Consider the following 72089-nt stretch of genomic DNA (forward strand, 5'->3'; position numbering starts at 1 on the left):
AATCAGCGCGATAAGCTTTAACCGTTCTACGATCGTCGAAGGTCTCCTTCGATCGTCATAGGTCACCTTTCGATCGTCGAAGGTCTCCTTCGATCGTCGAAGAACCTAAAAATATCTGGATTTTGAGTCGAAGATTTTCGATTGGTCGAATTTCTGGACTAGTCGAAGCCTAACAGATTTTATCTGAAATTTGTAACAAACTCACGACTGATCGAGGAATTTCTTAGACTGGTCGAAGCAACTCTAGGACTAGTCGAAGAAGGCCTGGGGCTAGTCAAAGAACAGACCAAACTTATGTAAAATAAACATTTGATTTATGTATCCAAAATGACCTACTTCTAAGGTCAACCTAAGGTCAGTCAAACCTCAACCATGAAGTAAGGACATTGAAACATTAGGAACTAGTGACCTTGAAGTATGAGCCTTGAAGTCTTGATGTAGTTGAAATCTTGATGTAGCTCAATCTTGAAAGTGTCTTGAGTTCTTTACAAACTGCCTTGTACTCTTCTTGAAGTCTTGCAGCTTGAGTCTTGTCTTGTGAGCAGTTCTTGCATTCAAGATTGATCCTTGTACTTGTGAGCTGTGCTTGTTGTGAGCTTAGCTTGTTTATGAATGTTGATCCTTGAGAGAGCTTCACTTATGCAAGTTATATATAACAGTGATTTTGGCACCACAAATTTGACAACAGACAGGGATATAAACTATAGCACTTACAAAACCCTAGGAAATTATCTAAATAAATGAGCCACTTAGCTCTGATACCAATTGAAAGAGGTGACCTTACCATCCTAAAGGGAGGGAGGGTAAATAGGACTATGTCAAATAAAAATTAAAATATTGAAAAAATAAATAAATCGGAACTTAATCAAAGATTTCAATTGAAATAGTATTGAGAAATTGATTCAAACCGTGTTTATAGGACAACGTTACACCAAAGACCAAGGTTTGAGACAGGACAACCTTACATAAACTAGTAAGGATTAAGATCACAAACTAAAACAACAGAATAAAAAAAAATGCAGCTATCTATTACAAGCATTCACCACATGTACATAAAGATTTACAAACATTCACCACATGTACATCTCAAAATTCATTCACCACATAAACACCAAGAATTATAGTGGTTCGGTGTGTACACTAACTGTTCTCAAACAGCCACACCTACTCTACTCCCAATAATCACAACCCACGTGATATTGGTGTTCACTAAGAAACAAGGTTTTCTTAGGTTCACCTTAAAACCTATACAGATATGATTTTAGGGGGGCTATCACAATCAAAACCCCACACACAGATTTTCTGGCTGATCTCAGTGAAAACCAATATAGAGATTTTTCTGGCTAATCTCAAATAAAAATAAAAACAGAAATTATATACTTATTTTCTTCAGAAGATGTTGAATGATGTAGCCCGTAAAACCGCTTCAGTTGATGACGAATGTTCAATGTTCAATGTTCAATAACCAATAATGAAGGGTTCTAGGTTCTAAATAGATTTTAAATTAATTCAAACCTAGGCTATTTGAATTTCTAAGATCTCAAAAGGAAGAATAAAAACTCCCTTTAAAACATATTATTCATAAAAAGTGATTTAGAAATTGCAAAACAAAAAGTTATTAAAAAGAATTTAAAATACTATTCTATGGCTTGAAGAAGATAGGGGCTTTTCTCTCTCAAAGTGAAGGCTTTTGGTGGCTTGAATGATGTAATTCGGAGTGAAAAAAGACCTATATTTATAAGCTAAAAAGTTGTTGCTTCGACTGGTCTAAGGTCTCCTTCGACTGGTCTAAGAAACAACCAACTTTTAAAATTCAAGCGGGTTCGGATTAGAACCGTCCTTCAACTGGTCAAGTGGCCTGTTCGACTGGTTGAGAATGCCCAAAATACATTACTAGACTTCGAGTTGAGCCACTTTCGACTGGTTGAGGGTGTACCTTCGACTGGTTGAGCCCTTTTCTAGATTAGTCGAGAAACTGACAAATTTTATCCGATTTTCAGGTGAAAGCTTAGACTGGTCAAAGTTTTTCATAGACTGGTCGAACCAAAGCCTAGAGTAGTCGAAATAAGGTTTAGACTAGTCGAACTTAAGCTTAATTAAAGTATAGAAACCCAATTATGTTTGGTATTCGAAAGAACCTAAGTCTAAGGTCTTTCTAGAGTCAAATATACCTGAAAACATTGAACATTGAAATGTATACCTTGTAGCTTGTACTTATATCTTCAGTTGCGTTCATTCGATCTTCTACTTAAAGTAATCTTGTAAATGTAGCTTGATCTTGAACTAGAAGAGAAGTAGAGCTTGAGTACATTGGACTTTAAAGAACCATCTTCATGTTCTGAACTTGCACTTTCCAACTTCATGTCTTGAACTTTGAAGGTGAACTTTCTATCTTCATAACTTGAACTTGAAGGTGAACTTTTCATCTTCATGTCTTGAACATAAGTTGTTTTGTCCATCAAAATTTGACAACTAAATGTGCTTTATACATCACAACAATTACAATGTTCATTTAACATTGTTTCCTGTAATGTGGTCCACTTGAGATTGGGATATACCTCATTTTTTTATATCATACCATAAAATTATCTAGAAAAATAGATGGACAGCATGGATGAAACACGTACATCGTGGTGGGGTGCACTGAGCACCGACCACTAGCCATTGGCTGGTAGCAGGGGAGTAGCCAATCCATTTCCCACAATCCGTGTCAATCTCACTCCCTTACTTTGTTCATGTGTTGTATGAGCCTCACTCATAGTCCTTGTAAATACATGGGATTTTAACTGTACTAGTATCGTTGTATGGTCAAATTCTCGAAAGAGAATCGACCTTCCAAATATTCCGAAGGTAACCATCTGATAAGCTTCCGAAAGTTTTTTGGACCAATTTTCCCTTACACTCAAAAATAGGTAATGATGACGAAGAGGGGACGGCGGTTGAAAGCCTTGTGTTCGATGGTATTCTCCTAGTTGTGAGCCCATTGTGATGTAAGTTTTCAATCTACACAGTCCATCAGTTGTGTGAGTTTATCATAATTTATATCCTAAAATCTAAAGAATACTTACCGATGAAATGGACCACACCATAATAAATAGTATGGGTTACCCGCAACCGTTGAAAACTACCAAGTGGGCCATACACCTTACTGATAAGTATGATATTTATGCCATCTCTTTGTAGATGTATATGTGATATAATGAATAGGTTAGATGACATATAAATATTACTGTGGGCCCCACAAAATTGACTTTGTACCGTTATGGTTAATCGCATGTAGGTACAGTAAAAAAAAGGCGGAGTGAGAAGCCAGAGATATTCATGATTCCTGATGCCCAAATTCAAGGGTCAATCCTATCATTTTAATCACAGGGCCCATCAAAATATAGATCTAATCCATTAATAATATTTAAGGCTTATGATTTCTTTAAAAATATGTAATCTTCATACCGCATCGAGCTATCTGTGGCCCATGGTGAGGAAAAAGGACCAATGGTTTACTCATAAAATACCTACTGTCTGGTTGTGTTGTGGGCCATCAGATTCGAAGATTTTGATCATTCTCCAAATATTTTCCCTCTTTCATATTATGAAGAGAATGGACGAATCAAATTTGATCAAAATCCCAAAATGGGACCTAGATACGTTGCACAAAAATATGTACATAAGGTCGAAACAACTGCAGGGCCCCCTACTGATACCCAGACCCTACCACTACCTCTTGAAGCTTCTTCTTTGGGACCCTCCACCGCCTGTTACTGTTATTATCTCCATCTTCATCCTTCGAGTTCCAACATCTTCTAGCTTCCGTGGAAATGGTAAATAAAGGTATGTGGACAAGATCTCATAGTTGGGACGGTTGAAGTTGACAACTTTGACCCTCAATGTATGCCAACCTCGAGCCTCAGTGGATGCCAAAATTGAAAAGGGTCGAGGCTGCCATACAAGATGGAATCGTGGTTTTCATGCATAATGGGTCATGGTTGACAGAAGATTGAGAAGGGTGGAGGTTGTCATCCACAATGAGTCGTGGCTGTGACGCGAAATGAAAACGGTCGTGGTTGACAGAAACTTGAAAAGGGTCACGGTTGACATGCACAATAGGTCGTGGTTATTATGAACAATGGGTTGTGGTAGATAAAGATGTGAAAATGGTCATGGTTGTAATGCACAATGGGTTGTGGTTGTCATGCACAATGGATCGTTGTTGACAACCTTGACCCTCGGTATATGACAACCTTGACCCTCGCTATATGCCAACCTCGACCCTCAACCCTCAGGGTATGCCAATCTTGACCAAATTATATTGACAACCTCGACCCAATCTGCATGCCATTGTACATAATGGGTCGTGGTTGTCAAGGGTCATTGTTGACATGCACAATAGGTCATGGTTAGTATGAAGAATGGGTCATTGTGGTCGGATACGTTAAAAGGGTCGTGGTTGACAACCTCGACCCAATGTGCATAACAACCTCATTCAACCCTCAGTTTGTAACAACCTTGACCCTCAATGTATGCCAACCTCGACCTAATGTGCATGCCATTGTACATAATGGGTCGTGGTTGACATGTATAATGGGTCGTGGATAGTATAAACAATGGGTCGTGTTTGACAGATATGTGAAAAGGGTCGTAGTTGTCTTACACAATGGGTCGTGATTGTCATGCACAATGGGTCATGGTTGACATCCTTGACCCAAGGTGAATGAAAACCACAACCCATTGTGGATGACAACCTCGACCCTTATCAATCTTCTGTCAACCCATTGTGCATAACAACCATGACCCATTGTGCATGACAATTTCAACCCTTTTAAAGTCTCTGTCAACCACGACTCATTGTTCATAATAATCATGATCCTTAGAGAATGATAACCACGACTATCAAGTCCCAAACTCGAAAACCCGTCTCACAGAATTTTCGATTGCCGAATCCAGTGCCACAACCTCCGTAATACCCCATTCTCGGCTTCCAGTGCCCATACACCAGATTCCGATCCTGGAATCCTATAAAAAGGATTTTTTAGTGTGATTTTTTTACAGAAGCATAACCACAAGTGTACCCAAATCAAAAAGGCAACATCATCATCACATATCCACTAATATGAACATTTGATTACAGTGCTAAAAATAAAAATACACGAATAACAAAATCTCCACGAGCTCGACGTACGCTCCTGCCTCATTGCTGCTGCAACCTAACATTACCTACATGCAACGGTCGTGCATAAGCTTACAAAGAAGCTTAGAGGGTAGTGTACATGTGTGCGCAAAGCATGTGCCAAGCATATAATATCAACATAAGCAAAATATTAGCAAGTCTATAAGTCATACAATATCAGAGTATGTAATGCAAATCGGCTATGCAATGCGGAGTCATAGTGAGACAAATATCAGATGCTGAGGATGTAATGCAATATGCAATTCCTGACGAGCCACAAATATCATCAACCTCATTTAAGCCATATAAATGTAGAAACATAGTAAATCAAATGTCATATGCCGCGGATATAATGCAATATGTAGATCCTGGCGAGTCCATAATACCATCAACCTTATTCAAGCTATACAATACAGAAGCATAGTAAACCAAATGTTATGTGATGAGGATGCGATGCAATATGCGGTGTGAAAGAAATGCCCAAGATGGAGGGTGAAGTTGGGATGATAGCACGTGGTATCGCAAGCTGTGGGGTTCATCACAAGGAACTTCTATCCAAACTAGTCCTATACCTAAATTTAGATAAGTGGACTCAATGTGGTAAACTCCTGATCTCAGGTTGGTCGCGCGCCCTGACCGAAATTCTAGCCATTACTTAGGTACACATAATGAATTAATTAGGCACCACCAGCCCGAGTGAATAATAAATGAATGAATCAATCAATCAAATACTGAGTATGCAACTCCTGCCCAGTAAGTCCACATATCAGTACCCTACAACTTTGGGATCATTACCGGGGTCTAGTACACTTTATGTCAGCTTGCCACCCCATCAAGCACACAACTAAGTAAGTAGAAGAGACCTCACTATCCGCCTGCCAATATTGGCCCAGCTTGTCGATAGCGGACCCATTCCTCAAGCTAGGTCAGACTTAACTTAGTTATTACCTACTCCTTCGGGCAGGTAAGGCCACACCCCCTTCCAACCGACCATAACACAGTAGGAAGCGCGACCTCCTTGTATTTGGTACTCGGCGCTTGTGCGTTCACTCGGTATAGACGTTGGAGCGTCCCTAGTACCAAGGGGTTTAGGGACTTTCACCTACGGACATATTAGATGCCCATATGTTAGAACCAAACATTTCTGGTGTCCTAACTGGCCATCCACGATATACCTGTGGAAGTCATGGCCCTGATGTCACTAGGGCGTACAGTGATCATGCCACACAAATGCGACATGCATGAGTCATACTATCTAATCATGCATCAAACTTGCGCGTACCACATGCTCATGTGGGGCCACTCCGTTTCACGAGTCCCATAATAAACCAGCCCAATGGCACATGCTATGATCAGTCACTCCTCATAACAAGTATACATATGATGTGTATGGGCATGTATCATGATGTAATGAAGTACATAGGCATGATTATCTGATAAGGTAGACAACAATAATCCACAATCGACCTTCACCGACATGTCACATACCAAGAGCATAAACTAAATAACATGTTCCTTCTACAACTATAGGAGTCCATGTGGCATGTCCCGCGTTATACTAACATTAGCCTTCCAAGGTACTGATATATCATATATCCCAAGATGGGATCCACTAGAAGGACGGTGGATTTTGCCCATTCATTGAGATAGGCTCTATATAGTGGATATACCAAACCAGATACCACATAATCTTCCATCTACGGCAAGGGGTGATGATGTATTCATCCTACAAACAATGGATGGCTTAGATGACATACTAACGTCAAGGATGGGCCTCACACTCATACCAGGGGTAACAGGATAGTATGGATGATACATACTTGATATCGAAGTCCTAGGAGTAGAACACATCTCACGAGGCGAGTCAAGCGGGTATACAAGATGATGAATCTACGTACAACAAGTGGGTTTCCTCACCCTCTTTATCATGTAATAACTAGTGCTTCCCTATGGGGGCCCAATATGAATATAAGGTGGGCTTTGGTGGGATCCATACATCTAGGACTATATATCTTTCCAAATGATCAGGGTAGCCCGTTCAATGTCTAAGCGGGCCTCGGGTTTGGTCTCTAAACTTGGGCAAACACATGTACTTAGGTGGGCCACATTTCCAATGGGAGGGCCAGTATGAATGTAAGATGGGCTCCAAGGTCTGGGTAGTCCTACAGGGTGAGGTAAAAAGCAATAACATCAATGGGGGCCCAACTATTTGGGTTAGCCCACTAAGGAAGGATTGGAAATTACTATCATCGATGGGGGCCCAATGATTTAGGATAAGCCCAATAAGGAAGGACGGGTATCGCTAGCACCAATGGGGGCCCAATGATTTGAGTAGCCCACTAAGGCTAAATAGGTAACACTATGGGGGGCCAATAGATGAGAATGAGCATGACAAAGGGCTCTAGGGAGGCTTACAATGTGAACAATACTGTGGACATTTAACCATCATTCCTCCCAAGGCATGGCCCATTTAGAACCTATCCTATCATGGGGGCCATGGTCTTTATACTAAGTAGGAAAATGGATGAATATCATAAACATATCACATACATCATGGTGGAATCACACATCATAATTGGGCCACATCACATAGGCCTGATATGCACCACACTGGGTCATACATCACATTAGGCCTCACTCAAGGGCCTCATATACATCACATTGGGCCTCATCACCTGGGCCTCATATACATCACTTTGGGCCTTATCACATGGGCCTCACATACATCATATTAGGCTTGATATAAGGGCCTCATATACATCACCATGGGCCTTATCACATGGGCCTCATATACATCAAGTGGGCCGCATCACATGGGTCTCATATACATCAAGTGGACCACATCACGTGGGCCTCATATATATCAAGTGGGCCTCATACAAAACAGGTGGGCCCTGCACAACTAGCAGGTGGGCCATGTGTACAAAGCAAGTGGGCCAACTAGGCCACTGCCCCTGATGGGCTGGATGGCGTGGATGAAAACATGTGTCCGGTGGGTCCCACCGTCCACGTGGCTGGATGGTGCGGATATACAGTACATACATCATGGCAGGCCACACCATCCCTCGCTTGGATGGTGTGGCTAAAACACATACATCAGGGGTCCCACGTGTGGGGCGTCATGAATGAAACACGTACATCATATGTGGGCCCCATTCATCAGGGCAGGCCCCCACCGTCCACGTACTGGACGATGTGGATTAAAATACATAGGACACGGTGGATCCTATCGTCCAAATGGACATGAGAATAAAACACACATATATCTTGGTGGTCCCCACACGTCCATCTTCTGGACAGTGTGGAAATACAAGATATACATCATTGTAGGACCCTCATCCAGCCAATGGATGGTGCAGATGTAACACATCCATCAAGGCATGCCCCATGCATCCAGCTACTGGACGGTGTGAGGTAAACAGATACATCAGGGCAGGACCCATGATCTAGACAGTCTGGATGACCCACCATCCAAAAATGCTGGACGGTGGGGATAAAGCAGATACATCAAGGTGGGTCCACACATGTGGCCCACCAGGCTTTGAATAAAGCTGATATTTATGTTTCTCTTCATCTAGGTTAGCTGGATGTCCCCAGACGAATGGCCTAGATGAACTCGGGTGGGCCTGCTGGACATCCTGGCCCTGTTGGGCTGGGCAGACAGTGTGGATGCATATACACGCATGATGGGGTCCACGTGGGTGGGCCACCCCATCTTGAAATCAAGCCGATATTGGTGTTTTCCCCTTCAAATAGGCCATCCAAAATGGACAGCAAGTAGGCCCCAGTTGGACGGCGAGGATAAAATACTAGCATTATGGTGGGCCGCAAACAGGGGATAGAGAGAGAGATGTGTGTGTGATGGAGGGTTCCGCCACTATGGGCCTTCCTAGGATTACAAAACATACATCAAATGAGTCCCGATACATGTGGGCCCACTAATAAAAAAATATCAATGGTGGAGATCCCTTTTCCACTAAAAATGCAAGGTCTAGATGACCTTCTCATAATGGGAAAACAAACACCATAATGAGGTCCATAGAGAATGGCTCCATCATGGGATGAACATATGAATCACGGTGGGCCATCAGCCAATCCTAGGGTCCAAAGTAGGATCCATACCATTAATCGGTAAGCCCCACTTGGCCCATCATTAAAATTACAATCTAATCCTACAAAATACCCACCGATTCCACTTCTTCTAGCTCCTTGGAATGCTAAGCTCCTTGGCTTCAACTTAGATGAAGGATGATGAAGATTGAAGGGCTAGGATGAGAGGTTAGGGGGTAGGAAGGTTGATCTTAGGTTCTTTCCCTTTTCTCTCCTTAGTCTTTCTCTCTTGGTTGCTAGGAAAAATGATAGGGAATAGAATGAGATGGAGTGAAGGATGAGAGATGTAAGGAGAGAGGGATGGGTATATAAGAAGAATGACACAAGAGGTATGGGTTGTGTTGACTTTTGGGTGAAGAGGGATGAGCTAGGTATGGGTTGTGATGGGATGTGTACTTGATTGATTGATGTGATGGATGGTAGAAATTCTCTTGGGATTCGTAATGCACGACATTTTTCTTGAAATAAACAAGGGCCCACAACTCCTGGCTTGAGTACACATCGATGTGCAATTCATGGCATTGGAACCGCGGTGACGGCGTAGTTGTTAGGGTACAAGTTCTGAATCGAGTCGACTCGGATCTACAGGATGCGACTTAGGGTCACGCGTAAATGTTGTCTACAGGTGCGGGTTGTCAAAATTCGATGGGGAAGATCGCGAGAGTCTAAGGAATGGTACGGTCTAGGATACAGGCCTTACAATAACCCATTTCAACTCTCTGTCAACCACTACCTATTGTGCATAATAACTACGACCCATTTCAACTTTCTGTCAACCACGACCCATTGTACATAATAACTACGACCTTTAATGGATGTTAATCAATACCCCTTACTTTCCCATTGTCAACCCCTTCCATATTGCTTGACAATCTTGTACTCTTATTGAATAATAATCTTGACCCTTATTGGAATGCAAGTCATAACCAACCTAGAAGGACCACCTACCTAGAGTACGAGAAGGTTGCAGTCTCTCCCAAGTGTTCTGTCAAGTTCTTAAAGGATTACCTACTTGAAGATCTTGACAACAATCCGACTAAAAAAGATTTGTTTAAGAACAATTGCTTTAGATATCTACTTGACTTTCCGGTGGCTGGTGGATGGCACAAGCTCACATCATGCATTGCCTAATGTAAAGGCATATTGGTGACCTGACCTTCAACGTTCAGGGTACCATTCTAAAATTTACTGAGCTTGACTTGGCCTTAATTATGCGTCTTATGATTGGACCTATTAGGAAAAATGAGGATGGAGAGGATAAAACCACAAACCAAAAGAAAGTAAAAGGAATCAGGGAGAGATACTTGAAACAAGGTGGTATGACGAAGGATCATTTGAAAGAAGCTTACCTATTGCTCACCCAAAAAACACAACATTTGGATGCGGTGAAGCTAGTACTATTAATTTGTGTGGAGAATTTGATAGTTGGATCTCCACAAAAGGATGTTTTGTGTAGATAAGTATATTGACATGGTCAATAACTTAGATTATTTCAATAGGTGCCCTTGGGGCAGTGTTGGGTATGAATATTTAAGGGAGGGGGTTAATACTGCAATTGGCGGTGTTCGTGAGAATGGTGAGTACCCCCATTCATACAACATCTGTGGATGCACATATGCCCTACAGGTAAGTTATTGTTGTCCCTGGTCAGAAATTATGATTTAGTTATTGTTTCCTTACATATTAAATATTCAATATATATCCTAACCGATGTTTAATGCATGACTAGACTTTAAACAAATCTGGTGATAAGAGGTGGGCTGCAAGAAGACTCCCCGTAAAGATTCCTAGAATACTCAATTGGGATCCTTACAGAGTAGGCCGGTATCCTTCCATCTCAGTCATCTTCAAGACCGTTCCTGTAGGAGTGATTCAATTTCTATTGTCTTCTTATCATGCATTATCTTTATAAATGATAAATCACTATTTCTCCTATAGGTGTTGCTTGATCTAGAGCTTAAACCAACGGTCGAAGAAGAAGAAACCGAGGTTGTTAAAATTGTACAAGATGATACTTACAAAAAGGACAAGGCTCTACGGGAGTAAGCCATAATGGAGGAGATGGGTGGAGGAGATTATCAAAAGGCATGTTGTTAGAAAGAAGATGGAGAGAAGAGAAGTCAGACTAGAAGTGAAAAATGAACTGAATGTGTTTGAGAAGAAGAAGTTGAAGAGGAAGGTAATGGAGCAGGAGATGGAGGGGAAGAATAAGAGGAAGAAGTTGAGGAAGTAGGAAGGAACGGGTGTGAGTGAGCTAAAATTGAAGTTGAATTTGATGCCTCAATTGAGACACTTACCCAAAAGGTTTTCAAACAAAATAGTAAATCAAGATTCGCCCTAAAAAATTTCGATCACAGAATTGAGTTCCTTGGCAAAGAAGTGGAACAAACGAGAGAAGATATGAAATATATCAATGTATTGGAAGAGGAAATAAATATACTCAAGGTGGAGAATGCTGCTATAAGTTCGAAGGTGAAGGTATTGAGAGAGTAGCTTAATGCAAATAAGGTAGGTGAAAATGCATTTGGTTTGATCTTTAATAAGATGTTTGATCTTTTAAGGAATGGACTATGAATTACATATGCAATATATGATTTTAATATAGGTCCCCACCACTTCAACGCAATTGGAAGATGAAATGAAGCGACTGAAGGAGTGCTTCATTAAGTGCGGAGGTAAAGCTATTAAGGGAGAATTTTAATGCTAACGAGGTATTTGAAATTGCATTTGGTTTGATCTTTAATAAGACATTATAAATTACATATGTAATATATGATTTGTATACAAGTCCTTCTCACTTTGACACATTTGGAGGATGAAACGAGGCGTCTGAAGGAGGAGAATGCTTCAGTAAGTGTGCACATGAAGCTATTGACCGAAGAATTTAATACAAATAAGATATGTGAAATTGCATTTGGTTTAATCTTTAATAAAATATTATGAATAACATAACTAATATATAATTTTAATATAAGTCACCAGCACTTCTACGCATTTGGAGGATGAAATGAGGTGTCTAAAGGATGAAAATGCTTCATTAAGTGTGCACATAAAGCTATTGACCGAAGAATTTAACGCAAAAAGGTATGTGAAATTGTATTTGGTTAAATCTTTAATAAGACATTATGAATAACATAGTTAATATATGATTTTAATATAGATCATCAGCATTTTGATGCATTTTGAGGATCAAATGAGGCGTCTGAAGGAGAAGAATGCTTCATTAAGTGCATAGGAGAAGATATTGATGGAGGAATTTAAAACAAACAAGGTATGTAAAATTGTAGTTGTTTTGATCTTCAATATAAATTTAAAATTACATATAATATATGATTTTAATACAGACAGCCAACGTTCGACGCAATTGGATGAGGCTTTTGGTCAAACCTATCTAGAGGAAAAGGAAGGACACCCTACAGTGAAGGAAGATGTGATTGTTACACCGGTTGCGGATATCCAGAGGCCCCAACGCAATGCACCCGCATCGAAGTGAGTGTTCTCTCCTTATACAGCTCTACGTTCTTCTCGTAGACTTGATCATTATCAGGGTTTCATGGATCCACATAGAGTCCTCACCGATAAGGAAAGAAAGAGTTGAAACTTGTTAGGGAGACAAATGCCCTTCAATGGTTGAATGTCATTTACGAATTAAATTCTTGGGTCGACTCTAAAGTAAATTTCTATCCATTCTCTTTATTTATTTACGACTTAAATTCTTGTGTCGACTTTAACACATTTTCAACAATACGTAGGACGTGGATTTATACCTAGCCTACTTGTTTGAATGTCAGGTTAAATATAAAGAAGCCTATAATTAGGACTGCGTATTCATTCCAACATTTTTTACAGTAATGTGAATTTGCAAAGTATTGTCCTCTTTTATAGTCATTAGTTATTGATGTTTCTAACAATATCTATTTAATATTATAATAGCAAATGATGGAATTTCAACTTGAATTACTGCATAAATATAGAACTTGCAACCATAAGGATCGTCACATTATGACTGAAGGTTTCGATAAGCTAAAGGCATGGTGGAGATATGAAATGGTAAGCCCTTACTTGCACATGAGGACGATATACGTACCCGATCTAAGCACTCCAAAATTTTCTTTCTTCCTTTCGCTATTGTCGCATGTAGCCTTTTTGTTAATATTTAAATTTGACTAGAACTCTTTTTATCTTGAAAGATGTGGGGAGGATTAGAGGTATATGTAAACCATACGAGTTAATGATATAGATAGGATAAGAGATAAGATAGATTTAAAATAAATATAAAACAAAGATAAGATTTTAAAAAAATATATTATTATTATTATTAGAAATTTTCACGGCCCTTACATTCTACCCCCCTAAAAGAAAATTTTCGTCCTCGAAATTTACCTGAAACTACTGCTCAAAGAGATGAGGATATTTCTCGCGAATTTCTTTTTCCTGTTCCGAAGATGTTTCATCTACTTTATGATGACTCCATAAAACCTTGACTAAATGCACCGTCTTAGTGCGTAACATGTGCTCCTTACGATCCAGTATTCGAACTAGTTTCTCCACATAAGATGTATCTTCCTGTAAATCGAGATCTTGCCATTCAATCACATGAGAATCATCCCTCTTATACTTCCGTATCATCGATACATAGAAAACATTATGGACATTGGCCAACTGAGGAGGTAATGCAAGTCGATATGCCACTGCTCCAATCCGCTCTAATATTTCAAATGGTCCGATAAAATATGGTGCAAGTTTTCCCTTTGTACCAAAAACACGTGGTCTCCTACTGTGAACTCTAGATCTCGTCTTTGATTGTCGGCGTAGCTCTTTTGACGACTCTGGGCAGCTTGTAGTCGCTTTCGAATAATTTCAACTTTCTCAGCAGCTTCTTGAACAACATCTGGCCCAATTAAACATTTCTCACCTACCTCGGCCCAACAGTTAAGTGCTCGGCAAGGACGTTCATACAAGACTTCGTACGGAGCCATACCAATGCTTGCTTGGTAACTATTGTTGTAGGCGAATTCAACATAATGTATGTTGTCGTCCCAGCTCCCCTTGAAATCCAAAGTGCATGCACGTAACAGGTCTTCTAATATTTGATTGACACGTTCCGTTTACCCATTAGATTGTGGATGATATGTTGTGCTGTAATCCGTAGTCGTACCCATAGCTTCCTATAGACTTGTCCAGAATCACGAGGTAAAACGTGGGTCTCGATCCGATACAATAAAACTATGGACACCATGAAGTCTCACTATTTCTTTGATATATAGCTTGGCGAGTTCCTCCATTGAATAATTAATATGAATAGGAATAAAGTGCGCTGACTTGGTCAGTCGATCGACGATTACCTAAATTGAATCGTGCTTCTTTTGTGTCTTAGGAAGACCGACTATAAAGTTCATAGAAATACAATCCCACTTCCACTCTGGTACTTTTAGAGGCTGTAATAATCCTGATGGGTTCTGATGATCCGCCTTTACCTACTAACATACAAAACATCTCGACACATAATCAGCGATTTCTCTCTTCATATTCGGCCACCAAAATGATCGTTTCACACTATGATACATCTTTGTGCTTCCCGGATGAATTGTAAACTTAGTTCGATGTGCATCATTTATAATCTCGTCTTTTAGATCTGAAATATTAGGCACAGAGTCGACCTCGATACCGAATTCCTTTACTGTCCCCTATACTCCAATCTGAAGTCTTATCATTTTGATACTTGGCTATCATTTTTAAAAACCACTCATCATTCATTTGAGCTTTAATTATTCGCTCCATAAGAGTCCATTTTTCCATCATGTTACATTTGCAAATCTTCTTTTCTTAAAAATTCAATCGAATATCAAACTCTCTAATGAAATTCAACATTTTCCATTTGAGTACCATTAAGCTGGCTACACTCTTTTATTTATATTCTTTTCTACTCAAAGCGTCAGCAATCAAATTAGCCTTATCCGGATGATAGGACAACGAGAAATCATAATCCTTAATAAATTCCATCCATCTTCTCTGCCTCATGTTCAAGTCTTTCTGAGAGAATAGATACCTCAAACTCTTATGATCTATATAAAGCTCAAACTGTTCGCCATATAAGTAATGCCGCCAAATCTTCAACGCAAATACAATAGCACCCAACTCTAGGTCATGGGTTGGATAATTACGCTCATGGAGTTTAAGCTGCCTCGATGCATATGCAATCACCTTGCCCCCTTGCATTAATACACAACCTAGACCTGTAGTTGATGCATCGATGTAAACTTCAAATACCAACCCATCCTTCGGGAGGGTTAGAATGGGAGTTGAGGTTAAGAGTTGCTTTAGTTAAGCAAAAGCTTCTTCACACTTTTTAGTCCACTTGAAGGGCACTCTTTTTCGAGTTAAACTCGTTAGCGGTCCGACAATCTTCGAAAAATCCTTAATAAACCTTCTATAATATCCAGCGAGCCCAAGAAAGCTTCTAACTTCTGACACACTTGTGGGCTGTTCCCACTTCACCACAGCTTCGATCTTCATAGGGTCAATCGCAATACCTTTTCTGAAACAATATGCCCAAGAAATTTAACACTCTCCTTCCAGAACTCACATTTAGAAAACTTAGCATATAACTGGTTATCTTTTAGAGTCTGCAACGCCGTCCTTAAATGTAGCTCATGCTCTTCACTGGTCTTCAAGTAAATCAGAATGTCATCAATGAACATGATGATAAAGTTATCCAGATAAGCCTGAAACACTCTATTCATCAAGTCTATAAACACTGCAGGTGCATTGGTCAACTCGAACGACATGACCAAGAATTCATAATGACCATAACGCGTTCTAAAAGCAGTTTTACAGATATCCTCTTCTTTAACACGTAGTTGGTGGTAACCTGATCTCAAATCGATCTTAGAAAAATATCAAGCTCCTTTCAACTGATCAAATAAATCATCTATACGGGGTAATGGGTACTTATTTTTAATCGTCATCTGATTTAAGCGGTGATAATCAATACACAAACGTCGAGTGTCGTCCTTCTTATTTATGAAAAGTACTGGCGCACCCGAAGGAGAAGTACTCGGTCGAATAAATCCTCGGGACCTCAATTCTTCCAACTGCTCTTTCAGCTCCTTCAGTTCAATAGGCGCCATTCGATATGGAGACATAGATATTGGTGTCGATCCTGGTAAAAGATCGATACCAAAATCCACTTCTCGCCGAGGTGGTAGTCCTGGTATATCCTGAAAAACTTCAAGATATTCTTGCACGACCGGAATCAAATCCACTGTCGTTTCTTGTTTCTCACTACTAATCAACGTCATAACACGCTCGATCTTCTCATTCTTCTTCTTCCCTTGAATCATAAGTGGTTCTCTTCTTGGCGCTGCAAAGGTAACTGTCTTCGCATAACAATCCAACGTCGCATGATTTCGAGTAAGCCAATCCATTCCGAGAATAACATCGTATCCCGTCATACTCATTTCTATTAAATTAGCTAATATACGAATATCGCCTATCAAAAGGGGAATTGATTTACATATTTTGTCCAAAATAATTGACTTGTCGATGGGGGATTCTACCAAAATTTGCTTATCTAGGCTTTCTGACTTCAATCTTAACCGAAATACTAACGACGATGAAATAAAAGATAAAGTAGCCCTACAATCAAATAATACAAAAATCGGAATACCATGCGTTTCGATCATACCTTCCACAACGTTATTATTTTCTTTTAGATTCTCCTTAGATGAGATGGAATAAACTCGTGCCCGTGGTGGCTGTTGCCTGTTGGGATGATTCCCTTGGCCTTGAGGAATTGATGGAGATGGTCGACTTTGCTGATTCTGCTGTGGTCGAGGCGGTTGGGTATGTGATGCTTGCGATGTCTGACTTATTGGTTGAAATGATGCTGGAAGTTACAATCATGGTGGTATCTGTTGAAGACGCGTTATACCCATATCTCTCATCTTAGTTCTGCACACCTGAGCCATGTGACCATACTTACCACAGTACGTACAATTTTCTGGAAAATATCACTCTTGAGTTCTCGGTGTTGATGATTGAATTTCCATTCTGAGTTTCTTCTCTGGTTCACTTGAGTTTCAAATTTACCTCATTTTTTGGGTCACCCTTTAACATGAGTGGAAAAAATAGATAGATGGGATGGATTTCTCAAAAACATCATCATAAGCCCGTGACTATTTGAACAGTAAGCATTCAATGCTGACTATTTTATGCCATATGGCTACTTTAATTTTGGGTCTGCCTCTTTTATTGGCCCACCCCCTTAAAATGATCTGACGAAAATGTTGGACAGGATAAATTTCTCAAAAAATCACAGTGACCTGCATGATTTTTTCAATGGTCCTAAAATGAAGAGAGAGAGAGAGAGAGAGAGAGAGAGAGAGAGAGAGAGAGAGAGAGGGGAGAGTTTTAAGGGTGAGCATTCAATGCCCACCGTTTCCTGTCGTGTTGTCCGCTTGAGCTTTGATCTGTCTAGTTTTGGAAGCGCCCCCCTAAAATGAACATCCTAAAATGGTGGATGGGTTGGATTTCTCAAAGATATCATAGTAGACCCGAGTGTTTGAATGGTGAGCGTTGAATCAACACTATTTCCTAAAATAATCTAGCCAAGCTGATGGACATGGGGATACGATAGAAACATAGCAGTGATCCCACAATTGTTTTAGTGGTGGGTGTTTCATACCTGTTGTTTCGCCTGTAGCCCCACTAGATTTTTCGCTGTCGCATTCCTTGGGTAACACCTTAAAATGATCTACCAAAACTGGTGGACGGAGTCGATTTCTCATGAACGTCATGGTGGCCCCCCACAACTGTTTCACTGGTGAGCGTTCAATGCTCACTGTTCATGCCGGGTTGCCCATTAGATTTTTGGATCTAATTTATGTTTAGGCTCCTAGCATAAAAGTTTCTTGCAAGACAGATGTACTAAGACCTCCAAGTGGTGCCAAAGCCAGAAGAAATCTACGTTGCTGTGCGAGTACTCAGGTCACAGAGCTGATGACTGCCCGACGCTCAGCTAATTACCATCCAAGCATTTGGGATGGCAATTTCATCCAGTCGTTAACTAGTGATTATAAGGTGAATAAGATACTTTAGAATGTTTATTAACATTTGATTTCATACATCTTACAGAGTTCACGTGTCTTATATGCAGGGCAATACATGCTTGGAACGATTAGAGAAGCTAAAGGAAGACGTGAGGCATACTTTGCAAGAAGCGGTTGGGCTGTTGGATCAGCTTGAGCTGGTTGATTGTATCCAACGTCTTGGAGTGGGTTATCATTTTGATAAGGAAATCAAGAAAATTCTAAAAATGATTTCGACAGAGCCCAACAATGCGGGTTTGATTGAAGGGGATCTCTATGCTACAGCTTTATGCTTTAGGCTGCTTAGGCAACATGAATATGAAGTCCCACAAGGTATATGTGGTCTCGTGTGATTTAGTTGTGAAACCATTGTCTTGAATCTTAGTAAATCCATATCTATCATGATAATAATTTCTTTTTAATTTTCAGGTGTTTTTAATAGGTTCATGGATGATTCAAGTAGTTTCAAGGCAAGCCTTTGCGATGATGTGAAAGGCATGTTGAGCTTGTATGAAGCTTCGTACCTTGCTTTAGAAGGCGAAACCACCTTGGATGAGGCACAGGCTTTCACGTGTAGACATCTCAAGGGTCTCAAAGGGAATATAGACACAAACCTTAAAAGCCTAGTAGAGCATGCATTGGAGCTTCCCTTGCATTGGAGGATGCTAAGATTAGAGGCTAGGTGGTACATTGACACATATGAGAGAATGGAGGATATGAATCCTCTTTTGCTTGAACTGGCTAAGCTGGATTTCAACGTGATGCAAACTGTATACCATGGAGAACTCAGGAAAATGTCTAGGTAATGGCTGGCAATATTAATTCTCGTAAATTAATACTAGTTTGACCAAAATTCCTCAAACTGGCATTTATTTACGAGCGTATGTTGTACAAAAAGTATGTACCTATGTGAATACGTGATGGATCATAGACTGACATTCTTCTTCTATTAAATTTTAGGTGGTGGAAGGATCTAGGGCTGGGATTGAAGTTGGGTTTTGCTAGAGACCGTCTGATGGAGTGCTTTGTATGGTCTATTGGAGTGAAGTTTGAGCCTCAGTTTGAACAATGCAGGAAAGATCTTACAAAATTGGGTCAATTGATAACGACTATTGATGATGTTTATGACGTCTATGGTTCGTTGGAGGAACTGAAACTATTTACGAAGGCAGTTGACAGGTAGGTAAAACTAAGGGAGCTTTCTCTGTTTTTATGTAAACATGTGCAGATGAAATCTAACCAGGCTTCAAATGTTTATTGTTGTTTATGAGGTGGGACACTAATGCCATGGAAGGGCTACCAGAATACATGAAGATTTGCTTTTTAGCCCTCTACAACACTGTGAATGAAATTGCTTACGACACGCTGAAGGAACAAGGCTTGGATGTCATTCCATACTTACGAAAATCGGTATGGCAATTTTTTATATGGTTTTGTATAAATCACTAATATCTACTTGGGACTATAAATTTTCTAGTAATATAGAGAATTTTTGTTTAATGTAGTGGGCCGATTTATGTAAAGCATACTTGGTGGAAGCAAGATGGTACTATAGCGGATATACACCGACGCTTGATGAATATCTAAACAACGCATGGATTTCGATATCAGGGCCAGTCATACTAGTTCATGCTTATGTCTCTATGAAACAAATGATAACAAAGGAGGCATTGGACTGCGTAGGAAGCTATGAAAACATCATGCAATGGTCATCAATGATTTTTCGACTTAGTGATGATTTGGGAACGTCATCAGTATGGATGCTATACTTTCTCTAGAACTTTCTTTGCTTCTTTTTTTTTTTTTAATAAAAAAAATTTACCCCATAATTCATTGACTCTGCTAGAGTTATGCTTCTTGATCATTTGGTAATATAATGTTTGATAAGAGGAAATAGCATTGTTTGTGGGACAGAGCAACGTAGATGGGCGACCCACCTTTTGGCACACGAGTTTTTCATCTCGAAAACTTTGCAGAGTTCGTGGCTTAATGTCTGAGATGGTCCAAGCCATCTGATGAAAATGGTCAATAACAAAGAATCATTCACTTCCGTTAAGGGCATAGTATGACTGTTGCGATCATCCAATGGCAAATGTTTTTTTCGGGTTACTTGCATCCACCATGGCCCACCATATGAATGTCTCGGATCAACTAATATTGTTCCCTACACATTCCTCTACTTGAACATGCTCATGTCCTCTTCAGCCTTTCACGTCCTCACGGATATTTTTTCTTGATACAGGATGAGTTAGAGAGAGGAGATGTGCCAAAATCTATCCAGTGTTACATGCACAAAAATAGTGCTTCAGAGGTTGTTGCACGGGAACAGATAAGAGCTCGAATTAGTGACATATGGAAGAAGATGAACAAAGATGTTGCAATTTCTCCATTGCCTCAGCCATTCAAAGATGCTGCTGTAAATCTTGTACGGATGGCCCAATGTGTGTACCAATATGGGGATGGGTTTGGTGTTCCAGATCGTGAGAGCAAGGACCATATCCTGTCACTTGTGGTGGAACCTATTCCATTAATGGAGAGCTAATCCCTCTTAATTAATTCTTACTTGAGATTAGTTATTATGAGCGCATTTGTACACCACCCAATAAGTAACTTTTTACTTATATATGTGAAGTTTACAAGAAACTTTCTTAGTTTGGTAGCCACCGTTGTAAGAGTGACTTGATAGAAGTTGTTTGTTCCAATAAATTTTTATATTTTGCTTTTCAACCTAACTTTTCTACTTTATATATATATATATATATATATATATATATATATATATATATATATATATGTGTGTGTGTGTGTGTGTGTGTGTGTGTGTGTGTGGGGAAGGGTCTATTCCGTCGAGCTCTTGGGAACTTCCCATGAGGTCGAGCTATGTGGGCCCCACCATGATGCGTGTTGAACATCAACCCTATCAGTCAGATGCACCATTCCATGGTGGGCCTAGGGCTTAAAAACCAAGTCAATCCGTGACTTGTGTGGGCCACACCACATACAAAAGTTGAAAGGGGTTTCCCTCCATTAAAACATTCATAATCATTTGTTGGGCCCACCGAGATGTGGTTCACAAATCCAGCCCATCCATTATGTGTGTGCCACTTGGATGAGGGGTTAGACCAAGTTTCAGACGCATCCAAATTTCAGGTGGGCCCCACCAAGTGCCTTTATATGTTTTCGGCATGTCTTCACATGATTTTAGATGGTATGGCTTACCTGAGTTCCATATACGGCTGATTTTTGGGATATCCCACAACTTAAAGGGGACCCATCAAATGCACGGTGTTGATGTTCGACACGCATCATGGTGGGGCCCACACAGCTTGATCTCAGGGGAAGTTCCAATGAGCTCAACCGCATAGAACCTTTTCCATATATATATATATATATATATATATATATATATATATATATATATATATATATATATATATATATATAGAATGACTTTTTCTTTTTTCAATCTCTCATTATCATGTTCCGAACTTGGCGAATGGGCTCCATAAATTTCCGAACTCCAAATCCAGTTTCTAACAACGAAAGTTTCATTATTATTTTTTGTCTCATCTAAGATATTTTGTTTAAGATATTAGTCCACTCAAATGCCAACAACCCCAATAACCCACATATACTAACATCCAAGATACATCATTTGTCAAAAATATTCCAATCCAAAATTTTAAAAATAAACATGTAAAATAGAAAACAAAGCGAGCATTGGGCACTCCAAGTGGGTCTGGTAACACCTTCCTGAAAAAGGAAAGAAAGCATGGGTTGAGTTCAACACTCTTAGCGAGCATATCATATAGAGAATCATGAGTACAAACAAGCAAACAACTAAGCATATCATCATGGGTGAGCAATGTTACAGGAAATAGAAAGTAAATCCAACACATGGTGTGGTTGGGATGGTAGTCTGTGGTTTCACAGTTGTGGGGTCCAACACAAGAAACTTCTATCCAAGTAAGTCCATACCTGATTAGGATAGCAAGTCGCAACGTGGTGAATTCCTAATCTCAGGTTAGTCTCATACATAATCCAATTCTTAGCCATTGTGAATAAGTCCATGAGGTTTAGTAGAATTAACAGCAAAAAAAAATATTCAACCAACAGGACATGGACATAAATCATAATAAGTAGAATTGCTAAGCTTAAAAAGAAATTTCATTTGCATTTTTTATTTTTTTTTGAAATGAGAGCACACCTTTTTAAAATCAAACTACTTGCAAGCAAATGATAGAACTGGACGAGGAAATAATACAAAAAAAGGAAAGAAAAATCAAAGGCTTCCAATTAAAAAAATCAATCCTGCAAGTCATGCATACCTGGTGCATCGAGATTCGCATCGCACGCTTTCATGGACTAACCGTACTTAACCCCATCAACCTCCACTACTAAAAGGGTTCCATTGGAACCAACTCTCAGCATACATACATTAGCCCCAGTCAGCATACCTCTCCAAACATCTGGATAACTTTAGGAGAGGTAATGAAATCACCCCAGCCCCAAAACCATGAAACTAACAATGGAACGATGTGGATAAGAGAGACCAGCCCCAAAAACAGGAAACTAGCAATGTGATGATGTGGATTAGAGAGAACAGCCCCAAAAACATGGAACCAGCAATAGACGAGTTTTTCAACCCTATTTCAACAGCTCTCCTCATTTCTTTGAGATCCAAAGCTTAAGATTGCCTAAACTCTAACCAACATTTTGAGCAACTTTAGCATTTGATTAAGGGTAATTAGTGTAGTTGACCAGTTCATGGATGACTTGATTAATGATTAATGATCAGTTGATTACTAATATTAATCACAAATTTACGACAGACCAAATCCGTCATAAAACCAAATAAACGTCGGATTCCATCCGTCGCCTGGTCCGTTGCTGTTTACTGGGTCGTTCGTTCTTTCGACAAAATCCACCGTTTAATCTGCGACGGATAAGGTTCGTCGTATAGTAGCGGTGGATAAGATCCGTCACAAAATCCTTCGCAAAAATTCAAAATTTCTTTATTAAAAATATTAGCGACGGATAAGGTCCGTCGCTAAGAGTTCTCGATAATCAAATTCAGAAATAAGCGACAGATTTGATCCGTCGGTAAAATATCTGTGAACATTGCCAGATTTTATTTCATCTTGAATCTTAAACCGGATGGTCATTCAAAAAATAATTCACACGATTGTTTAATAAGAATCCTATTCAAAAAATTGCATTGGTGAATGGTACTGCAATTGGTATTGTAAGATAATTGATGGAGCTGAAGGATGACTCTCATACACAATAAATCTAGCATCATTATTTCTAGCCCACCTTCCTAGGAAATAAATTGCATAGGGAGAGAGGTGAGTGATAGCGTACACATCTCAATCACGGTCTCAAACGGTTGAGAAGATTCTTTTGAGAGAGAGTTATACTTTGTACTCAATGCCCTTGACCTACACAAACATAGATCTATGCCTAATTGAGAAGGTAATGTCATCAATTGGTTGTAAAAACAAATCAAATCGTGACAGAGTAAGGACATGCAAATATACAAAAATAAATAAATGTCTATATAACAGTCATGGACAAATTTCATCACTACCTGCACACGTATCACAGTTCAAAATGGGCTTCCAAAATATGCAGATTTCAGCATTATCTCACGCTTCAAGGGGGGGAAAGCTTAGAAATTTTCTGCATGCAAATCAGTAAAATAAAACACGAATAAAATTCAGAAAGCTTTGGGAACATAAAGGCATAGATCAAAATCAAGCATTGATTTTTATTTTTAATTCTTTTTTTTTATTGCAAATTGAAAAATCAAATGTAAAAAACTAAGGGCGGTATGCTATAATTACTGGAAGAAGTTTAGGGGGAGTAAATAAACATGCTTCAAGCACTTAGTGAAAGCTAAGGGTGGTATGCTAGGAGGCAGTCTGAAGCAAGATGCTGCCAGATGCTCCTAAAAAGTGGCATGACGACCATGAACACCACAACTGAAACAAGCCCCATGCATGACACCTCAACATTCTTTACCCTAAAATCAAAGCGTAAAATATCATTTACGGAATCTTCAAGGAGAAGGTTTTCAACACTAATTAAATGCAAAGGGAATTTAAATTGAGATGTTACCCAAGGGAAAGAACCATGGTGCAAAGATCAAACCTGCACTGCAAAACAATTGACAAAATGCAACTTAGAATGGATCTTTCAACTACAAACTTCAGAAGAAAAAGAGGAAATATAAAATAGAATATAAGGAAAAAAAGGTGCCACCTTTTATTTTTCTAAAGCAAAGAAGATATAAAACCTTCTAATAGAATCTGCAAGAACGTGGATGCACACCAAGTGGTAGTTCATATCCTCAGCTTTCCTGTAAACTACAAAAAAAGATGCAACCTTTAGCACAACATGCAAGTGATGAGAACAAGTAGCATTTATTGCTATTGCTATTGTCTCAAACAAATTCAGAATTCAATGATACAAGCAGAAAAAAAATTAGTTATGAAAGGGTGTTTCATGATGGTTCTCGTTTGCAATCTACAATGGAGAGTTGGGAAATATTTCAAGTAGATATAAATAATCCCTGCAAATATCTTCAACATGACAACTCCAATTTAAGAAGATCGAGCAACTTTATTTCTTTAGTAGCATACTGATGACTGTCAACAGAGAATTGGTTCAGGAAGCTTGTCACCATCCAGCATATGGGTGAATCTTGTCACCATCTGATCTGGTTGGGTAGTGATAAGATTCATTAAACCTAATACACAGGTTGGTAAATATTTTAATTAGGAAAATGATCCAGTTTGAAGCAGCCATTAGCTAGATGTTGAATCGTTTTTTCAACAGTGGAACATTTTACAAGGCAGACTTGAAAGTTGAAAACACAAGAGAACTAAACATTTCTAGTTCCACGATTACTCATTTCCAAATTGTCGCAACTTAATTACCACAATCAAAGCCAGTTGAACATCCAAACACGACCTAATCATGCATAGAAGCATATAGAAGTAACACATTTCCATAGAAACTAAGAACAGAAAGGGGGGTGTGGGTGTGGTTGATTGAATGACAGGCCCAACATGACAACTCCCTGGTCACACTGTGAACATACCATATGCCAAGAATCAGGGTATTACACTCATCAAATGAGTCCCACACATACATTCAATTTGAGACTTCTTTTCTAACCACCCATTTTTCTCATACAAGTTCGACATGCCGGATCAGTAGACCAACATTTAATTTTGAACCATGGCAAGTTAAAATACTATACCTGATAAATGGCCCACATCTCAAACATGTGTTGTCTGATCGTTGATCAAATGGTATTTTTCACACTCACATGAGGAGTGCCTCATTAAATCATAACCTTTTTAAAAAAGGGAGAGAGGAAAAACTTTAATATAGTAGCGGAGAATGATGGATGATAAACAGGCACTTAGAAAATTGGAAATTGCATACCGGGCATAAAATTATTGAAATTAAACTTCCCAAATTATGGGTCTTAATTTAGATGTTTTGTAAACCAAAAATTACAGACTTATGTGATTATCTTAGTATCAGATTGGTCGACATGTATCAGACAGTTAGAAATCAAAAAATAATTTAAAAAAAAAAAAAAAAATCCAATAATCCTATTTCAAGAAACATGTGTACAAATCAAAGGTCATGATTTCTCAACCAATCTGATTTTAGGACAATGACTTTGAGACAGTGGGTCACACAATTCAATCCGGTTTTAATTTGAGTTCATGTATATCTCATGTACATTGTCTGATGAAAGCCCATCCTTGCACCTGATTTCTCCATTAGAACTAGGTACATGGTCTACACATAAGACAAGTAACAAAAAAAAACTAATCATAATATTCTCACGAAGTGGGTAGCTTTCATAAATCAAGTATGAAATGGACCAAAATTTCCAAGGTGGTAGCTTTTAAAAAAAAAATAAAAATCTGCCAGTAGATTAAGCTGAACCCAATGATGATGATGATGATGATCTGTTTTAGATCCATCAGTGGATTAAACTAAACCTGGTGATGATGATGAAATGGAAAGCCAAAAGTTCCAATGAAGACTGTTGGCAAAACAGAAGTACCAATGAATGCAGGAAAAAAAAAAAAAAAGCACACGAGTTTTCTTGTGTGCAACTGTATTTCTCTTGGATATGCAACCCACCACATGAAACAGTAACTCTGCCCCAACTTATACAATACCCATTCCGGATACCAGCAACCTTTTGTTCCAACATACAATACCCATTCCTTCATCTACACATGAAAACAAAACATCAAGAAAATAGCATCTCACATGCATTCTACTAAGCAGACCACTCACAACAACTTAGTAAAAGCTGTGAACTACCTAGCATAAATTAACTCAAAAAATTTAGCCAAATTTATAGTTTTGCATCAACAAAAAATCCCTATGATGTCTAATAGCTTCAGTCAAGTTACAGGTCGTACTCCCTTCCTGTTGAAATGTCTTGAGATAATAATCTCGGAAACTACCTGCACATCAACTTTTAGATACGAGACCTTCATTGTGAAATTAAATAAACTTCTGAATGAGAGATTGGCATAGAGATGGTGAAAAACAAGTGGACATACTGTGTCCAATGTCAATACCATTATCAAATTGCATAAACCTTGTAACTCATAAGATTATCAAATGTTCTGATCAATCTGAACTGATCAATAGACTTGCCCAGTCTGTAGATGAACCAACAAGGAAAATATTACAGTTGTTTTTTTGAATACCTCATCTTGATTGAATCAGTCTTAACTTTTAAACACCACCAGCAAGTCCACTCGGTCGGTTATTGTAGCTAAGAAGAGAGAAACATAATAGCTATCACTTTAATGGCAGACCGAGCAATTGCCTGAACAACAGTTTCCTTACTGAGAAAATGCACAGCATCTTCCATCATCTGGCAATAAAATGTAAGTCTAATCCAGTTAAAACGAAATGAGGACAGTAACGTGCACTGGACAATCAGGATACAAGAAAATCAGAATAAGATAAGCAACAAAGCAAGAATTTATTGCTTCTTGCCAAATAAAATTGCTCAGGCACCAACCTTAAGTGTCAGGCACGGACGAGATACAACAAACCCAAAGGCCACAGCAAGAGTAATTGCTGATACAGCAGCACCAGCAAAAGGTGGATATATTTTCAAACTAGAGACAACACCCCATCCCTCAGTTGGCAAAGCAATGCCATATAGAACGAGGAACACAGCACTGTCAAAATGATGAATTTAGCAAGCATTAGAGGCATAAGCAACACAAACAATTTTCAACTTTATGTACTGGAACAGGACTGCAAATGATAAAATGAGATGCAGACAATTATTACATATTAAACCTGAAATTCCTCACAAGCAAGCATACACAATCACATGTAGAATGCCAATCTTGACATACCTAGATGCTATTCCCCAAGAATCAGGTTGGTCCACTCATCAGGTGGGCCACAATTTATGAAACAAATATATGGCTGAAAAAATTGGTTGAAGTGTCTTTACCCATCCAACTGCTTCTAAAATTATAGCCCACCTGCTGAATGGACCAGATTTACTTTCATGACATGGTCAAAACCACCTGATGAATAGCTTGGACATTGCACTTGGACGCTGCAATGGGACAACTGCTTTATGTATAGTGGTCAAAACTACCACTCCTAGCTCCAGATAAGCCAAACCTACATTGAGCATGCAGGTTGGGGAAGGGATTCTTCACTATGAAGAGATGTTCTGCATACAAGGTAAAGTTCAGGTTGGATTGGGTTAAGGATTTCCAACCCAACCTAGGTGAGGTTGAGGGTCGGCAACCCAACCCCAACCGAACACAACCCAGAGTTCAGGTTGGGCCAATCGGGTTCAAGTTGACCCAACTGAAGTTGTACACTTATGGTGCACACTTCATGGAACTGTATGAAAACACCCGTTGCACAAGCATTTCTCTATAACAATATGACAAAGAAAAACTAGCAGTTTAATGAAAGAAAACATCTCACCAAGCTGGAATTTGACTAGTTGGTATTTATTTCTCAAACTTTATCTTGGAAGCATAACAATGCAGCTGATATATGTGAAAGCAATGTTTGAGAATGAACTAGCTGGTAGAACAAAAACGCAGACTTGGTTTGAAGTTTGAACAAGCTCCAAGTTCCTATTCCAAACCCTTGATTATTCAAAATAGGCCCACTTGATGGACTTGGGCACTTTTCATATGATTGACAACTTACTCATCCATTCATCAGCCAAACCAAGCATGGAAAACGAATGACTATTCATGGAATCAAGTTTAGGCCCTTTCACACCCTTCACATTTCATGAAAGCCTAGAATTTCTCATTACCTAACATTGCATATTCCTCTGCTTGAAGCAAAAATTACTATTGTAATAGTGAGCTTTCAAGGGCACGATTAAGGTATGAAAAGCATTCCATATCGAACATGTGAACCTGCAAATAGGATATGTCAAACCAGAGGAACAAACCAACCCATGTAGAAAATGAAAGAGACCTAAAAGGAAAAGGCACCTCATCAATGAATAGGACTCCAGGGACAAGCTCCACTACCCCTCGTCAATATATCATCTGTTAACAGCTGTCAACCATGTGGTTGTTTTCAGCAAGGCTTACACACTTCACCATCCCACTACACATATATCTCCACCAGACTCAGTACTAATTGACTAAATAGGATGAACGAAATATCTAAGGCTGCATTTGAGTGCACCAAATATCATGAAATTCCATGCCTAATCAGTCTAAGTTGTTGCAGAATATCATGAAATTTCTTGATATTTTGTGCAACCAAATGCACCGTAAAATAATGAATTTACATTAAAGGCCATATTCCATTCAAAGAATGAGTAGCAAAACCTTGTTAATTTCTTGTCATAGCTTTTCGGTAATTTCAGTCTTCCTAGGTTTCATCATCTGGCCCATGAGCGATAATATATTTTGCCCTCCTTGTGCACGAGCATTTGCAGCATCCAAATCATGGACTATAATGTCCTAGAAAGGAAATGAAGAATAAACATTCAGAACCATCTCAAAAGAGGGGAAAACCAAAAAAAAGAAGGAAATTTTATTGTACTTCTACAAAAGAGAGAAATCAAGATATTGATCGCCTCATGGTCCTTTGAGCCCATTAAAAGACCCAGAAAAGAAAGATTGCCAGTCTATCATGAAAAGAATATTCTGCATTTGGGTTTTGCCAGCATGAATACAAAACTTGAGCCAAACAATGACTTCAGGTCTTTTGGTCCAATAGGAGAAAAATGTGAGGCCCACAAAACGTATGCTGACATAATGACCACAGGCCACCATTACATGCCATGTTTCAAAAACAGACTGCCTGTATGAAGAAAAGTGCCATGGGATAATATTTGGTTCAAACGGCCCATTCATTTCTAGTATCATTGAAATTGGACCATTGACTCCAACATCAATCCATTTTACACGACTTTTCTGACAAGAAATTGGACCATTGACTCCAGGAACTGTATCACCCAAAAATTAAATAATAATAATAATAAAGCTTCAAATGAAGCATGTAAAATTTAAGAGAGAGCCACAGCAGGTGAATTCCTTACCAATATGACGCCTTGTCTTCCTTGCAGGTTGATTGAAAAATTGGACAGCTACTCGTTGCTCTCTCTTATTCACTTGGTAATTCTACCAAAAGTACAGCTTTTCACTGGCTAGTAGTGGACCTGAAAAACTTCTTGGCATCCTTGAAAGAATGTCATGACTCATGAGAGTCCTTAAATTTACTGATTTGCACAGAAAAAAAATATGGAAAAAATGACTAACTGATTTGCAGGAAAAAAATTAACATAGCAAGATTTAGAAAATGGAATTGTGACTGCAGAAAAGCCAATTGGTGTTACAGTTGCATAACAAAAAAGGCCATGCGAAAGCAAAAAGTGGGTAAATTGGGAAAACATAAAAGATCAGGCACACAAAATAACGACTGTTTTTCATTGGAATAGTGTTACATTGGATCACATAATGCCACTAGATGAAGAAACAAAACATCCAATATATGCAATGGATGCAATTACATTACATGGAAGCAGTTATTGAGAAATCAATGGCCTAATTTTGGCTAACAACTATTGTTTATTCAATGTCCATCTTACATAACAAGATGTAAAGTGGCCATCACATTACATAACAGGTAATCTTTCTTTTGAGGGTTACTTTTTTTAATATCATATGATTATTTGGGTAAGCATGTGGCATTTCAAAAGGTGCTGGAAATCATGTAATGAACTAGGAATGATTCTATATTTTTTTTATGATAAGCATGGTGCAAATCTCTGAAAACTTGTTTCGCCCAAGTTTGAAAGTTGTGCTTTCTGCCCCTTGATGTCAGCAAGTCTTCAATGAAAGCTTTGACCATTGGACTGTTAATTTCTTGCAGCAGGCTTTCATGGAAGATTGGACCATTAGCCTATTAGTTTTTTTTTCCCCCAAAATCTACCCTTTAATTTGCGAAGGGTGACATCTTCTCAAATTGAGAGGACTTCTATAGTCGAAAGCAACCATAATTTTCCTGTCTCTGCTTTTTTGATGGGTTTTCACTCCTTGGTCAGTCACTAATCTTTGTTTGAATTTCTTTTTCTTTATTTATTTACATCATCATCCTAGCCTCATCCCACCATTTTGGGGTTGGTTGTATGATCATGCTTTGTCAATCATATACCAAACACAAATTCTCATGATTTCATAGCGAAAGTTTTATGTTTGTGGTCTACTTGTGTAATCGTGCTCCGGTCCATGGTGCAGGCAGAACGATGTGCTCCATGCCTCCTCACCTGTAGCAGGTCCTGAAGAGCCTTAGCCCCCTATAGTTTCTGGCCTGATTGTTTCTCCTCACTGGGGCAAGTGTTTTCAGCGTGATGGGAGAATAAAAGAGATGCATGTTTGTACTGTACAAGTACAGATAAACAGAACATGAAAACAAAACCATTAAAAAAAAGACCTACCAAACCATTAAGAAAAACAAACATAAAAATTACACACATTTGTTTCAGGAATTTCATCAAACATGTGACATGCTTATAGCTCAAATTCTATACAAGCATGCTTTGTGTAAGAAACAAGTGGCCTTTAAAATCCCAAATCCAGTGAAGTAAACAAAAAAATCCATTGGGAGATGGAAAAAAACCACCTGACCAGTCTCTTCGGTTCAGGCAGCTGCAGAGTTGGAATGTGAATAAGGTTTTAGAAGATTTAGAGAAATCAACTAAAATCTCTAGGGTTTTGGGAGATTTGGAGAAATCGACTGAAATTGCTAGCATTTTGGGAGATGCACAAGAGGATGAGGTGCAGAGAGAGAGAGAGAGAGAGAGAGAGAGAGTACCGATCGAGTGCAGCGGACATGAATGCTAGCCTTCAAATCCCTAAAATCCACAAATTGCTAAATCCCCAAATTGCTAAATCCCCAAATCCCTAAATCGGTATTGAGATTGAGAGAGATTGAGAGAGATTGAGAGAGACTCATGGTCGTGAATGCTAGCCTTCAATCGATTGGCAACACGGGGTAGGGTGGAGAGGGCGTGCGTGGGTAGGCCGTTCGGCAACGCTCGGTAGGGTGGAGAGGCCGTGCGTGGGTGGAGAGATCAAAGAGAGAGAGAGAGAGAGCGAGAGGTGGTAGAGGTGCGGAGAGAAAAACAGGGAATTAGGGCGTCTCTCTGGACGCCCTAGTACGGTACTAAGTACGTCACCCAAGTTCTGTGGGCCCCACTATGATGTATTTTTTATATCCACACCGTCCATCCACTTTGAGATATCATTTTAAGTCATGAGCCAAAGAATGGGGCAGATAAAAATCTGTAGTGGACCCCACCACAGAAAACAACGGGGAGAGTGATTCCCACCGTTGAAACTATCCTAAGGCCCATTGTGATGTTTATTTGAATTCCAACCCATTCAAAAGTTAAAAAATTACACATGAAATCAGGGAAAACACAAATAACAGCTTGATCTAAAACTTTTGTGGCCAATAGAAGTTTTTAATGGTGGGCGTCACTCCCCCCAACACCAGCCTGGTGGTTGGTGGTCGGTGCTCAGTGGGCCCCACCAGTATGTATGTATTTCATCCATTACATTCATCTATTTTATAAGATAATTTTAGGGATTTATTACGAAAATGAGAGGTATGTACATCTAAGGTGGACCACACCACATGAAAACAATAGTGATTGGATATCCATCATTAAAATCCTCCTAAGGCCCACTGTACTGTTTATTTGACATCCAATCTGTTTATTAGGTCATAGAGGCCTAGGTGAAGGGGAAAAACAAAAATCATCTCGATCCAAAACTTTTATGGCCCCCGAAATGTTTTTGATAGTTAATGCTCATTCAACACTGTTTCCTGTAATGTGGTCCATTTCAGATTGGAATATACCTCATTTTTGGTCTCATGTCGTAAGATGATCTTTAAAAATAGATGAACGGCATGGATTAAGAACATACATCATGGTGGGGCCCACAGAGCACCAACCACCAGCCATTCACTAGTGTAAAGGGAAGTAGCCAATCTATTCCCCTTATTTGTGGTGCGGTCCATTTAATCTTTGGATATGATTCATTTTTTGGATAATTCTCTAAAATGATCTCAAAAAATGGATGAATGGTGTGGGTTGATCCCAAATTTTCGGTAAATCCAAAACTCAAGTGGACCATGCCACACGAAACAATGTGGAATAATGATTTCCACTGTTGATACCTTCCTTGGCCCCAGTAATGTTTATTTGTCATCCAACCTATTCATAATATCAAAAAGATATGAATGAAGAGAAAACACAAACATTAGCTCGATCCTAAACTTCTATGGCCTCTAAGAATTTTTCAATGGTAGAGGTTCAATCACACTATTTCCTTGCGGTGTGGTCCACTTGAGCTTTAGATATGCTTCCTTTTTGTTCTTTAGACCCCAAATCATCTGTTAACATGGATGAACGGAGTGGATAAAATAAATAATTAATGGTAGACCGCACAGAGTTTACTCAGGGTAATTAGTAAATCACCTAAATGGAGTGGAGAGGGGTTTCCTTTCATAATCATATATTGGGCTTGCCTAAATGTGATTCACATATCCAACCCACTCATTATGTGTGTCCCACTTGGATGAAGGGTCAGACCAAGTTTCAACCGCATCCAAAACTCATGTGGGCCTCACCAAGTGCTTTTATAATTTTTAGGATGTCTTCACATGGTTTTAGATGTTATGGCCCACCTGAGTTTCATATACGGATCATTTCTGAGATATCTCGTAACCTAAAGGGGACACATCAAATGCACGGTGTTGATGTTTGACACACATCATGATAGGGCCCACAAAACTTACTAACATTAATTCTTAGGTTCTCACGAGGTTAATAAGTTGGGTCACAATTTTGACCAGAATATTTGGCTCATTTTATATGTTTGGTCCATTCACTCTATTTTACGGATCAATACCATCAATTTGACTATTTACTCGCCTCGATCATTTCTATTATAAAGTTTTTAACAATATATCATTTTTATTATAAAATATTTCAAAAAAAAATTAAAATACAATTTCTGAATTTTTATTTTCAAAATCTCAAAAAATTTCTCAAATTTTATTTTATTTTTTTCTCAAAAATTCCAAAATGCCGATTTTTTTTTCTTCAAAAGCATCATTTTGTTTTCAACTTTTCAATTTTTTATAAAAAAATGATATATATTTCAAAATCTCAATGTTTTTATAAATAACTTTTTGCTTTAATTTCAAATTTTTAACATTTTCAATTAATTTTTAAAATTACGAGTTTTTTCAACTTCTTTATATTTCGTTTCAAATTGTCTGTTTTTTGTTAAAGTATCGATTCTTTAATATTGTTTAATTTTAAAATTTTAAATTCTTACTAACTTCTCTATTTTTTTATTTTTTTTTAAAGCATTTTTTCCGAACATGTCAACTTTTATTTGAACTTCTCAATTTTATTTTACTTTTCAAAATACAAACTCTCATTATTCTTTTTGCAAAATATTTTCATTTTTTAACATCGTCAAAATTTTCACATTTTTTTAAATCTTTTTAATTTTCTTTTTTAGGATATTGTTATTTTTCTTGAAATCACGTTCTTTTTCTTTCTTTTTTTTTTGAAAATTATCAAATTTATTCGGTATTCTTTTTTCTTTCCCACAAAATAGATTTTTATTAAATCATGAATTTGATTCTTTCAAAATCTCATTTTTTTCTCTCAAACATTGTTATTTTTTTTAACTGCTCAAAATTTTTTTCATGTCATATTACAAATCACTTAAAAATTAGTTTTAAATTCCAAAAAAAAAAAATTTCCACTCATTTGATATAAAAACAATATATATATATATATATATATATATATATATATATATATATATATATATATATATATATATATATTCAATCAATTGTTAAATATAATATTAGATACAAATATGTATAATTAAACCACTGAATTTGTATTAACAAAAAATTCTTAGTTTAGAAAAAAAAATATAATTTTCCACCATATCCTTAAAAAAATTAAAAAAAATAAATGTTTTAGGCAGAAGTCCATTAACGACGGACCATGATCCGTCGCGAAAGCAACTATAAAACGTAGGGCATTGCTATTTTGGGCAGGAATTTGCTACATAATAGCACATCACAAAATTCAAATTCGCGACGGATTCAGTCCGTCGCCCTTTTACGACGGACCAACATTCATCGTAAATAGGTCGTAAAACTGACTTTAGTGACGGATTTTGGTCCGTCACAAAATTTCACAACGTTTGGACGACGATTTTCGAGAAGATGGGATTAGCGACGAATTAAATCCGTCATTAAACCAAGCGATTTTTCCGTGAATTTGTGATTTTCGCAGTGTTAAGCTTTTAAGGTTTGAGTCTATATTCCCTTTGAGACCCTTCAGATGTCTATACATGAAAACCTGGGCCTCATTCAAGGTGGTTTCGCCTTCTAAAGCAAGGTACGAAGCTTCATACAAGCTCAACATGCCTTTCACATCATCGCAAAGGCTTGCCTTAAAACTACTTGAATCATCCATGAACCTATTAAAAACACCCGAAAATTAAAAAGAAATTTTTATCATGATAGATATGGATTTACTAAGATTCAAGGCAATGGTTTCACAACTAAATCACATTGAGACCACATATACCTTGTGGGACTTCATATTCATGTTGCCTAAGTAGCCTAAAGCATAAAGCTGTAGCATAGAGATCCCCTTCAATCAAACCCACGTTGTTGGGCTCTGTGGAAATCATTTTTAGAGTTTCCTTGATTTCCTTATCAAAATGATAACCCACTCCAACACGTTGGATACAATCAACCAGCTCAAGCTGATCCAACAGCCCAACCGCTTCTTGCAAAGTACGCCTCACGTCTTCCTTTAGCTTCTCTACTCGTTCCAAGCATGTATAGCCCTGCATATAAGACACGTGAACTCTGTAAGATGTATGAAAATCAAATGTTAATAAACATTCTAAAGTATCTTAGTCACCTTATAATCACTAGTTAACGATTACATCAAATCGTGATCCCAAATGGTTGGATGGTAATTAGCTGAGCGTCGGGCAGTCATCAGCTCTGTGACTTGAGTACTCGCACAACAACGTAGATTTCTTCTAGCTTTGGCACCACTTGGAGGTCTTAGTAGCATGAGACCGGGTTGCAACGGTGCTAGTGAAGAAGGTGAGCATTGGAAGAGGAGCATATGAGCCATCTTAGATATGCTATGATTAATGAGTCTTGTGTTGTGTGACTAACCTTGTATGTAACGTCTCGGAAAAATCCGTACAAAGACCCGAGTACCACCTTAGGCAGAAATCACCCAGGACCAAATCCTTTCGAAATGAGGCTAGTTTTAGCAAGTGCTAAACTAGAGTACTTATGAAATTAACACTAATCACTTTAAATATGATCTGCAAGATCCAAACTGTGCAGTATCATTGATGCTACATTACCCTGAAATCCAGAATCCGTCCTTAAACCTGGTTGCTCTCGGAAGCACACCGAAACTCCGTATCGGACCTGAACCACACGTCGAAAGTCCGATGACTGCAAAACTATACAGTTATGACCGCATTACTGGACTTGACAACCCCCTCGGAAATCAAGTCTTAATTGTGTCTAGAAATGCACAACTTGAGCCCGGAGCAAAGTGTGTGAGAAACATGAATATCTTTAGAAATAAAATTCGAATTTAAGTAATCTGAGTCGTGTCGCTTGCGGGCCAAATATAAGGATTCAGACCATCAGAATCTGACCCAAATACACCCTCGGATTAGGAAAAATGTCCCATACATGGCCATGTACTTGTGACCCTGATCGAGTGCCCGTGATCGTTGAACTGAAACTGGTCCGCCACGGCTGATCTGTAAATCCGATTGGAACGAAAACTCAGCCTGACCTAGATCCATAGTCAGGGAGCTTAAGTACGACCGCACGTGGAAAAAGGGCCACCAGAAGTGCTCCATTGGACCAAAACAGTCCGTATTTAGATATAACCTAAGTATACCTTGGCCCTGGGGCCATTTCCATCAGTCTTGGGCCTATATAAGGACCTTAAACCCCCTCTCTCTCACCTCATACGAATTTGAGAAACCCTAGGAGAGAGAGGAGAGAAAAGAAAAGGAAAAAGAGAGTGAGAGTGAGAGTTAGAGATTCTTCCTGGGATTCGATCCCGCTATTCCACACACTCAACCACCATTCCTGTATTGCTATACAGGCGATTCCGATTCCGTTCTTAGGTAAGCAAACATAACTCTAACCTGTTTTAGAATTTCAGATAGTGTAAGTTATAAAATAGCTAACCTAATTCAGGCTATAGGTTGCCAATCCGCCGTTGACAAAAGCTAAGTGTTTAAAACGAATCCGTTACGCGTTTACCGGCATAAGGTGCGGACTATAAACGTATAGGTTATGGTTTTCAAGGCTTTCAATGTCGGTTAATGGTTTATTACTGATGTGGGTGCTATTTCACATGCCAAATGCGATGTCTGTTTCGTTTTACGTATATATATATAAACTATGTTGGGTATATTGTAATCCGTGTATTTGTAGAAATGATCGTATATGTATGGAATTTGAAATTGTTTTTGCCATGATTAATTGCCGTGTATATATGCAAGTTATATGTGTAACAACTCCTTGATGAAAGGATTTGCCCAAATACATGTTATCCCAACATACGTCGCGTATGTTATAATGTGTAGCCTAGGTGTTTGTGAAAATGTCTGAATGAGTGGAGGATTTGCATTCGTGCTTGCCATGACAAATTGTTGTGGGTATATGATTGTGGTGTAGGCGGCAATCCCTTGACGAAAGGTTTTGCCCTAATACACATTATAATCAACATACGTTGTGTATGTTAAAAAGGTGTAGTCTAAGTGTTCGTGAAAATGTCTGAATGAGCAAGTACTTGGCATCAGGTACTTTGTATGAGTGTTGAGATAAGATTCTCAACTACCTTGACTATGTGTATGATTTCCTCCATACAACTTATATTATATTGTATGTTTTACTTATGAAATGCGCATGTGTGAATTCTTGTGTATGTTGTACTTCATAACATGCTCAAATGGTTGTAGGATTGGAATTATATGTTTATTACTGCTTTAACTATTTCATACGAATACTTGTTGGAATTGGATATGTTTGGGACTGCGATATAGTACAGGCAATCGGTAACAAGCCTTGATTTAGTGGCTGAGGTTGTTTTCACCCCACAGGATGTGTTCGATGAGTCCGAGTCGTACTTCGGTTGCCGACAGTGGTTAGGCCACACGGAGTGCTTATGTACTTCATGTCGATCAATTCAATGTGCGCTCGTACCGGTCGAGCTTGTCAAGTAACTCGATTGACCCGATGTATGTTCACCATGTATGGACGCTACTGCTTGAATCTAAGGTACCAAACTCACCAGTGAAAATCCCTTTAACCTTGGTACCTTAATCCGCTAAGACTCATGAGCTGGGCATGGTGGTATGGGACACCGTGGTCGAGCTGTCGGCCTATGCTGGGGTGACGAACTTCCTCGTAGTATCCAGTGAGCAACACAGCCTCGTGAGCCAAATACGATGAGCCCTTTGTAATGACCTGTATGGGATACTGTATTCGAGTTGTCGGCTTACACTAATAAGGTGATGAGCCCTTTGTAATGACCTTGAGCGTCCTCTAAGACCGTGTAGAGGCGACGAGCCCTTACGTAGCAACAAGAGTATATACTAAGCCTGCACTGATAAGGTGACGATCCCTTTGCAGTGACCTAGAACCGTAACATCGTATGAGATTTACTAGGACTGACGACCCTATAATGGATCATCGTTTGGGAATTGATATAAGGGAGGTACTTTAGCTTTCTAATCCTGCTGTATGAAAAAGACTAATAAGAACTTGATAATCATACTCATACACCACATTGCATGTGCCGTTTGGCGATGTGTAGAGAACACGAGGAAGTGACTGACATGCACGACCGTTAGATGAAGATCGCTGAGGGAGTGCAGGCGAGAGCATGCATCATTTATACATACCATTCCTACATTAATCAGAGTATCTAGGGATGTTTGATTGTATTGTTTTATCATTACTGCTTGACTGAATTGAGAACATGTTAACCTTTGCTTTATTGTTCCACTGAGTTGATCACTCACTCCCACGTTACGGGACGGTGTCTTAAACACCAACCAGACCTTGTTGTAGGTTCAAATGATGGCGTAGCCTGCGAGGCGGAGCCAGATTTTGAGGATGATGAGGAGGCATTCTCATATATGCAGTATTCAGGTGGGTTCTCGTAGACCGTTTTGATCGACAGGGCTTCAGGGTTATACTTGTAGTGGACTGTTACATTTTTGACATTTTGTATTTTGAAACAATACATGTAATTATTGATCTGGCAATGCATACATACTTTGGGGACCTAAACTAGTTTATCAAGTTATACATATCGTTTCAGTCTTCCGCTTGCGTATTACAACTGTCCCTGGATTATGTTTTGCTGATTTGGCTTAATCTTATTCATGTTTTATGCACTAATACAGACAACATTTAATCATCATTAAATATGTTGCATAAGTGATACGTTGGAACTCGGGAGTTGGACTTTTACTCGACCCCCGATTTTCAGGGCGTTACATCGTATCTCTTGGTTTATATAGATATTACCCACAGTATAAAACAAATTTTACATTTCTATACTTTGCAAGAACCAAACAAAAGGTTCTACTGACTCAAGGTAAAAAAAAAATGCAAACAAACGAGCACCATTAGGTTTCAGTTATAAAATTGCTAGGGAAGCCCTTTTTTTTTTTTTTCACACATGTACGCGGCAGTGTAAAACTTACGAAAGATCCAATCGGCATTCCAGATTGGCCCAAATGTGTAAGCGCATGTAGGTCTAGTTCATAAATAAAAAGTTTGAATATATATTTATATTAAAAAATCATTAATGTTTTAGCTATGGTTTTACTGAACATAATAATATTACCACGATAAAAATGTGATATTTTAAAATTTGTCGAGATGTTGAAAATGTGAGGACATACCATCTAGCAAATTTCTCAAAATACTATCTATCCACGAGATTTTTTGGGAGATATTAGTGGCACTGGTTGCTAGAAACTACTGGCGTGCATGTCATCGTGCATTTCAACAGGGGAGAGGGGAAATGAATTGCCACTAGGGAATGATCACATGTATAATAATAGTATATGTGATAGCTACATCGGGGCCAGCGTGATTTGTCAGTGACGTCTTACCAGATTCGGATTGCCCGACGATACCACCCCGCCCGGCTTTAGCAGGAACTTCCGGCTATGAGAAGTTAGGTGTGGTCCACCTTGATGTTTGCGAGAAATCCACTCTGTCCATGCATTTTTTCATATGGTGTTAGGATATGGTCCCAAAAATGTGGCTACACATTAGGAAAAAGTGGATAGGGAAATTCCTTCCATTGAAACCTCCCTAAGTCCACTGTCATGTTTATCTACCATTCATACTGTTTATAAGTTCATTCCTGTTGGGATGAAGGGAAAATACAAAAATATTATCTTAATCCCAAACTTTCATGTCTTAATGATTGTTTCAATTATGGATGTTCAATTCTCAAGGTTTCCCATACGTGCAGCCCACTTGAGTTTTGGATTTTAACCCATGTCCAAACATAATTTGGAAAAACATATGCACAGAGGGATTTCTCACAAACATCATGATGACCCCACCTAACTTTCCGTCACAAAAAGTTTCAGCTTTAAGGCTTTAGTAGGCAATCCAACTTTGTGATGCAGGATGCGGTAGGATTTGATTGGATGATAAGCTTATGTCAGTGATGAGTGCATGCAAATGTAACACAGGGGAGGACGTGTTGAGGTTTTGCACCAACTTCCTCGGGGGGATAACCACTCCGAATACACGGAGCTTCTCTAGATTCCTCACATCGGTACCTCGAATCCATGAGAAAAGATACAAATTAGAAACAATTTTAATAAATTTGAAAATAAGTTAATTGACTCTTGTTTACAACTCCTTAAATTGTGATGTGAACCTTAAGAAGAAGTTCCAAAATCAAAATACAACTAAAACTTCCTAAAATCGTGACTTACTATAAATAGTAAACTTACTATTTATAAATGGTCATGATTTCAACTAGACTTCGTGGTTTTACGCCAAAAATAGTGTCTTATTTCACTTGATCATATTATTCTCCTAAATTTTCTAGGCACTTTTCGTGTTGGACACAACTCTTAAAGCCCAAAGGATAAAGAGTTACAATTAAACCAAAACTTACTAAAAATAGTAAAAATGAACAGAAAATAGATTTTCAACTGTTGAACTGATGGCATCTCGCAAATTCAGTGTGAGCAACCCACATAGCAGGATTGGTTGGCTAAAGTATCTTCTTCTAACCCCAAAATCATATATGGTACGTCGAATAACTCATTTCGGTTTGTAAGATATGTCTATTTTAAGGTTCTGATGGTACGGATCACTCTTACCTTTGATAAGGAATTCTTTGGTCCATCTTGGCCATGAAATTGTCCACGACCTACCCTACATCCATCAAAATGAGGTTTGAAATTTGGTTGATCGAGGATGTTCGTGGTCACACCCATTTGTGTCAGGGCCATTACCCATTCCACGTCCCATCTAAACCATCCATTAGATGTACCTCCACATGTCCGGTCTATATACCCAAAACTAGCTTGTTCAGCAACTTCAGTGGGGACACCAAATGGAAAAATTGGGAGCATTGGGAAGGTGATACCTGCAGTCGAAATTTGGGAATTTTTCGTGCAACTGCCTGCCTTTTGAGCTATAAAGGAAAAGCAGCTACTTTTTAAGTACTTACCATATGAACTACGTTTCTTTTCAATCGGCAATCAAGCAAATGCGGCAAGTACCCTTGCAGATGGTTTTACTATGATATTTTCGTGCGGACGAAAATGACATAACTGCACCAACACAACATACCCATGCTGGATTACAACACCTTCTGTAGCTAGGACACACCACGATGTTTTGAAAAATCCACCCTGTCGATCCATTTCGTCAGCTCATGTTAGACAGTGACCCAAAAATGATGCAGATCAAACGCAAGTGGGCCACACGAAAGTAAAAAGTGAGAGAAATGTCTAATGTTAATACCTTCTCAAGGTCCATCATGTTATTAATATGCTGTCCAAGCCGGTCATAAGGTCATACTGACTGGGATGAACCGAAGCCCAACATATAGCAGCCTAATCTAAAAGTTTTGTGGGCCACAATTGCCGCACAAATCTTTTAATAGTTGGCGTTTAATACTCATTGTTGCTTGTCAGATGGCCCACTTGACTTTTGAATTTACCTCATGTTTTTTGGCTCACCCCTTAAAATGAGTTGCAAAAATAGATAGATGGGATGGATTTCTCAAAAACATCATCATATGCCAATGACTATTTCAACAGTCACTACAAAAAATATATTTATTCGGGGCGTTTTTATCACAAGCGGCCACAACAAACCGCCACTGTAGATGAAACCAGGGGCATTTTTACGTGGCCGCCCGTGTACAAAACGGGGCACCGCCGCTGATTTGAAATTAAATTTTTTTTAAAAAAAAAAACCAAAAGCCCCGCTCCCCGAGTCCACAACGCGCGCCCTCTCCCCAAATGTCCAAAACGTGCGCCTGTCCCCAAATCCATTGCGCCTTCTTCTCCCACCTCTTTTCTACTAAAACTCTCGCCCCTCTTCTCTCCTCCCCTGCAATAACCTACAGAAAGTCTCTCTCTCTCTCTCTCTCTCTCTCTCTCTCTCTCTCTCTCATTCCTACAGCCCACGCATCCCATCTCTCTCTCTGTGGTCGTGCAACTATCTTCCTTGTGGCTATGCAACCATCACCCGTCTGGTGAAAATCCATTAGTGAAACAGAGGGTTTCTTCCCCAAATCACAGAGAGTTTCTCCCCGAAATCCAGATCTATGGCTCAATGACAGATCCTTGCGTGTCTTGTACCATGGAGGTGAGATTTCTTTCTTGATTCTTATGAAGGGAATAAAAAAGGGCAGGTATCAACCTTAGTAAGTGTAAAAAAAGCACGGCCACGGTCATCTGAATTTGATCCCGGTGTGAAGGACATTAAAGAGTAGGTGAGAAGAAATGGGTTCTATAAAACCCATTGAATGGAGTCATCGACCATGGTCGCATCTACTCACAGTGGTGAAAGAATGACAAGGCTTTCAATAGGGGACACCATCTAGAGGCTACTGACGCTGGTACTGAAGACCGGCAGTGGTCAACTACTTTCTTTTCTTTTTTTGAGGTTTTATGCCAGCATTAATGGCAGCCCCAGCCACTGCGGCAAGGACGACCAATATCGAACAAGAAGAGAGGAGAGGCTTCGGGTTGCAGCTAAACGAAAATGGCATAAAAAAGCACGACCACAGTCATCTGAATCTAATCCTAGTGTGATAGCTGACCATTACTATATGGTCGAGGAAGAAAACCCATTACAACTATAGCAGGTATCAACCTTATTTTTATTTTTTGTTTATAGGAGAGCTTTGACGGTGATTGATGCTTTTCTTGCTAGGCAAGATGTGTTTGAGCCTTAAGCTCAATGATAGTGATGTCATTTTTCAACATTGAGGTCTCAGGTTCAAAACCAGCTTACCTATCAAAATAATAATAATAATATTTATTATTATAGAAAATATCAATGGAAAGAATAATCTCAAACTGCTGAATGTTAAGATGCCATTTTTCAACATTCAGGTCCTTCAATATGATCAACAACAAGGTAGGGTGCATGCTTGCAAATATCTTTCACCTTTCTTCACGAGTTTCTTCTTTCTTTTCTCTCTCTCTCTCTCTCTCTCTCTCTCTCTCTCTCTCTCTCTCTCTCTCTCTCTCTTTTCATTCTTTTAAAGATCTGCTGAATTTTTCTTCAGCAAATAATTTCTGCAATTATTGGTTAAACAATCATTTATATGTATTTTGTATGCTTGGAAGTTATCCAAAAAGAAGTGGATTGGATGTACTCTGTGCAAATCATAACCATTATATGAAACTGGAATTTGCTTAATGTTGTTCCTTTCTCTGTCCCAAACAATCTAGAATATGAGAAGGCTTGTTGATTGGAACCAGTCAAAGGGTAGGTGTTATTGCAGATGGACAACATTCTTATGATATCAAACTAGTTTGAGATCTATGACTGAGACTCACTAACACAACATCTGCACCATATACAAACCAATGTTTCAAAACCTAAACTAGAGGCCAACCCATTTCATAAGAAGGAAGAAAATCAGGTGCAATAAAGATGTGAACCTAATGCATGAGATGGGCCTAGATGCCTACAAATTTTTTTTATATCCTAGGCTATGCTAATTCTTGGTATGTAAGCTATTAGTTTGATTCAATTTTCAATTTCCTGGATGCATCGCTGAAACTTCCTGTTTGGTTCTTGTGGCCATTTACACACAGATGGACGGAGAGTTGTCAACCCCAAAGGACTGCAGTACTACAATTTCATTGATGAACTTGTCCTCCATGGTAATATCACCTTGAAACAATAACTTGATTCATCATTAGAAATGATTTTTTTTTTGCCTTGGTTATAGATTGAAGAATCCTTGGAGGAGCTTGCACCTACTTGCTGTTTATAGATGCAGACTCAAGTATTTATCATGTGTGTATGTGTGATATAAGATTGTTGTTTATAGATGTAGATGTATCCTTGACAATCCGTTATCTATCTGCCTTTAATCTATTTTCCCTTTTAGATTTTCTGAGTATGGTTGAAACATGATTTCTCTAAAAGCAATTCAGCTCACATTTGGTTATATTACATTTTCTATGGACCTTAATTCTGATTTTTTATTTTATTTTATTTTAAATGAACGTCCCTCATCTAGCTCTCCCTCTCTATGGTGCTTTTTTCTGATTTTGTTGCCAATTTTTCATGGTGTGTTGGAGGTGATCTCAATGTAATTCCTTCTTTTTTGTAAACTTGAGGCTGTAGATTAACACTGGATAAGGAAGTGGTGGCAATGATAATGATTTCAGCATTAAATGCATTTGGACACATGGAATGAGTGACAAGTCATATTCCTTTTCTTTTTCATGGTGTGTCTGCAGTGGCGGTAATGATGATGATTTCAACATTAAACGCATTTAGGCACAAGCACATGGAATGAGACACAGGTCATATTTCTTTTCTTTTTAATTGTATGTCACCCCTCCACTACCCTTGTGGTTCTTTATCACGTCTCCCACATGCATCTGATTGCTTCAAATAGAAAGTAATGTCTACTTAATGTTTTTAGGACTAAATGTTGTCTTGGCTACGCATGCCTTTTTCTTTTATTGCATTTCCAAGCAATTCAGTCCACTACATTGCTTTTGGATGACTGAGTCTTTTAATAAATATAATGAGGCTTTGGCTTGCTGTTAAGAGTTCTCTAATTAAGACTTAAAGAGTCCTCTGGACAGTGCATAGTAATCATATTATAATACCGCAATAGTGAAGCAGTTTCTGCATAATGGAGTCCACCAGTTGTTTCATGTGGTCCTATGGCTGCGCTACAAAAAATGCATTTTGGGAGGACTGGGAATGAGAATTAGTTTGAGTTAAGAAACACTTTGTAAGATGGCTCATCTCGAGTGTATCCTGTTTTTAGTTGTGTTTGGACTAAGCATTGAGGCCCATGATTGGGCGCTATGGTGTATCTATGATTAGGTCCACATAATAGTCTGGGTCACCATGTGCAATATGTACTTCACATTATATTGCTGCCTTGCTTGTTGTATAATAGGTAATTTGCAATATGGATGCATACTTTTAAAGTACTGCGTTATATAATACCCACGTATTATAATGCATGCTGTAAAATTTTCTTGTTACTAAGAAATTGTCTCTGTTGCAGATATGTCGTCGACTGCTTTTATCGAGCCACTTCTAGTCATTGATTTTGTAACTCAACTCTTGAACAAAGATGTCTTAGCCAGACCATTGTCTGATGCTGATCGAGTGAAGGTCTTGTTTTCTTTTGTTTCTTCTATTTGGATATTGATGGTTTTCTTTTTTCTTTTTAGATAATTATTTTGGCATATTTCAAAGAACTCAAGGGGGTTTTTCTTTTCTTTTCCTTTTTTTCCTTTCTTTCTGGAAGACGACTCTGAAATGGCATTTGGTTGTTTTTGTTTCTTTGAATTTGGCTCTCCAATGCTAGAAAATGGTAACTTTCATTTTGGGTTTTTAAATTCCTAAGGCCTCAACTGCAGAAATTCAAAATTCAAATCCAATTTTTGGATTTTTGGATTCAAAATTATTTGGCATTTAAAGAGCCAAAGTTTCTATGGCCTAAACATGGATGACCTGACCTTTTGTTGTGAAGATGTAGAAAGAAATAAAAGAGTTAATTCAACAGTGAGATCTTGCTCAATCTCATCTCAAGGGCTCGTTTATATTTACTACTCTAATTCTCTATAACTTTCTTACTTTATATGCTTCACATAGCTTCTTACCTGTTGGCAGGTTTTGAAATGGCTGTAATGATTGCGCTTGAGTTTAAAGCAATCTTAGACGTTGCAACCACTGAGAAGAGAGATTCTGAAGATGGTAGCAGATATTTGTGCAGTTGATGATATCATATGATGAATTGATGGTTGTTTAGTACATTATAGCTGGTTCTGAGACTTGATGGTCATGTGATTTTAGAGCTTCAAATCTAGTACAAATGCCATAGTTGTTGTTGTTGTCTTTCTTGGCAAGCATAAAATTCCATCCAGTCATTTGAAATGTTTTAAAGGCTTTAAATCCAGTTCAAATTCCATATTTGACAAAACTGTTCTAGTGAAGTTTCTTACAATATATTTTCATTCACTTCTGCTTGATTTTTTGGTGTTTCTCAGTTCTTCCTCATTTTGATATAACCTTTCATACTGTTAGAGGTGCAATTGTTAAGGTCCCTTGTCAGATGTTTGGTATCGGGCAAATTTTGAGTAATTTTCAGTTTAACCTTCTGTTGTTTCAATCTGAGCATTAGGATTTCTATGTCAGTTCTAATGACCTTTGCATCTTGTGTGGAACTCACAAACTAGGAGTATTAACTTACTCTCTTTTTGATTTTTTTTTTTGCAAAACATAGCTTCAGGAAAAAGGACCTCCACTCCATGTGAAGTTGCTGTTGTAGTAATGAGCATTCGAGCTCTAGAAAAATCAAATTATTATATCCCCTTCATTTTTTTTTTTCTTCCGTCTCTAAGTTTTAGTAGAAATGTTATGATATGCACGCATGCCTGAAGTTCATTTTGTAGTCAAGCCCTGTAAAATCCCCATCATCAGTTCTCATAGAATTGTTTGATTTTTTTACTGCATGCTATTGGGAGTGAAGTCTTGTGTCTAGGCAATGTGTTGGATAAATCTGGGCTATATTAAGTTGTGCTGACCCTGGCATGGAATGTCTTGCCCTTGATAAAAAGAAATCACATGAAGACTTTTTGAATTTCAGTCATAACTGAGATTTGAATCTGGTCGGTTTGTAATCTTAACAGGAGACAACAACCAGAAGGGCAGAAGCCCGGGCTGGTGTGGAAAGAGCCCTAAATTCACGTCTCCAGGTTCTAAATATTTGGGCTGGTGTGGAAAAACAGGCCAGCCTGCACATCAGGGTGACAACAATTCTGGAAACGACTGATGGTTTTCAAAAAATGGCAATGGTCCACATTAAGCTCATCAGGCTGGTCTGATTTTTAGCCAGGTTGTCTGAAATTGGACGTCTCAAGCACCATGTTGTGATGCATGTGGCTTAGTTTCATTATCTAATCTGGCTAAGGAAATTCATGCAAATAGAGTCTATAAGGATCCTCTCATATGGATTTGTCCACTTCATCTGTGGGCCCATTGCCTACCAGGTCAAAAAATAAGAGAAAACCAACAACAATGCTGCAAGGAGAATCACATGGCAGCATCTCTTCATATATGGCTCTCATCTGCTAATAATCTTTTTGTATTGCTGGCAACACTTCAAATACATTCCATGAACTGATTGTATAGGAATTATTGGGTCGTAAGCCTCAAGGTTTGTAGCGTCCTGAACCCAGAGTCCATATAAGTGGGTACATGGCATCTGGATGATAGATCTAACATGCTCCACACGTGGACCACACTGCAAAATTGTTACCTGTTTGGAAGGTCCTCACTATCCAATCTTTTGCATTGTTTTCATTCAATGTAGACAGTGGATGTATTTTTCTCAGTAACTATTTGCAGGCCACCAACTGAAAAGCTAGGATCATTCAACCAGGAAGATTTTCGGCATGTGTATGGTTGGGCCTATGAGGCCAACAACCTGCATCACCAAACCTGGGCCTGAGTTGTATGGAATTTAGAACCATTGATCTTCATTCTTGCGGTGGTCCTGTTAAATATATGAAGTTTTCAATTGTTTTCACCACTCATGTCAAGGAGATTTTACTATATGAATATGTGGGAGCGTGTGCACCCAAACTGACTGACCCAATTTAATCGGATTTACTAATTGGGGTTGGATTCAGGCCCATGAAACCTGAACTGACAATAAATCATGCCTAGATCAGATATATGAATTTGAAGTCTTTTCCTTTATTTGATTATATTTATCATTTAAATCATATAAAGGCAATCTTCAGGTGTGGGATTCTAACTCTGAACCTCTCTGTATCCAAAGCCATTTTGATTCTAATTCTGAACCTCTCTGTATCCAATTCCGTTACTCTTGTCTAGATACGAATGCACCCTCACAGCTAGTTTTGGTATGGATTCTTAGTGGTGAATTATTTGCTAAGCTATTTATTAAGGAGTATTTATTGTTTTTTATGTTGATACACCAGGATGTAGCTACCTTGGAGCAGCAACCAAGCTGCACATTGTCCCTAGAAACATCCCTTTCAAAGCAGAATGTATGCAGAGAAAAGGCATGCCAAGGCTGCTAGAATTAGGGAGAAATATCCAGAGAGGATTCCTGTAAGCGTTTACTCTAACTGGTAGTCATATACTGGTTCTTCCCCCTCATGCAACAACTATGAAAGGTGGGTCCACAGTTATAGACACCCATTACTCTGTTTTGAAATTTGCACAATACACGGGAGCTCATCCAATTGCAGGGCGGCACACACCAGGAACCTTCAGGTTCTATTTATGAATACAGGATGCATTTTGAAAAGGATAAAGCATTAGCTCGACGATTCCAGCCTGTGTTGATAAATGAGCCTAGCTAGGTAGCCTTTTGTTTATAATTTTTATCTATTTAATAACTTTTAATATTTGTACTTTCAAAGTCATAAATGAATATTGGCAAGAAATTAGAGTTGTTCAGGCAATGCATGAAGTGGTAATTGTCTTTGGGTCTTGCCTAATATTGCTTGAGTTTTGTGATTTGGTTTGGAAATGTGCAATATTTGATTAAGCTGCTTGGACAACAACTGTACATGAGGCCCATCTTATGAGATCATGAATACTAGAGTTTTGAATGTTTGTTCCATCTTTTATGTAACCAAATCTCCCCTGTTTATCAAACAGTTGGAGAAACACCGGAGAGCTGATCAGGAGCTGAAGAAGCGTGTATTGAAGTTGGTATTCTGTCTTCAAGAAGCTCGGTCCCAAACATGGAAGCTTCAAAGGGTATGTGAGATAACAGTCAAGATTGCTTTCTCAGATGATAAGGATTGTCTGGTAGTTGTAGTTTGTCCATTTTCATTGGATGGCATTCGCTTCGAGCTCGTTGTTCAGGGTATTCATGAACTAGAATCGATGAGTCCACCTACTACACTCCATTGTACAATTTAGGATTAGTTTGATGAACTACTTCATAAACCCATTATCGTGCTAATTTTATGTTTCATAATTGGGCTGTCTCATAGATCCAACTAAGCATGCATGTTTAGATTGGGAAAGGTGATACAAAATCATAGGAGGGATTGCATGTGGGCTGCTGTATCTTCACGAAGATTCTCGGCTTAAGATTATTCATCGAGGTCTCAAGGCAAGTAATATCTTGCTAGATGGGGAGATAAATGCAAAAATTTGGTGTTGTTTATGCCACCATCTATTGGAACTATATTAACCAATCTTCAAACCCTTTTTTCAGTTGAATGTGGATCATTGCTGCATTTCTCTTATCAGCCGTTTATTTCCAAGCAACAGCTTGAAAACTAAGGATTTTTCTGTGTCAGTCATATTCAGGCAGTGTCGGCTTGATTTTTTGCTAGATGATTGTCATGGTGGGGCCTATCTCCTGCATAGATGGGATGTCCCACCTTGCAACACCGATGCAAATAAAGGTATATACCTATATAGAATTCTTTGAGTTGTGCAGGACCTTTTTCTCCTTTTTAATTTTGTTGTTGTTTTTCTTAGAAAATGATAGGGACTTTTACCGAAAAATTCCTCAAGAGTTCTAATATACCAAATAATGCATGGCAAAATGAAACTCTAAATATGTGCTTTTTGAGAGTCTAATGACCCCAACATCCACTTCTTTTCGCTAGTAAGCACATTCCCAACCCTTTGTGTAGCATTCACAAAGAGGGACATATGTTGATATGAAACACTTGTTAAAGATTTGAGCTTTGCATGTAGTTGGAAATAATGCTTACATCTTCTGCCTTAAAAGCAGGCAGTTTCACTCAAGGTGCAAGGAAAATATGCAGTTAAATAATTTTTTTAGCCTTCCATATATTTTGCAGGTCATGGCCAACTTGAAAAATAGCCTGAGTTTTTCACGTAATGTATCTAATTCACGATGTTTTTATTTTTTCTTTCTTTCTTCTATGAGTTGTTTATCATTTGAGCTAATGGTCTTTCAGGAATGGGCCACAAACATGGGACCCAAAGACGATCCTTGGTTGAGGTCATGGATTCGATCCCAAATCATCCAATTACGGAAAAAGAGGCCATTATTACTGACTCAATCACAATAATCAACCTTCACATTAAGGTAACAAATATATATATATATATATATTGTGTGTGTGTGTGTGTGTGAAGTAAGTATAAATTTTTTAGTGTCCGCAAGGAAACTTCTCTCTTGTGCATGGAGTTTATAGGAACCCAATTGTCTCATGATCCAGACCATTGAACCAGTGTCTATCATGATTGATGGATGGACCATGTTCAAAAAAGCTTCCCACCTATCAATAACTTGAGCTGAATTTCCAGAACTTCAGATTCTGGGTTCTTCTACATGCATTTCCTGAATTTCAGATTCCTGGTTTTGCCCATTTTCTGGCAAACAAACATCCATGTCAATAACTTGAGCTGAATTTAATTTCCCTACCTCAATGCCAGCACTTGGACTCTCACTACATGGAAGACCATCTTCTGTAAATTGATGTCAATCTGCCGCAACTTCCTCCCCTTCACCAGCTACTAACTTTGAAACTGTTGGCTGCTTCCCATCTGAAAAAGCAGTCCCTACATCTTTACAACTTCAGCTTCCTCAATTTTTGTCATCTCAAGCACCAATGCATGTGTTTCCACTACCTCAAATTCTTGTGATTTCGTATCCTCAATTACAGCACTCAGATTCTTGTGGCATGCAACAACATCTTCATCAATTTCATTCTCCTCAGCCACAACTTGCTCTCCTTCACCAGCTACTGATTCTGGTCCTGTATGTTGCTTCTGCTCTGACAAAGCAGCGCCTGCATCCGTAGCATTGCCCACAGATTTCTGCTTCTCATCGAGCAAAGAGACATCTGCTTCTACATGCATCTTCACGACTTCAGTCCCCTGATTTTGCCCATTTTCTGCCAAACAAACATCCATAACAATAACTTTATCTAAAATTGATTCAGTAACCTCAGTTCCAGCACTTAGATTCTTGTGACTGAGAATGCCATCTTCCTGAAACCCATTTCACTCAGCTGCAACTGCTCCTCCTTTACCAGCTACCAGTTCTGGCACTATCTGTTGTTTCTCATGTAACACAGTAATGCCTACATTTGAAGCATCGCCCACAGTATCCTGCTTCTCAGCTACAACTACAAGAGAGATGGGTGCATCTATAACTTCAGCTTCTTCGGCTTTCTCAATCTCAGGCGCTGAAATGTGCGCTTCTGGAACTTCAGCTCTTGACTCTAGCCCATTTTCCAGTAAACAAACATCTGGAGCAATGGATTGAGCTACGACCGAAGAGACTGATTCATTCAACGAGCTTCCCTTCCCCTCTTCTAAAATTGGTTTTTAATTGGCCAAAAACTGTTTCTGAAGCTAACATTCATTTTAAGACTTCTTAGATATTGCTGTGTTGGTGTCAAAGACGGACATGGTGTCTAATGCTTCAATTTAGCCATACCTGGCATGAAGTCATGTGTACATGTGCGTTGTTATAAATCTTGGGTAGCTAGTGGCAAATAGCTAATTTCATTTTTTTGTTGACATTGTTGTAGGAGGCAGCCATGATATGATTGGATATGAGGTTGTTGTATTCCGTCCCCTTGAGAAGACACAAGTACATCTCCTTTTCTTGTGTCATTATTAGCAGGCAACAGATCCTCTTTCTTTTTTAGTTATCAAAAGTCACACTTGGCTTTGATTCCAAATCACAGATCAGCCTGCTTTTTGGCTTTCATCCCAAAATGGGTTACACATCAAATGGATTGGAATTTGACCATGTTGCTTATAGTGAGTGGGCCCCTCCTTTCATTGATGTGTATGGGAAGGAACGCGTTCTTACTAGGGCATTGATTGTCATATGATATGCTATCCAAATCACATGAAATTGTTGAAATGTACTAAATTTATTTTTTATTATTTTGTCTTGCAGGTTACGGACCTAGACAGATGATGGCTGGATGGAGGGATTTCTTTTATATGTATTTAGAACATTTTCAACACATTATTGTAAATATTATATGTTTTTCATTGTAAAGTAATACAATTTATTTAGTATTCATTTTTAATTGTGTTGTGCAACATTTTTTAGGTTCTAAATATTTAAAAACAATATAGCAATTGCCTTATATGAACATGGTTTCTTCTATGGTTTCTAGGGTGTTCATTACTTATGTCTATGCCAGCTCTGTTGTAGGATTGGAAGAGTTCTTTGATGTCTCATACTGTAAATGAGGAATTTGATGGAATTGCAGAACATGATTACTGGAGCAGCTCAAATGGACGAGGGTATTCTTGTTGTATCTGCCCCAAATGGACCCATGCTACATCAAGGTGTCCCGTATCGGTATCGGTTGGCGTAACGGTGACCTCCAAAACCGATACGGATACGGGGGCGTAACGGTGATACGGGGGCGTAACGGCCCGTAACGGTGCAAAATTTTTTTTTTGTCAAAAAAATATGAAAAAATATGGATTAAATGGTGGTGTAACGGTCCACTCTTTGGTGAGAAGTTGTATCGGACTGTCTGATGAATTTATGAACCAGATAACCTGAATTTGACTACAAAATTCATATATTTAATTTTCTAACTATCTACTATCAATGATAGATATATTAGAATGAATGTAATATGAAAATATCTTACATTTAGGTGTTTGCAATTATTTTTGAGGGCCAAAATTCATGCGTAAATAGAAAAAAATATAAAAAAAAAAATATAAAATGGCACCCCAAATATGTAAAATGCACATTAACATGTTCTACTATGATTAACACATCATATGACATCATTAAAACAGCAAAAGAATCATTAAAAAATGATTTTTCGAATATTCAAAAAAAGGGCCGAAATAAATGCGTAAATAGAAAAAAATATAAAAAAAATATAAAATGGCACCCCAAATATGTAAAATGCACATTAACATGTTCTACTATGATTAAGACATCATATGACATCATTAAAACAGCAAAAGAATCATTAAAAATGATTTTTCGAATTTTCAAAAAAAGGGCCGAAAGAAATGAGTAAATAGAAAAAAATATAAAATGGCACCCCAAATCTGTAAAATGCATATTAACATGTTCTACTATGATTAACACATCATATGGCATCATTAAAATAGCAAAAGAATCATTAAAAATGATTTTTCGAATTTTCAAAAAAAGGGCCGAAATAAATGCGTAAATAGAAAAAATATAAAAATATATAAAATGGCACCCCAAATCTGTAAAATGCACATTAACATGTTCTACTATGATTAACACATCATATGATGTCATTAAAACAGCAAAAGAATCATTAAAAATGATTTTTCGAATTTTCAAAAAAGGGCCAAAATAAATGCGTAAATAGAAAAAAATATTTAAAAATATAAAATGGCACCCCAAATCTGTAAAATGCACATTAACATGTTCTACTATGATTAACACATCAAATGGCATGATTAAAACAGCAAAACAACCATTAAAATTTGATTTTTCGAATTTTAAAAAAAGGGGCCAAAATTCATGCGTAAATAGAAAAAAATATTAAAAAATTATTAAATGGCACCCCAAATCTGTAAAATGTACATTAACATGTTCTACTATGATTAACACATCATATGACATGATTAAAACAGCAAAACATATTAAAAAAAGTATAAATACCTATTTTTGACGAATTTCTGAAAAATGGCCCACCGAGCTTTGATTCAAAAAAATCTGTGATATAATGTGTTTTTATCTCAAATACCTAGCTAAGGTTGGTCGAAATTAGTAGTAGAAGGAGTGAAAAACAGTTTGGAAGCAAGAGGTTTCAAAAAAACAGCAAAAAATGAGCTAAAAATGAAAAAAAAAAAGTTAACGTTACGGGCCCGTTACGGGCCCGTAACGGCTCGGCCGATACGGGTACAAAAAATCGTATCGGCCGATACGGCCCCGAAACGGGTAACGGTTCGCACCGTTACCGTTACGTATCGGCCGATACGGCCGATACGTAACCGATTTGGCACACCTTATGCTACATACAAAGGAACATATTCTGCTTGCCACGTCACGAAGTGATTAGACATTAGTTCTTTGAAATTCTTGCATCTTTTTATTGCTTTTATTATTAGTCCAATTGTGTTTGCTAACAATAGATTCTTCCAGAAAAAAATAAAATAAAATCAATTTTCATGCTTTTGTGTAGCTAAGGAAATCTAGTTTATAAGTGTCACATGAATATGTGGAATTGCTCGTTCTGGAGCATACAACAGAACACTTACTCCTTTTGGTTTTCAGGTATGGCCCCATTCATGATACCTATTGAAATTGGTTGATTGCCAACCATTGAAGGCCTTATTTCACTTTTGTCGGTGTATAATGAAGACAGAACACTTTGGGAAGCTACTAGTACTTATGTTGAGATGAGCCCCTTTGTGTCAACTAACAAAATCAAGAAACCGATTTTATTTATGTATGGGAAGAAGACAACAATCCAGGAACACTCACAATGCAGGTAAGAAAGTTCAAACCTTTTCAGATACTCTACCATCTTATAAGCAATGAACTTAATGTTATTAGTTCATTTCAGGTTTTTTTTTTTTTTTTTTTTTTTTTTTAAAGGTTCCGTTTTAAAATTTTCTGTAGCGATTAGATTATGACCAGTGCTAGTGGTATTACTCATGGTTCAAAAACCCAAAAATTCGACTCGAAGGCTAGACCTGACTCGACTCAATATTTATTAATTAGAATTAAAAACACTAGGTATGCCAATATATGTCAAAAACACCCTGTGCTTGGATACAATGGTATATTTAATATGTTATGTCTGTAGGTCTTGGCTATAGAGGAGCTCTTCAAGCATAGGGTGAGAAATGTTGTGTTCATGGGAATGGGTGAGCCAATGCTGAATTTGAAGTCAGTTTTGGAAGCACATAGGTGCTTGAATAAGGTCCGTATATGTACATTGTAGCGTTTTATACGTGCTAACATTCAAAATGCATGGAAGAGTTTAAAAATTATGCTCCAAGTAAAAAGACTGCAATAACTATACTATCCTGAAGTTAATATAATTGTAAACAACTATCAAAACAGATGATAACTTGAACAACTAATTGATAGTGTTTGTGTGAGTAGGGCTGGTAATGGATATCGTTTACCCAATTACCCTACATAAATGGGGCTGGTTGTAAATGATTTACAGGTTGTGTTTGGATGCTAATTTAAGCCCGTAAAGGTCTTCTGATCTAGAAGATTCATCCTAGCAGAATTTTTAATTGTTCTTTTCTTTTCTTTTACATTGTTAGGCATTGACCGATATTCACAGAGGTCTTGATTACATACCTTGTTCAGAATTTTAATTTTCAATGTCATAGGGTTTTCTGCAGAATTTTAATTTTCAATTTATAGCTTTTGTTTCTTTGACAGAGGTCTTGATAACATAAATTCAAGTATGATACACAAAATGAGAGGTTTTGATTACTTCCGTTTCTTTATCATGTTTTTTTTTTTTATTCTCTTCTTGATGTGTGTTTTATTATTCTTTTCATTGCCTGTATCAGGTGAAACGCACTGTTACTTACAATGAGCACATGCCAAGAAAACCTCCCCCGGATTTGCCATCTCCACTTTTACATGGACGGATAGTTTACATTGGCATGCCTGTAAGTGTAAAATTTCATTTGCTTGGGATTTTTTGGCCAAGTCATTCCAGTTGACATATAACATAATTGAAATTGATTGTGAATGTTTAATCAGTTATGGAAAAATCATTAGTTCCAAGCTTCCAACAATCCTTTCGTTTTGCTTTAAGCAGTTTGCTTTTTCTCTTAAGGATAGTTTCTGATCAGCCACAAATTAGATACCTTTGAATTTATCATACTTCTTTTTCCCCACCTTGCTATCATCCATAAACAGTTAAACACATTTACAGGTGCATTCTTTTCTCTCTCTTTTTTTTTTCCTCGTTTTTCTTTTCTAGAGTTTCACTCTTAGTTTTTTTTTTTTTTTAGTTGGCAACAGGTGTAGCATGCCACTATCTTAGTGCTAGTAGAAGACAACTATATTCATGGTAAAATTTTTGGAAGCAGTTTACATCTTAGTGTTAGTTGTTAATACTTGTAAAACCATGTTGTTGTTGTTGTTTTTTTAAAAAATAAAAAAATTGCTTGTAGAATTAAACATACGAATTTTGGCATGAAATTGCTTTGGCATGCATTTTCTGGAATTTTTTGCATATCTTTCCTGGTGTTTTGGCAACCTTATTGTGGCGATCAAAAATACTTTTACCAGTGTTGTGGCAACCTTTTGCAGCACTTTTCCATTTTTATCGGCGCTTTTTACAGCTTTTAGCAGTGTTTATAATTACTTAATTGGCACTTGTTACGCATTTTACCTGCGTTTGTTGCAATTACCAGCGTTTGTTACAAAATTTATCTACTTTATCATTACTTTTACCGGCTTTTACAGTTTTTAGCGGCGTTTCTCATATCTTTTACCTGCACTTCGTACAGTTTTTGGGCTCTATTAGAATTTTGACTGTGATTTATTTTTGGGCTCATATAGTAAAAGTTTCTTGCAAAACTGATGTACGGTATGTATTTGTCAGAAACATCGTGATGAACCTAGAAAGTTTTAACATGGGCATTCAATACCCACCATTTCCTGCTTTTTGTGGCCCACTCGAGTTTTGCTTCTTAATCATTTATGGGCTCACGCCCTAACATGATTTGTACAAACTGAATGAACAGGGTAGATTTGTTACAAACATTATGGTGGGCCCCACTTAGGCAATGGACGTCCCATTTTAACCGCACATCCATCTACCCTCGAGTCACTCTCTCCCTAATCCTCTCTGCCAGTAACTCTCTTCTCAGCTCCACCTCTCTTAATTACCTGCCTCACCCCTCTCTCAGCTCTCTACTCCTTCCATCTCTTCTCAGCGTCCCTCTTTAATGGGGCCCACCATAATGTACTTATGAGTCATCCAAACTGTCCATTAGGTGCGCCATTCAATGTTAGGTTAATAACCTAAAATTCAGCCTAATCTAATGATTAGGTGGACCATGCCACAGGGGATAAAAGAGGAGCAATGAGAGGGAAACCATGATCATAGAAACTTCTAGATTGCTTTTTTTTTTTTTTCTTTTTCTTTTTCTTTTTTTCTTAAATAGGCAATCACACCCCAAAACACACCCACGCACTCACGCCACAGTGAGTTTTTTATACCACAATGGTACTGGAACTTTGTGAGTCTACCACGGAGGCATTAGCAAGGACCCAACACCATGTGATTTTAGAGTTTTTATGCGTGATTCTATTGTGCCCTATGTTGTGGCCTGGTTGAATTATGCATCGGCTATATTTTCTGGAATGTACAGTAGAAATGAGGTTATGCAACTGATGCACGATTTGGATTTGGCACATGCATAATGGCAAGCCCCAAAACTGCTGGACTCTTTAGATTTCACACAAATACAAAGGTCAGCCCCACCAGAGCTTGGACTTACGGGAACTAGCATACGAACAAAGACAGGTAACCGCCCACTGGCGGTGGGCCCCACTGTGATGTATGTATTTAATCCACACCGTCCATCTGTCTTTTCAGCTCATTTTAGGGCATGGGGCCAAAAATGAGGTAGATCCAAAGTTCAGGTTGACCACACCACAACAAAGAGTGGGGTTAATTATAGCTACCGTTGAAACCTTCCTAGGGCCCACCGTAATGCTTATCTGTCATCCAACCTGTTCATAAGGTCATGTGGACCTGGATGATGGGATAACACGAATATAAGCATTGTCCCAGCTTCTGTAGCCCCAAACAAGCACTACAAGCCCCTAAAAGCGCTAGCTGCCGTTTTCTTTCCCAAATGGGGGTGTCGGAAAAAGCTTTGCCGGCGCCAGCACACTTACCGACGCTTGTATGCGTGCCGGTAATTATGTAACCTTTTGCGGCGCTCATTGTGACTTACCGATGCTTTTGGTGGGCACTGGTATTTCTGACAGAAGTGCCGGTAAAAGGACAAAAACGCCGGCAATACAAGCGCCGGTATATGGTGTTGAATAAATAAAAACAAATCCTCTATACGAGTGGCATCAAAAGGCTGAAGTGCTTGTAGGCCTAAATTCAGGCACAATTGATTAAAATCCTGCACACAAGAAAAAAAAAAAAGAGTCAAAAAGTAGCATTCAACAAATTGATGCATGGAAAATAATCAATCCTTTGATCCTATCATTAAAAAGTCAAAAACTATCAAGGCAACAAATGTTGTAACTTGAATTCCATTACATCTATTGGCCCTACATTGATGCATGTGTTTTATCCACGCCCGTCCATCCATATGCACCCTTCACACATGACATTCAAGTGTACTCCTAAATAAATTAAAAAACCCTACGGAAGCCAATTCAGGGAAAAATCACATATCAATATCTTGAATACAACTAAAGAAAAAAAAAAAAAAAGTGGATGCTTCACAATTATCTTTAATTATGAAAACAACATAACTTTGAAACACTCAAAGTGAGTGCAATGGTAACATACTGACTGAGGGTAGCAAGCATCTACTATAGCATACTGGTTCTCCTGCCATTTTAAATGCATTCAAATTGTCATTAATGGAAATGGGAAAAAAATTGGCCTAGAGTCAATTGCATTCACATCATACTATAGTTAATTGCATTCGGGGTGCATTGTTATACACTCACGTGCAGAACAGAAAGAAAAATAATACTATATTTGTTAAGAGGGACATCTTGTTCATGAACATTATACAGTAGCAAGTATATAAATCATATCTTCTATCAAATTAAACTATACAAATTATGGGTCTTAGTCTAGGGGTATCGTGAACTAGAATTTATGCTAATGGGGTTGATGAACATTATTGCATAGTTAAAAATGAAACATATCCTAAGGGCTTCTTTCAACAAATAAGTGAGAAAGAATTGTGAGAAATATGAAATCTGCACACAACTTAAAATTCATTTGTCAGTTGTACTAGTCGTAGTAATTGTGTACCACAATATCAACAGGTTGCTAACTTTTCTAATACATAACACTAAGCTAGATTGGAAAAAGACTGTTGTATCATAACAAAATAAAAAATTAAAAAAAAAGAAAAAGAAATGGCATGTGATCGCTTTTGATCTCTCTCTTTTCAGAAAGATAATTGAATTTTATTAACAAGCCTACAAAACAGAACAAACAATTAGGGGCGAAGGAAAATGAGCCAACAACAAATGACCCTCACTTTGATCTTAGACCATGTTTGCATAAAAAAGGGATTACATCACATGTGAAACAATGGAAAAGGAAAAGGGTTTTCCTTCGATGTGACCATTTGTAAGGTATCTTATATGCTCCACTCTTTCTCAATTATGCATTGATTAATTTGACATGATCTGTAGCCATTTAAAAAAAAAAAAAAAAAAGAAGTAAAGGGATGCTCAAGCAGCATGCTTGCTGACGGCCTCTCTGCCGGATTCCTCTGTCAGTAGAACTACATGAAATTCTTACCCTCAGGGGCCAATGTATCTGGTATAGGAGGGGATTCATTCTTCATAACCTTGAACATGGCAGCAGCCTGCACCAACATAGCAGAGAATTCTGACCATTTTAATTCATGGGAACAAAATATATAAGATGTGCATAAAAGAAAAACACAAAAACATGAACAAAATAGCAAAGGAACTTAAATGCAACATGACAGAATCTGATCATTAAATACATGGTAGGAAGCCAGATTTAGGATGCATATGGAGTTACTACATCGTATAGAGTAGAATGGCCTTTGTTTGTTTCTTCTAATAGAGGAAAATTGGAGCCAGTTTGACAAACTTTCTCCACTCCTTTTGAAGTGGAATGGGGGTTTCTACCCTTCTCAGACAAATTGCCACTTTCAATTTAAAGTGGGAGCTTCCTGAAAAATGGGGCAATTGATATTTTCATCCTGTTCTAAAGTGGCTCCTCATTCAAATGGTCCAATCTATCCCATAGGCAAAGTAATACTTGTCTGGCAAGCTCGAAGACAGTCAGAAGTGAACATTCATGGCCAGCTCTCTACCAAAATATTATAATCATCATCATCATCATTGAAGTACACAATGTAAAATATAAAAGTACACAATCCTTTAAAAGAAAATATTAAAGTACAGAGGTGAATTAACTGTTCCACAACTTTTTAGATGTCGAGTTCCCTGTTTGTCACCAACATGAAACTTTCCTGTTTGGTTCCTAATCTGTAAATTTGGGGCTCATTACTAGTTCATCCATGTGAGTACACTTGCCGACCTGGCATCCGAGTGAGACATCGAATCCATACTGATCCACTAATCAAGTGAGGAGCACATGGACAAAAATAGTGGTGGTTTGGGGAAAAAACAAAGATATTGCCAATGGCCCCATCCAATGCACGTGTTGACCAGCTGTCTAATGAGTGGACTGGCCTCATCTATTTTTATATTTATACGTTCTAACAAAAAGCCCTAGATAAACCCAATCCAGTAACAACAAGATTCTTAATAACATATTTCAAGCTACCACATTATCAACTAGACAAGTAGCTTTGTATGCAAATATTCCCACCATTGCCGGTACAAGCTGTGAAAATGGATGATATACAAATCACATCAATGGCACAAAACTCTCATATCTTAAACATGTTAAGCAACTAGGACCGTTGATCTGGTGGGCCACCAGTTGGATGGGTGGCTATAAACTGAACATCATAGCAATTAACAACTCTAACCATTTGATTGTTATGAGTTTTTCCCTGTTGATATAGCCATTGCTTGTTCTTTCAGGCCCCCAATTGGAATGGTTACAATAGTCAGATGGCCATGCTTTTTGGTGTATGACCCATTGATGTGGTAGCCCATGAAATCGAGGGTCCAGATCATCATATGCAAATGCCACGTGTACAGTAGAGATGTTTAGGGGAAGTAGCATTATTCAATAGCTTAAAGAATACAGAAACCAGTGAGGAAAGGAAAAAAAAAAAATCACTAAAGAATGCCATCAAACTACCTGGAAATCAAAGGCAGTGAAATTGTGTGACAGTCGAGAATGTGAATATTGACTAGAAGACCAATCACCAATACACTCAATGAAGATCATGATATGATATTTTTCATTCCTCACCACACATAACCTGCCCAATAGTTTGTAATGTCTAAATAAAAAGATGCCCCCCATACCAATGTAAAAATATCATGTTTGACAGAAAAGCATACAAGAAATTTATAAATATTCGATCAAATAGCATGTCAAATAGTATGCATTGAAGGAAAATAAGGGCAATGTCATCATTTCTAAGAGAATAAACTCGGACTATTCTTAAACAGATGTTTAGGGGAAGTAGCACAATAATATGGACCAGAAGACCGGAACATCAAACATAGAAAAGAAGGTAATAACAAAAGCTATGCAGAAGGCCTTTGTAATAGAATACCAGAAAGCATGAGGGGCAAAGAATGTCACTTTCTAGATTCAAAGCATGAGGCAACACAACCATCAGCACAAAAACCTGAAAGAAACACGACAATGTCTTAAATTTCCACCACGTGGTGAATGCGATGGAATATAGAAAACAAACATAGATTTAAGAGATGTTTCCTCGCCTGTTGAATAGATCCCAACAAGGAAGTCTCCCATGAAAACCATTATCTGACAGCATCATGAAATTAAAATAAAATGGAGCAGATTTACGTGATAATGCCATGATTTTTATGCCGACCAATAAACAATTCATGAGTTTCAAAAAAATCAATAAACAGGGAAGATTATAAAAGAATGGGAGACATGATCTTAGGTACAACGCCACTTCTATTCGGTGGGCCATATTTTTTTAAACCAAACGGACTATCATTAGTCAAGACTTTTAAGGGAAAAAAAAATCACATATATCTTTCACCAGTGAAAACATGCCAGCTTGGGAAAAACATATGCATTTCCTCCAGAGATATGAGTCCCAGAATATTCTATCAGACTTGAAACAAGGCACCTATTATGAGATTTACCTGTTCTTTTAGTAGCCTGTGGCCATGACAGGAGACAGGATGCAAAATGTTTCAGACTAAGAAAATGAGAAGAACTCACTTTCTTGTTACTTGTTGCATCTTCTGCTTGTTTAACCAGGGTGGTTCCTTCAGCAGTAACATGCTGCATCACAAAGCACTCAGTAACCATAGAGAGGCAGGATAAACATAAGCACTCAGTTACAAGTTGGGCCTCTAGGAAAGCATATAAATGAAGCGACAAAAATATAAATTAAGAAAAATCAATTATTTATGGAAGAGATTGATGAATAATACCTGGCAATTTTCTTAATGGAACAAACTTTGCACCAATCACATGTAGTCATATAGGATATTTGTAGTCTGTTTCAATCAATTCCTATTGTATCATATTCATCTTTTAATATATTCTAATCACAATATATACAACCATACAAAAAAATCCTATAAAAGAACTGTGGAAACATAAAATAATTGCACTATATTTTGCATGCTACAAAAACTGAAAAACAGTACCTTGTTTTATAAAACTAAATTCCAATAGGAGGGTTCAAATGTTTTTAAGTAACAAACACTTAAGTATAAAAGGCATCTTGCGAATCGGATACCAATATATGTAACTGTATCCTAAGAATTAGAAATCGTGGAGATTTCTGATGTGGGTCTCTTTGTGTTTGCTGTTTAGATGGTCTTGACATTTTAAAAAAAAATTCTGTTTTAGCCTCTTTTCATGCAGATTTCTGATGTGGGTCTTTTTGGATTTGCTGTTTTTTGCTATTACACATTGTGTTCTTGGGGGTTGTATGAAAGTCAAGCATAAACTAACTAAAATTAGACCGACTAGACTGTGGAATCCACTGTCGCTAAATCACAATCTGAAAATGAGGCTGTTTGAACAATCCTAACCTCTGATTTGTAGAGACTCATTTGTTGAAATAGGACCGTTGGATATTTTTCATTTTAACGAGCCAACAACAACAACAACAACAACAACAACAACAACAACAACAAAAAAAAAAACAGTTGCTCATAGTAACATATAAAACAACACAATACCAAAAGGTAACCACTATGCGTGCAAGGCTACATCCATGCAATGCAAATTGAAATTTCAGCAGCTAGACTCAAGCATATTATGTTCACTGCCATTTACCAAGCCATGTTTGGGAAGGCATCATGTTCGTCATGTCAACGGATCAGCATTTTGCACATCCAAGAGGAACCATTGAAACATGTGCTTTGGAACCTACTCTCCTAGCAATTCTGTGGCCAGCTTGGAAAGAAAGAAATAACAGGACTTCTAATTGGTGATAGTGGACCTAATTACTTCCTGGGCCAGGTCCTTATAGGAGATCTCTAGGCATAGTAGGGATGACTTTTTAAAAATTGAGCAGGTGTTCTAATGTGATGGGGGTGTAAGGGTCTGTGATTTCCATTGTGGGCTGTATTTTCTCTGCCATTCTAGGCCTTTCTTGTGTTCTAATGAACTATCAATTTCAATAAAGAGAATGGAAAAGCATTCAAATACGACTACTTTTCACTTGGTGTACATTTTTTTAAGTAGTCACTGTCACTCGGTGTAATTTATTTTTCATCCACAATTCAAAATACTCTTCTGCAGATGCCAAATTCCTTCTCAGAGCCCACTTTCTTTTATTAGACACAACCATCATCAAAAAGATGCTCATGACATGTGTACCTTCATGAGGTAGTTCTTTGTTTCTTAAGAGTCTTATCAATTATTCAATATAGAGCAAGTTCATGGCTATATGCAGCAGCTGCTGGATGACAGAGTTCCAGTTTTCCACATCAGTCATCAATGACTGCATAGATGTTATTTCAAATGTTTGGACAACATCTAATTCCTTTAATGCCTATTTCACATCCACACTCAGAAGCTAATGGCACTTGTCACATCATATAAGTGATTTGAAAGCATGCGAATGCATAATATGTATATGATGTTCAGTGGCACGCCCATGAATAATTCGACTGCACCACAAGTGTTCCAAATTTAACACTGCTGATGGCATGACTGTAGATCATATGATGTTGCGTTGGTTATTTATAGCATGGCATGGTTGACCAAGACAGCATAATCTAGCATAAGAGAACATGATATAGATATATAAATCTATCTTATAAATACGGTTCTTTCATGAAACAAAATTAAACCCTGACAGAAGATTGGTGATGACCAGAAGTTCAGAAGGGAAAGGTAGTGTCATTAATGGCCTGATCTTTATCATATATATCAACAGATGTACTTTTTAAATGCTAATGAACAGATGTCTGAACTACCTTAATATAGACCGTCTAGTTCAACCTGTCATTTGCCACCTTTCACTCTCATTAGTTCAATCCGCAGTTCGGTTTCACCATAGGTGAATGAGAGGCTTAAACAAATGAGCAGGTCATTGAAGCAGACCAGTTTCGGCCAGCAAGATCCCTATCGGTTCGAAGTTCCATTAGCTTTTGTCATTGTGTCTTGGTTGTACTGAACATTCGCCATTCAATTCAAGTGTGCATCCAAACAAGGTTATTTGCAATTTTGTGTGTGTGTGTGTGTGTGTGTGTGTGTGTGTGTAACCAATGTTATTTGCAATTTTGTAACAATCATAAGCTTACTTGATGAATGGAAGCCAAACAAGATTCAATTATATCAGCGTAAGAATGTTACTATCCACCAACCTGCCATACACATTCAGGTAAGAAAACCATACAAATCTCTTTAAGAAAGTTGAAATGGGAAGTGGACACTGAGATTTAGCAAACAGATCATTTAACCCCATCTTCAGTGAATGGATCACATAGGAGCGAATTTCAGTGCTAAAATCTTTTCCTCAGGAAACAAGAAACCCAGATCAATTGCACGATTACAGCAGAGTTCTTGACAATACAGCAAGTTTGGGCCGTTTGGCATTTAATCGAGCATGTAAGGTGCCAAACCATAACATAACCAAATTTTTAAAAAAGATTGATGAAAACTTCACAGATTCAATCATTTGCACCTCGTTTTATAACCTACAGTCATAGACAAAATCCAGGAAAAAAAAAATCGATCTAACAGATGGATGACAGATATATACAGAGAGACGATCTGTAGATCTTCGGGGAGATATTCGTGCTTTATCGAGAGATCCATTGAATGCTTGAGATGCAAGTGATTAAGGCTTCCTTGATGTCCATATCATAGATCGGATTGCAGAGATCCTCGTATCTCATCCTTAGACATGTTAGAAGAGAGATAGAGATTAAAAACCCCTGAGAGAGAGAGAGAGAGAGAGAGAGAGAGAGAAACCCTAGAGGCGTAGAGGTGGATTGAGAAAGGGGAAATGAAGAGAGATGGTCGATTGAGATAGGGAAAAGGGGAAATAGAGAGAGAGGGTCGATTGAGAAAGGTATCGTAGAGGTGGAGATGGCGATGGCTGTTGTTGCATCTAAAGGGGGAGAGAGAGAGAGAGTCGGGACGGAGAGAGAGAGCGTCCGGAAGGGAGAAAAAGGGTTAGGCTTTTGGTACGTACGGTATTTATACCCGATCACTGACCGACGCCTAATTTTAATTAGCGCCGGTAAACCAGCGATGCACATTGTCAGCAAAGCCAACTTTTGTTGTAGTGAAGTTTTCAACGGTAGGCATTCAATCCCCCCTGCTTTGTGTGGTGTGGTTCACCAGAAATGCGTTTGTGATATCCACTCCGTCCATCCGATTTTTGAGCTGGTGGAAGAGGAGAATCCAGAAATATACAGACCCTATGATCAAGTGGAACACCACACAAGTATTTTGAATGGTTTGCATAAAATCTAATTGATATTCTGTATTGTGGCCCACCTAAGTTTTGGATGTGGCCTTTTTCTTTTTCTTTTTTTCTTGCCCCAGATCCTTCCATGCGCTATCGAAAATGAAGGACACTGGATGTTACATGGACGCTGCAATGGACCCCACCAAGTCACCCTTACCCACATTTTCTCACCTTGCCCCACAAAAAACTGCAGTGGCATTGCTTCTCATAGAGAAAAAAGTCTCCCCCATGGCATGAGATAAAATCATGAACAAATTTCACTTCTGCTTTTCATGATGACTTTCTACATCGGTCCGTCTGTCAAAATCAGCCATCCGGCGGAGGCTGTTGAGGGACGCAGTTTGGCCAGTGACGCCAGCTGCCACTAGTGGTCTGTCCTCTGTGGGCCCACCATGATCGATCTACACCGTCCATCCATTTTTACACATCATTTTAATACTCTATCCCATAAATGAGACGGATCAAAATCTTAGGTGGACCACACCATGGGAAAACAGTAATGATTGAATGTTTACCAATAAAAAACTCTTATGTCCAGTGTGATATTTATTAGACATCCAACCTGTAGATTAAGTAATCAGCTTGATTCAACACTGAGGTCTTAGTATCGATCCCTAGTGGGGGTAGCTAACAGTGAAGTGTTAACTGAAACTGGTGTACTAACGAGCTAACAAAAAATTTTTTTAATAAAAAGCTTGATTCAAAACTTTTGTAGCCCCGAAAAGTTTCTAATAGTGAGAGTTCAATCAACACTGTGTGGCTCACTTGAGATTTTGATCTACGTCAGTTTTTTATTTTAATCATAAAATTATACCTCCGTTTTTTATTTTAATCATAAAATTATCTGAAAAAAAAATGGATGGACGGCATGGATGAGACACATACATCACGTTGAGGCCCATAGAGCACCAACCACTAGCCATTGGCTAGTGGCAGAGTGACTAGCCAATCCGTTTCCGCTGTTGGTGCCTACATCTTGAAAATGCTGGCAGCTATATGAAAATGGTTTAAAAGCATGCAGTTTTCCATGTATAGCCTAACAGGCTTTGTGTTTTTCCTTCATCCATGTTTCAATAGTAGGCAACATTATCATAGTTGCGGTGGTCCACTTGAGCATTGGATTGGCCTCACCATAAAATATAATGTGTATTTCAACAAAAAAATAAAATAAAATATTTTTTTATCCATTGTTTTAATTGTGACCGTTGGATCTGCCTATCTTGATAATGTCGTTCCCATAATGCGAAACGTGTATCCATTATTCGGGCATGTAAAACGTCACGTCCGTTTATCCATATCGAATGTAGCATACTGAAATTTCATGGTCAGAGTTTATACTTGTGCCTGAGAAAATCAGGTGTTAATAATTGAATAGATTGGATGCTTCAAAATTGCACCTTATTTGTTTTTGTTTTTTTTTTTTTTTTTTTCATTTAGATCACATCCAGTCACATTCATGAGAGTAAAATCAACTATAATTTTCATATCATTAGAGTAAAAGAATTCAACCAATTATTAAATGCATTTTCAATGGGAGCTTATTACATTATCAAGTTGGTAGCAGAAATATAAATAAAACTAAGTCGTAAAACTATCTCCTTATTCATTCAGTGTAATCCTCTATAGAGAGATGGTTTTATGGGTCTTCAATCTATACATCACTTGCATTATCTGTACGGTTGGAGAGGGTTAACGACCTACTCATATTGATGGTTATCCTTTAAGATTAACAATAATTCAAGAGATTCATAAAAGTAATGTAAAGTTTTTTATACGTCCCGTACTGTATGTTGAGGGTTAAATATTGCATATTAGACCCCCAATTATTACTTGATTTTACGAGCATGATACCATTTAATGCTATGTTTTAATCGTGTTTGTGATGCAGGATGTATTTAGGAGCCTGGACTGAAAAAGGGTACTAAAAGTATGGATTTAAGGCTCTGAAGTCACTAAGGTAAGGGACGGACCCCAAGGGACGGAGATTGAAGAATTTACACGCCAGAGATCCGAGAAAATCAAGCCACTCACGTTAAACGGGCCTGAAAGTTGTCCAGAATACAAGATCACAGGGTTCCTAACATCCGTTCTGCTTGAAACTTCATATATGGCCTTAGGACAATAAATTAACCGTACACGTCAAATTTCAACCATTGGATCCTTATAGGCCCCGCCAGATGGACAACCTAGATATACAACATATCCATTTAGGTGGGCCATCTACCCCGAACGGCGAGGATGAAACACGTACAACATGGTCGGTCCCATGATCAGGACGGTCTGGATGACCACATACACATGGTGGGGCCCACATCTAGCAATGAATGGTGTGGATATACATCATGTGGGCCCCACGGATGAACGGTGTAACTGAAACACATACAGCATGGTCGGCCCAGCACCACCGTCCAGAGGACGGACGCTGGATATAGAATGCATATATCAAGGTGGGCCTCACCGTCCGGACGGACGGCTGGATATACAATACATACATACAAGGTGGGCCCCACCCCCCCACGTGCAGCATGTGTGGGGTGGGTCCCATGCCTAGCCAAAGGGACAGACGACTTGGATAACAGATACATCACAGTTGGGCTCCACGCAACACCGTCCAGCGATGGACGATGTAGATACAAAATACATACATCAAGGTGGGCCCCACACCCATCAAATGGACGGACATCGTGGATGTACAGATACATCATGGTGGGCTCCCGCCTATCATTGTCCAGGAATGGACGGTGTGATATACAACGCATACATCTGGTGAGTTAAAATTCTCTTTTCAATCTATTTTGCAAATGGCATAACGCTTTTTTTTTTTTTTTTTCTATTTTTCATTCTTTCTTTGTAGATTTCTACATTAATGTTCAGAAACTAGGGTTTTCATTTGCTAGGGTTTGATTTCTTAATGATTTAGGATCTTGATCAGTTTCTTTCCATTTATTTCTTAACATCTATTTCACTAGTTGACCTCATCTTATTGTTATTATGGTTGCTGGTGCTGAGCTACTACTATCACTACCACTGTCGCCACCACTACCATCACTCTGTGAATATATTTTCATTATAAAACTACCAGCTGGTGTTTTAGTACTTTGCACAACTTTTTGGCTTGCTATTTTGTACTTTTTGTTACTTTCTGGGGTTATGTGACCAGTGATGGAGTTTCAAACTGTTTTTGAGGCAGACTAGTTTTGCTTGAGTTAATCATATTTTTAACACGGATCATTTTTCACACAAGAATGTTCCATGCAGCAATTCGAATGGCTAATTGGAGCATCATACAAACCGATGGAGTTACTAAATTCCGATTGAGCAACAATCAGAAAGTCTCCACTATGGGCGATTGATCCGTGGGGATTGGGTGCGTACTTGGCTAAAGGGCATCTCTTTTCTTCCATTAGGTATTTTCAAAATATATTTGATGGGTTTTTTATTTTCAAGAGTGAATTCCACCTAAAGGGCAGCTTTGTGCTCTACAATGCATAATTAATGGTTCCATAGGGTTGGAACTTTTTTAACTGTCTGTGTGCCAATGTCATCTCTTCCCTTTTTGCCAATCTTTTGATCTATTAGGGCTGGATTCTTAGATTTAGTTTGTCATGTACAGGTTGTTTACATATTGGATCAAGTCTGTGCCTTAGAGAATGGGATGCTTTTGCAAATATAGAAGGACTATATGACACTCTTAAAATTCTTGTGGTGAGTATATTTTAATATACCAAATTGATTTGTGACATCTCAATATGCATGAATTCTTTTATCATAGAAGATGTTATATTTTTAGCCTGCATTCAGTGGCTTAATTTGCCACTTGAGTCTCTCGAGATTAGTATTTTCTTCCATCTATTTTGAGTCTCCTCTTAGCCACCTGATTGCACATTTCGAGTTTTCCATCTTATACCAATATCATTGTTGATGTAAGGTGATACGGTTTCTTCTTATTATGAAAAAGTGTAAGCATATGCTCTTCCAATTCCAAGTTTTTGACCTTTTTTAGAATGGAAGTTCTTAATTTCATTTGTTAAGTGGCTGTCAATGGACTGGGCTCGAGCCTTGAAAAATCAATTTTTCGAATAGGGTTTGTAACAACTCCAACTTTTCATTTCCTTAAATTTTAAATTTTTATTTTTTTTAAAGGGGGATTAAATCGGTTGCAACCACCCTTATCATTATCTTATCCATCTTATCCGAGTAACTCTCCTTTCTTTATAAGGACAGACGTTTCTCGCCGATCTAAAGAGAAAAACAAAAATAAGAGAAAAGATAAAAGGAGAGAGATTAGATAAAGCGGAAGAACAGCTTGCAAGGTTAGTACTTATTTTATTTTAATTTATTTTTTTATTTTAAATATATTGTTATGCTTTGGGTTTGCATGATGGATGGTGTGGATCTACCATAGGTGTAATACATGTGCATATATATCAATATATGCGCATATGCATGTTGCACTTTGGAATACCTTACTCATGTGAACTAGAAAGAAAATGAAACATCTAAGTACTTTTTATTTATTATTTATTTTTTTAAGTGTTAGGCTTATTTTGGATATAGGGCCCGATCAATTCGGTCCATTAGTTTCTAAGGATCAAAATATGGCAAACCTCTAAAAATTAGGCCAAATTAACATTTTGGTAGTCCATAATATGCAAAATAGAATTCATGATGCATTTGCCGTTAGAATATCCATCGAATCCGCAGGGACTTCAGATGGAGATACTAATTATTTTGACCATTAAAAAATAATTGGGTGGACTAATGAACAACTCAGATCTTACATAGACAGTAAGGATCGAGGGTCCAAAATAAGAAATGTATATGTTTTAATAGTGGAAGTATGGTCGGTGTTGTCCATGGTGGTATGGCCCACCAGAATAATGAATCTACCTCATTTTTTTTTAATCAATGTCCTAAATCGTTGTTATTAAAATAGTGAATGGGATAAATCTTATGCACACATATTTTGTGTAGACCATCATGAAAAAATATAATAATATAAAATGAGTATAAAAACACTCCAGTGTGCAAAAGTGAAGTTCATCTATTTATGGTACCGGAATTAGTTCGGATTAATGGGCCTTCTATGTGGGCACTTCTTGATCTAAGTGGCAAATCCATACCGTCTATTAATCTTGTTACTTAATAAGAGACATGTGGTTAAAAAAATTATTCGAAAGAAAACTCATGTGGACCACAGTGCCTTAAACAGTGAAAATTAAATGGTTACCATTGAGCATTTATATGGGCCACAAAAGTGTTGTTTCGATGAGATTTTGGGCTCTTATGTGAGGATTACCCATCTCACCCATATCTTAGATTATCATGAGACCCATTCAAAAATAAAATAAAATAAATAAATACAAATAAAAAGTTTGGTTCTGGCGCTGGAACCAAATGCGGTTTCTAACATTAGAAACTATCTTGGGTCATCAGATTGTGGATCCACAGTGATATATGTATTGTATTCACTACATTCATTTGATTTGGAAGGCTACTTTGGGCTAGAAGTGAAAATTTATGACATCCAAAATTTGTGCAGCCCATTTAGTAAG

General features: G+C 38.1%; 2 protein-coding genes and 2 long non-coding RNA genes across 8 annotated transcripts; 3 read left to right on the plus strand and 1 right to left on the minus strand.

Annotated features, from left to right (window-relative positions):
* The first annotated feature begins 17000 nt into the window (after positions 1-17000).
* On the plus strand, positions 17001-21006 carry LOC131220084 (alpha-terpineol synthase, chloroplastic-like). The gene is made up of 8 exons (XM_058215054.1): positions 17001-17183; positions 18167-18355; positions 18432-18696; positions 18793-19165; positions 19324-19542; positions 19635-19773; positions 19869-20117; positions 20606-21006. Exons 1-8 carry the CDS (start codon positions 17001-17003, stop codon positions 20903-20905), a joined length of 1917 nt encoding a protein of 638 aa, XP_058071037.1. The 3' UTR covers positions 20906-21006.
* A 3296-nt stretch (positions 21007-24302) lies between these two features.
* Positions 24303-29374, minus strand: LOC131221408 (uncharacterized). Of its 5 annotated transcripts, XR_009159252.1 has the most exons (8): positions 28902-29374; positions 28718-28823; positions 27437-27599; positions 27117-27286; positions 26823-26867; positions 24662-24731; positions 24484-24521; positions 24303-24388 (listed from the first exon to the last, which is right to left on the minus strand). It is a non-coding gene; the product is annotated as an uncharacterized LOC131221408 (long non-coding RNA). The 5 variants fall into 5 exon arrangements; XR_009159251.1 differs by lacking the exons at positions 24303-24388; positions 24484-24521; positions 24662-24731 and having other exon boundaries at positions 26235-26867; positions 28902-28968; positions 29247-29360; XR_009159250.1 differs by lacking the exons at positions 24303-24388; positions 24484-24521; positions 24662-24731 and having other exon boundaries at positions 26234-26867; positions 28718-28968; positions 29247-29366.
* Positions 29375-48100: 18726 nt separating this feature from the next.
* LOC131221409 (uncharacterized) lies at positions 48101-49759 on the plus strand. Its single transcript, XM_058216668.1, has 2 exons — positions 48101-48879; positions 49435-49759. The coding sequence occupies exons 1-2, from the start codon at positions 48814-48816 to the stop codon at positions 49699-49701; spliced, it is 333 nt and encodes a 110-aa protein (XP_058072651.1). The 5' UTR covers positions 48101-48813; the 3' UTR covers positions 49702-49759.
* A 4990-nt stretch (positions 49760-54749) lies between these two features.
* LOC131221410 (uncharacterized) lies at positions 54750-55888 on the plus strand. The gene is made up of 3 exons (XR_009159254.1): positions 54750-54792; positions 55016-55232; positions 55551-55888. It is a non-coding gene; the product is annotated as an uncharacterized LOC131221410 (long non-coding RNA).
* The last annotated feature ends 16201 nt before the right edge of the window (positions 55889-72089 follow it).

Source organism: Magnolia sinica, chromosome 12 (assembly GCF_029962835.1).
Source record: "Magnolia sinica isolate HGM2019 chromosome 12, MsV1, whole genome shotgun sequence".
Classification (NCBI taxonomy): Eukaryota; Viridiplantae; Streptophyta; class Magnoliopsida; order Magnoliales; family Magnoliaceae; genus Magnolia; species Magnolia sinica.

Coding starts and splice junctions, on each gene's coding strand:
- LOC131221409 (XM_058216668.1), top strand. CDS start 48,814: ATGTATGCAGAGAAAAGGCATGCCAAGGCTGCTAGAATTAGGGAGAAA. Junction 48,880..49,434: donor AATATCCAGAGAGGATTCCT/GTAAGCGTTTAC, acceptor TTTATCAAACAG/TTGGAGAAACACCGGAGAGC.
- LOC131220084 (XM_058215054.1), top strand. CDS start 17,001: ATGAGATGGAATAAACTCGTGCCCGTGGTGGCTGTTGCCTGTTGGGAT. Junction 18,697..18,792: donor TGAATATGAAGTCCCACAAG/GTATATGTGGTC, acceptor TTTAATTTTCAG/GTGTTTTTAATAGGTTCATG. Junction 20,118..20,605: donor ATGATTTGGGAACGTCATCA/GTATGGATGCTA, acceptor TTCTTGATACAG/GATGAGTTAGAGAGAGGAGA.